The sequence below is a fragment of the Mustela erminea genome, chromosome 17 (genome assembly GCF_009829155.1).
Source record: "Mustela erminea isolate mMusErm1 chromosome 17, mMusErm1.Pri, whole genome shotgun sequence".
Classification (NCBI taxonomy): domain Eukaryota; kingdom Metazoa; phylum Chordata; class Mammalia; order Carnivora; family Mustelidae; genus Mustela; species Mustela erminea.
Window position 1 is genome coordinate 28,947,633 of NC_045630.1, and position 72,089 is coordinate 29,019,721.

A 72,089-nucleotide genomic window follows, 5' to 3' on the forward strand; every position below is an offset into this window, starting at 1 on the left:
AGCCACCCAGGTGCCCCAAAATTACTCTTCCAAATGAACACCTCAACTCATTTGTTCCTCGTGCAACTTGAGTGGAGTCTGGTTTACTCCAGCTTCCAGGCCCCACCTGGAGGGCCCTCCTGCAGGATCTTTACAGCCCATTACCACCATCCCCAGAATCAGGGGTGGAGACATGTGGCACAATAATGCTGAAGCTAGGGGACAGCTCTGGGGCTTCTTACTGTCACATCTGTGCCCAGGGGAACAGGAAGCTGGAGTACCATCCCACATGATTGTGACAGCCCAGAACCACCATCCCCAGGCACATGGGGGCAGGATGCTGAATGAAGTTGGGACACTGTTCTAGGGCTAGTTAGCACTACACCTGTGCCTGAGGGAACAGGGGACACCCTGCTGAACTTGGGGTGCTGCTCAAGGTCCATTACCTGTACTGCCTATGCCAGGGGACAAGGGGGTACCCCAATGAATTAGGGACTGTGTGCAGTCCTTACATGCACTCTTCCCAAGGAACATGGGAAACCCTGAAATGTCTGCAACCCATCCCACAAAAGCTCGAGTGAGCAGGCGCCCTGAAGCTCAAGGGTCTGGGGGATATGGCCATTTGACGGACATCGGGCAAAAGAGACTTGTTCAAGGGAAAAAGAGAACTTGCCTGAGTTCCCAGAACTAGCATGTTCCATGAACCCTTCCAGGACCCCAGCCTCTCACCTGGGCCTGCACCCTACCCCAAGGACCCCCACCTCCGTGTGCAGAGCACACTGACCTACCCAGGACCTCTGCCCAGGGTTTCTCAGAGTGCCCCTTCGCCTGCCTCACCTCTGCATCCCGAGGCAGCTCCCAGTCTGCCCAGGGGACATAGCTCCACCCCCACGCACTGATAGGTCAGAGAGGGTGGTGCCCTGAGCCCACTGGTTGCCATGTGTGTCTGTAATTGGTGACTTGCCCTTACACGCACAACTCCCTGGTTTTGTAGGTACTCCAGGAGGCCCCTCCTCACCCTAACACCTGGCTTGGTGGGGCAGGCTTGGGCCGGTCGTGGGCAGGGCCCTCCTCACCACACATCCAGCCCCATCTGGGACCTGTCTGGCTGCAGACCACCCTCAGAGCCCTGCCCCTTCCCTTCCTGCATCAGTCCTGCCTGCAGAGCTTTTCCTGGTTCCCAGCAAGGTCAGCTGCTCTCAGACCTTCCCAGGCCTGGACTTTAGGAAATGCAGTGGTTTCCCACATTTCCAAGGCAATTTTAAGACCCAAAAAGTAATGCTCTAAGCAGTAGGGGCTTCACCTTCTGGTCTCATCCATGGAATGGATAGTGTTTCTCAGACCTTCTGAGCATCCTGCTAGGATGAGGCCATTTGTGCTGGAATATATATACATGTGCTTGGTTCTGCAGGGAAGCTCCAGGATGAACAAGAACAACCGCTCTTCTGTGCTGTTGGAGCGATGAACCAGGAACATTGGATTTTTTATTTTAAAAAAATTGTTACCGTTGACACTAAAGGAACAAACCCTTTTAAACATTTTGGGGAGAAAGGAAGAGAGTTTTATTCAAGACAGCTGCCTGGGAGACACAATCTTCACAAGGAAGGGAGTGCTCTGGAAAAGGAACATCTGGGGCAGGTTTCTATATTCGTTCTGTTTTGTTTTACATACAGAGTTACACATCACCATGAGGAAGAACATTCCAGAAAGTTACAGACTTTTTCTTATGTTTTCTGTATGTGCACATCAGTATGACTTTAATCTTATGGGAGCAGGAGAGGTTCTTTTGTTTTTCTTATCTTGTTTGCAATGGCATTTTATTTTATTTATTTATTTTTTAATCTTTTTCTTCTTGAAGCAGATGTACAACATGTGCTTGGGGCAGAAATAGGGCTCATGCTCTGAGATTTTTGCCTAGTCATTTTGAGCTTGGTAAAATGTTAAAGGATAGCTTCCCTGGGACCCCAGGATCTGGGCCCATGGATGGTAAAAGATACAAATTTCCATTATTATTCTAATTACTACTGAAGAGGAAGTTGAGACAAAAGCACCCTTAACGATACTACCAAGAAATCAAAATGATGCCTACAGTAGATTATCTGTTCCATGGTCAACACAGGTAACAGAGGTGTTCACAGAGGCTGGGCTTCTCCCTTTCTCCTGCCCAAATCTCTGAAGCACAAAGATAATTTAAAGTCAGAATTTTAGAACCTCCCAACATCTTTGAGATGTCTGGCACTAATCCTTTGGACTACTCATTGTCACAACATTAATTTAAACATGAAGTCCCCCTAAAGCTTGGATACACTGTCTTAGTTCTTTCCCTGCAGATTTTGCCTAATGTAAGTCAGAGTCATACCATATAAATTCTACGATGGTTGGGAAGTAAACGTGGGTAAGGGAATAGTTTAGCAATGTTTATAAGCATCGTCTTACTTTGTAGAAGAGGCTGAGTTGAGTATTTTTAAATACTATTTCAGACCTGTCTTACAGCACACCCTGAATATACCAGAACCTGAATCAATTTTTAAAAGATAGCTCTTTCAGTAACTTTAATATCAGAAAAATATAATATCTCTATTCCTAGGGATCTTTGAGTATCTTAAGCAGAGGTCCTCCACACTTAATGATCATGTTAGGCAGAAGTAAAAAGGCCAGCTGAATTCATTCCAGTTGACCACACAACAAGAAAATCCTGGGACTTGAGATGTTTCCAGATCTAGAAGACCAGAGATAAGAGGGAAATAGTACCATGTATGGAATAACAAGGAATTTGGAGTCAGTTTGGGGATCCCACTTAGCTTTCTGACACTAAAATCCTCTGTGACTCCAATAATCTCTGAGCCCCTGTATAACCATCTAGAAAAAGTGACTAATAATATCTACATCATAGTTTGGAAGTTTAGGAGGGACAATTCCACAAAGAGCTAGTGTGATGGCTCTCAAGAGCAGGTGATTACTAGTGGGGTCTATTTCTTTTCCAGAATAAAGAATACATGTTGAATCCATATTTGTAGATGACTCCCAAGATGATTTTCAAACCTTAAGGTCGAGAACCTGCTATTGTGTTATATTTTACTCAGAAAACATGTGGTCGGACTGGTGAAGACAACACAATAGCACCGTCATCACTAAGGGTGTGCAGCTTCCCGTTTCCGTATGACCATGTTTTCCCCTTAGCTCGGGGCCACCAGAAAGGGCAGCTTGGGCGGGGGGGCACCATCATCACTAAGAATGGGAGCTTCCCATTTCCATATGGCCATGTCATCTCTCTTAGCTCAGAGCTACCAAAAAGGGCAGCTGTGGGGGAACCACAGGCTAAGGCTGCCAGGTGTGGCTGGGGCAGGCACAACTCTGACTTAAGGCCTGTCTAGCTAATTAAAGTGCTCTTCACAGATAGAGAGCCATCGTCTGCAAGCTCTGATGTAGGAAAGGTTGAGAATTTCCCTTGTGATTTCCTCTCTGACCCTTAGGATATGTAGCAAAGTTACATTTAATTTTTAAACATTGAGGGACTTCCTAGTTTTCATTATGACTATGGCTCAATTCCCCTGTGGTCTAAGAATATGATCTAGTTAAGTTCAGGCTTTTAAAATGTGTAGACTTGATTCATGGCCCAACATTTCATCTACTTGGGTAAATATCCTAGGACCACTTGAAAATAATGTACTCTGTACTTAATATGTAATGTTCCATATATGTCAGTTAGGTCACATTTGTTGCTAATGTTTCATCTGCTTTTTCTATCAGATATTGAAAAGGTATATTAAAATCTTCAAACAATGCTGCTCTAGCCAATAGTGCATTGCAGAATCTACCAAGTGTTATAAGACAAAAGAAACAAAAAGAATAAGAATTGAGGGGATAATTGTGTCTGTTTACAGATAATATGAGGGTGTACATAGAAAATATAAAATAGTCTATAAATACACTATTAGAATTCAAAATGGAAAACTTGCAAATCTTAGATCCAAGAAAGCAATCCAGAAAGAAGCCTGGGGGAAGAGATTTCTTATGTATGGAGGGAGGAACATCAGAATAATGTCCGACCTGTCCACAGAGACCTGGCAAGCCAGAAAGGGCTGGCAAGACATATTCAGGATACTCAATGGGAAGAACATGCAGCCAAGGATGCTTTATCCAGCAAGGCTGTCATTCAAAAAAGAAACAATACCTATTCTTCTGAAGCTGTTTCAAAAAAACAGAAACAGAAGGAAAACTTCCAAACTTGTTCTATGAGGCCAGCATTACCTTGATCCCCAAACCAGGCAAAGACCCCATCAAAAAGGAGAATTACAGACCAATAACCCTGTTGAATGTGGATGCCAAAATACTCAACAAGATCCTAGCCAGTAAGATCCAACAGTACATTAAAAGGATTATCCATCATGACCAGCTGGAATTTATTCCTGGGAATGGAAGGGTGGTTCAACATTTGCAAATCAGCAGCATGATTGAGCACATTAATAAAAGAAAAGACAAGAACCATAGGATCCATGATGCAGAAAAAGCATTTGACAAAATATAGCACTCTTTCTTGATTAAAACTTTTCAGAGTGTAAGGAAAGAGAATATTCCTGAGTTTCATAAAAGTTTTCATAAGAACCATCTATGAAAAGCCCAAAGTGAATACCATTCTCAATGGGGAAAAGCTGAGAACTTTTTCCTTAAGATCAGGAGCACAACAGGGATGTCCACTTTCACCACAATTGTTCAGCATAGTACTAGAAGTCCTAGCCTCAGCAATCAGACTACAAAAATAAATAAAAGGCATTCAAATTGGGAAAGAAGTCAAACTCACTCTATTCACAGATGACGTGATACTTTATGTGGAAAACTCAAAAGACTCCACCCCCAAATTAGTAGAACTCATACAGCAATTCAGTAATGTGGCAGGATACAAAATCCATGCACAGAAATCTGTTGCTTCCTTGCTCTCATGCCCTCAGAGGGAGGAGCTGGACCCATGTCCTGGGGTCCCCACCTGTCCCACTGCTGAGGAAAAGCCACACACAGGGACCTGGTGTCAGGAGTGTGATCTCCCAAGGGTCTGGCAGCTGCATGGAAGGACTAGATTGCTTTTGGCAGAAGGGGTGCTCACTGGTGACACTGCTCACCATCCTCCACTGCACTGTGCAGTCCAGCCTCTGTGCCCAGCCTAGGTCAGTCACCAGCACCCCACATGCTCCCACCATGGGAGTGATTCGGCATCACTGCATTGCACAGAGGCAGAGAGCGAGGCCCAGAGAGGGAAGGCAAATGGCTCCTGTCACAGGGCTGGTCAGCAGAGGGGCTGGGAGGCCAGCCCTCCCGAGCCCCATGAGCCCAGCCAGGGACACCTTGACCCAGAGCGAGCCCTCCCCTGCCTGCCCAGCCACACGCTGGCCCCTGAGCTGGGTGATGGACTGTTCATCTAGGTGCTGAGGGTGTTGCTGGCTGACTGGGTGGGGGGGGGGCGGTGCTCCTGGTGGAAGAGGCTGTAGCTACAGGACAGAGTGACACATCCGAGCTAGCAGGAGCCACACTCTGGTCTCCCTCCGGGAGCCTGCCTGGGAGCTGGCGTCTGGGTGCCCTAGAGGCCGGCACACAACAGGGTCTGCACTGACCAGGGAGCCATGACCCCCAGGGAGAGTCCGCTCTGCCCTCTCCCAGCTCCTGCCCCGCATCACCCCTCCTCACTGTGGGGCTCCAGGACCCAAAGCCAGGCTCCATAGGGGGACTGCTCAGCTTCAGCTTGTAATGAGTTTGCAGCCTCTCAGAGAAGCTGCATTTCCTGGGGCTGGAGGGAGGAGTGGCTGCAGACAAGGACTGGGCTGGGGGGGATGCGGGGCCTCGTGGAGGGTGAAGGATGGGGCAGGGCTGAGGCCTGGGGCCACGGCTCATGTCTAAAAAGGGCTGAAATCCCTGAAAGCTCACGGGTCCCTCATTACAGTAAAAAAAAAAAAAATCCCTCACACTCGGGCATCCTGGTGGTGGGCCCCTCCTCCCCAGCCTCCTTCCCACACCTTGACTCCAGCCAGGGCTGCAGCCAGGGACAGGCTAGACCTCTGTCTCAGGGTACTGCCAGGAAGACAAAACAGACGGAGAGGAGAAGGGGAAGGGGTGGACTGCTCCTCCCTGCCCTGCGTCAGCGTCCACTGCTGCCTCCGGGTCCGCTGGCCCAGCCCTGCACTTAGCTGGACACAGGGAGGCAGCCTGCATTCCCGGCCAGCTGGATGGGGGGTATTCAGTGACATTTGCATCCCCAGATGTCCAACCCGCCTGGCCTTGTACCCTGAGCCTTGCTGCCCAGGATGGGCATAGTTCCAGGGCTAAGTGGACTTTGAAGCCACAGAGCCCTTGATGGTGGTGAGGAAACATGGGCGACTGGTCAGCTGCGGAGCCATGGGTCTCATGCATGTCCGCTGTGCACACCTGGCCGTCTTGAGAGGGAGGCCTATGTGCCTGGTGCACCTTTCCTCCACCTACCCCTGAAGAAGTGGCCAAGTTCAAACATTTCCATGTCCAACCCTCAGGGAACCTGGAGTCAAGAGAGGCAGGGACTGGCCCAGGACAAATGAGGGGTACAGAGTCCAAGGAGCAGGGATGCTTTCCAGTCCTAGGCTGGCCCCAATCCTCCCATGAGGTTTGCTTTGAGGGTGAGAGCCCCTCAGATCCTCGGGGATAGCTACCCACTCTGTCCCGTGTGGGGACATGACACTGGGCATCCCCAAACAGGTAGAGGCATGTGCGCCTGTGTGCACGTACACACAACTGCAACACACACAGTCCCCAGCCACAACTGCCCAGCTGGGAGTCAGAAGGGGCAGACACCCTGGGATCGAGGTGGGTGACAAGGGGGAAAGAAGAAAGAGGCTGGAGACCGCTGGGTAATGGGACTGGGGCATCAGGACCCTCGGCAAGAACCCAGATCCATAGCATGGGGAGGAGAGACAGGCCAGACTGATGGTCAGGGGATCCCCAAAAGGCCCAGGGGGGTTGCCAGGGCACTGGTAGAGGACAGAGAATGGGGTCTGGTGTCCATCACCGTCCCGGGCTACTGGAAGTAGGAAGAGATAACTCCCCAAGTCCAGATGGAGCTACAGCACAAAAGGCCTCAGTTTACTCTTCTGTAAGTTGGGCTATAGAGATGGGGTGTCCCTAGGGTCCCATGGGTTTGTAGAAAAGTCTGTTGGCCTTAGATCTCCATCCCTGACCCATTAGACTCCCAGTCCTAGGAAAATGCTTTGTACTCTCTTGAGGTCCTTCTGAGCAGAGGATAGCCTAGGGCTTGGGGTCCTGGTGACCTGGTTTGCAGAATGTGGCAGAGCACTGGGCCACTGGTCTGACCAAGGTCAGGACCCTCGTTCCAGCTTCAGGGCCCCCATTTGGAAGAGGTTCCAGAGTCAGTGCTCTGGTGAGGGGGAGGAAGCCTTAGGAAGGAACCAAGCACCAGGACAGGAGAGAGAAACAGGGACAAGGGAGGCTTCTGAGGTTTCTCACATTGCCCGCAGAGCCCCCAGGTCCTATTCCTGGGAGAGACACAGAGACACACAGAGAAGGCAGAGAATGAACACGAGAGAGGAAACCAGGAGAAATCACAGACTTTCTTCAATCAGGTTGGAAACAACATCCCATCATTTTGCTCCATTCTATTTCTTAGAGCGCAGTCACACAGGCCATCCACCCCAGAGGGGAGAGAATTCCACAGGGATGTGTGACCAGCATTCGGAAATACTAGGAATCACTGTGGGGACTGCCCAGCACATGGGCACAGACGAGGCCCTGGGACCTGGGCCTAAACCTAATGGGAGCACCTGGAATTTTGTGTCACGAGAGGACAAGGTCAGAACCAGTTCACTGCAACCTTCCCACGGGGGCTGGGAGACAGGCCGAAGGAGGGTGGCTTTGCCTGGACCGCAGAGCAGATCCAGGCCCCTTTGAGCTGTGTTCTATGCCCCGCCCAGCCCCCCACTCATCTTTGCATTGCCATGTGCGTGTAGCAGGTACAGAACATAGGTAGAGGTCCTACCCCTGATGGTGTCCTTAGAAGTAAAGCCAAAAGCCCCCACTGTGCAGATGGGGAGCCTAGGGAGGTCCTGAGAGGCACAGGGTCTGTCCCAGGTCACGGCCCTGCACACAAGAAGGAACCCAGTCTGAACCCAGCTCTGTGTCCTCACACTGGGGACACTGGCTGCACCCAGGCCTCATGAGGACTGTGGGTGGGCTGTGTGGGTGTCACTGTATGGACGGGGCATGGGGTGGAGGGTGGGTACTGCACACCTGAGAGAGAGGGGGACCCTTGGAGGGCTCTGGTGTGAGGAGGAAGTCTGGTAAACAGACCGAAGGCAGTGGTGACCTCAGTTTCCTGACAACAGAGCCCAACTGAATTTGGAACCCAGGTAACCTGGCACCCACATTCCAGAGACAGCCCCCTGCCCAGCTCGTTTCATTGGAGATCCTTGAACAAAGAACATGTTTGCATGTTGCATCCCAAAGTCCAGAGGCTGCAGGCAGAGGAAAGCACACGCTGCAAACATTTTTCTTGCTGGTGATATCGTGTCAGGGCTCCCCGACATCTCTGGCTATTTGGCCGGAAGTACAGAAAGGTGACACCATGATGCCCAGAGCCAGCCCCCAGCACCATACGTTCTGATCCCACCTGTGCAGCCCCAGGTCCCCTCCCCGTGTGTGTGTGGGGTGTGTGTGTGTGTGTATGTGTGTACAGAAGGCTCATGTGGGGTGCGCCCACCCAATCCAAGAGCAGGTTGATGATGTGTCAGATGTCCAGTGGGCAGATCATGCTCACACCCCGGATCAAGGCTGGCTGAGTGAGACAGGTTGTGGGGGGCCGTGAGCTTCTCCGCAGGTATGGGTCCCTGTCTCAGGTGTGGGGCTATGCATACACTGGTCTGTGTCTGATCTGGGAGCAGCAGGGGGACTGGGCAGGAGGACAGTGAGGATGGCCGGGCTGTGATGCGTCCAGGCCAGCTACTGGTCCGTCTTTGCAGAACACCAGGGATGATGAAACAGGAGGCTGGCAGACACCTGCTCCATCTCCTGACACAGGGAGTGACCATGACCATAGGGGGCTCTCCAGGAGCAGGGACTGTGGATTGCCTGGGAAGACTTCTGACACTGCCCAGACCACTGTCCCTGGTGATACCACACCGGACTGTGGTCCAGGACTCGGAGCCCATGGAGACCAAGCCCAAGGGTGAGAAGGCCGGGGTTGGGTGTATGTGGGTGTCTGGGGATGGGTCGGTGCTAGACCCCACAGGCAGAAGACCCCAGAAGCTGGTGTGGGGCCAGGAGCAAGGACTGGGCTCAGAGCACCCAGCGGGTGGACTGCAGTTGGGGAGATGTCCCAGTGAGAGTTCCTTCCTGGCTGTAGCTTCTCTGGGAGGCCCTGGGCTGAGCTCTTTCTCTGCAAAAGCACGCAAACATGTTCTTCATTCAAGGATCTCCAACGAAATGAGCTGGGCAGGGGGCTGTCTCTGGAATGTGGGAGCCTGGATACTTGGGTCTAGTTCTGAAGAACCAGAGCCAGCCCCAACTTCATCTGCAGCTCCAGAGGGGGGATGGTGCCTGGAGAGACTTCAGCAGGAGACCAGGAGCCAGCAGGGGACCAGGCACCTGCCCACGGAGAGCCTGACGCTGTCCCTGAAGAGCTGGCTCCTGCCCCGGCCCCTGCCCCAGCTCCTGCTACATACAGTTCCTGCTCCTGCCCCTGCCCCTGCCCCAGTCCCTGCTCCTATTTCTGCCCCTGTCCCTGCCACAGCCACTCCCCCTTCCCCTGCCCCAGCCTGTGTTCCTGCTCTTGCATCTGTCCCAACCCCCGCCCCTACTCCTGCTCCTGCGGGGCTCCCACAGCCACATCCAGAGCCCGCAGCCCCCTCCTCATGCAATTATCCCTTGTTCTATCCCCCGATCCTGACGGCCCGTAGGAATGCTTCATCCCCTACCTGTATATTCTTTCTCTCTGGTACATATTAACTGCTGTTTTATCTTTCCGTGTTCTGTATACTGTTTATCATTGGTTTTAAATAAAATTACATGTTTTCACTTGAAACATTACGAGCATTAAGCACATTCCCAAGGCGCTGCCTCCACACCACAGAACCTCGCGGCAGGGTACCTCCTTCCCCAAAGGAGACCCTGAGCCCAAAGCCTTCTCTGTGCATTTCTCCTCCAGTCCTGCCTCTTGCGACCCCTAAGCTGCTTTCTCTCTCTGTTCCTTTACCTGTTCTGGATGTTTCTGTTTGTGGAATCACACAATTGGTGCCTTTGTGTCTGCCCACGTATTTTCAACAGGGATTCATTTTTTTTCTGTTTATTTGACATAGAATTTCCCTTATTTGATATTGAAATGCCCAATGAATTACAGATGAGATGTAATCATAGAGGTCCCTTAAGGAATTATGAGCAGAGTCTCAGGGTCAAGACCCCTGTTCCTGCTGAGACACCACAGCCCGACCCCAGACAGGACAGGCTGGTTCCTCCTGTGGCCCGTACGGAAACCAGGGAGATGCAGAAAGCTGGAAGACACAGCACAGAGGGCAAGCGCATCGCTTGCAACCCAAAGCCAGAGAAAAGTTTCACCTGACTCCACCCCAAACCAGGCTCCAAGTCAGGGGGTCTCACAGGGACAGAGATCAAACATATGCAAGTCCATGGGGGGAGGATAGGCACATGGGGAGTATGTGTCAGAGACGTAGGAGCTCCCAGGGAAGGACTCGGGCAAAGGAAACCCTATGGAGGCAGCACTGGTCACCCTCACACCGGCTGGAGTCTGTTCTGGGGACCGGCAGCCCTAGGGAGAATGTGAGGAAGCAGAGGTCTAATGCAGGTCCCCTGGAGAGAAGGGTGATGGGCACCCCGGTCTGGAGAACAGTGAGCAGCACCTATCCCAGGCCTTAGGGGCACCCCTCACCTAGCAGTGCTCAGCCTGGACTCAGCCCCAGAAACTCTGGCACGATTTTTCACAGGTGTATCGTCAGGAGTGTGCAGCACAGCAGTGGTGGAGAGAGCAGGGAATGGAACAAGGCTAACGCTCAAGGAGATGGACGGGGTCCACCGTCCCAGTCCTCATGACAGAATGTCCTGTAGCTACCGTCACAGTGTCGTCCGAGAAACAGGATCCAGGAAGCCCCTCCTGAGACCCACCTCCCGCCACCCTGCTCCTGGGAACATTCAGAATTGTTTGAGGAGGTGGAGAGGACCCAGGGTGACAGCAGGGCCAAGGAGAAAGAAGATCAGCCCTGGGAGGACAGATGGATGTGCCTGAGCCACCATCCCGGGCCCGGGCTGTGATGCCCTTGGACCTCACCCCAAATAATGGCTCCTGATGTATGCACCTGGCTTCGTGGTTTCCCTCCCCCCCTCCCTCATTTATTCACTCTCTCATTCTTTACCCCCCCTTCCCCTCCCCGCTCCTCTCCCTCCCCCATCCCATCACCCTCCCTGCCTCCCTCCCGTCCCTGATCCCTCCTCCGCCTCCCTCCTTCTCCTCCTCCCTCCTGTCCCTCCTCCCTCCTCCCCCCTTCCCTCTCACCCTCCCTCCATCCTGCCCTGCCTCCTCTTCCTCTCCCCTCCCTCCTTCCCATCCATCCCTCCCTCCTCCCCCTCTCTCCCCTTCCCCCTCTCTCCCCTTCCCCCTTCTCTCCTGCCCTCCTTCATTCAGCAGATCTGGGGTCCCTGCTCCATACTGAGCACTGGGACTTCATCAGCGAGCACCCCCCAACCCACGTGGTCATGTCCACCGTGGGAGGTGACGGGGGCAGTCCTCAGGGCTAGCAGTGGTGATGAGCACCAGGAATCTTCTCCTGAAAACAGAGGCCGGTCGCACAAAGAAAAGAATGGAGAGACCCATGTTTAGCACTTCCTCTAGAAAAAGCTAGTCCTGAAAAGTGATGAAAAGTAAATATATCCTCGACTTCATGCAACGTGAGTGCTAATGGCCCATACGCCCTGATTCCTAGAAGCAGCAAAGAGTAAGTCACCCAGCATTAACTGGGGGTTTGTGACACTTTTCTGACCAAATGACAGTGTTTCAGCCAACATCAATCTCCAGGACCTCCGAGTTTTCCCAAGGATCTCTGTGAGCCTCTGATCCTTCCACCGACCCTCTTGGGAAACTCTGCCCTGTCCTCTTCCTTGTCTTCTGTCTTTTCTGTGACCCTTCTGTGGTCTCCCCTCCCCCGACCAGGGCCACCCTGGCCAGGATTCCCCGTGCCCCTTGGTTGGCTGCCCACATCCCACACTGGACTCCATGAGCCCTGTTTTGAGCAAGGCCTGTGCCCTCCCTCTGGGGTCACCTGGCTTCTCCGTTGAAGTGGCCTGCGTCTTCCTGCACTGGGTCTCCTCTGACGAGTCTGGGAGGCCAGACTGTGCCCATGTCAGGGGAATGGAAGTGCGAGTCCAGAAGGTCCAGACAACCCGCTCCCAGTCCCAGTGTGTGGAGCTTGGGCCGAGAGTGGTGCCTGACCAGAGGAGGGGTGAGGCCCAGGGAGCTTGAGGGAGGTCATGGCAGAGTGAGCCCCCAGGAGGAGAGTGAGCACCGTGGGGGTCTGGTGCTCAGGCCTGCTGGGAGACCATATCCCATCCGTGCTGGTTGTGTCCCCAGGGCTGGAGGTCATCCAGTATCTACCCTTCCAGACAGCATGCTGGAAGTGACTGGCAGGGGAGAGGCACGGCTGTGCAGGAGAGCCCTCAGGCAGAGAGGAGGGGGCAGGAGCTCCCCCAGCAGCAGGTGCACTGGGGTGGACTGAGGGGGCATCAGCGGGCAGCAGTGTCTGCAGCTGGGGTCTCCACACAGGTCCCCCTCCTCAGGCTCAGCACAAGCTTGCCTGGAAGGCCTGTATTCCCAAACACAAAGTCTGGTCCAGACCCTCCCCTCAAGCCCTGACTCCCACTTCTTTGTACTCAGCTCAAGTGCAAGAAATGGCCAATAGTTGAGGTGGTGTTGGGCACAGAGACACGTGATTTTTTGGCCCACGCTGTAACATTGCTGACATTTAAAAGATCTTAGGGCTTTGATTAAAAAACGGTAGGATGCCTAGGACCCAAGACAGCTTTCTGGACACCTGTGTCTGTGCCTTGCAGCCCTCCCATCCTGCCAGCTCTGCTCAGAAGCCCTCCAGACCACAGACCCACAGTCTTGGGTCCTCAGATGGCCCAGACCATGTGCCTTCAGGCAGCGATCCAGGTGGGGCAGCAGGACACACTGCGGATTTCAACTAATCCCCCTCCTAGAAAGTGAGGGTGCTGCTGGACAAGCTATCTGAAAACAGCCAGGTCAGGGTTCCAGGAAGACACCAGAGGCACAGGAGTAAGTGAGGAGCATCTAAAAGGCAGGTAGGGACAGTGGGAATCTCCAGTGGTTTTGCCTAGGGGAAGCTCCTATCCCCCTAAACCCGCAGTGTGATGGCTCCGCTGGGGGGTGGGGGAGGGACCATGCCTGGAGGACCCGTGGCTCCACTGTCAGAAGTCGCCAACTTGCTCTGTGCACGGGTGGGGAAACCCGGCCACACCCCAAAGAATTTCTGAAAATAGCCACCATCTCGGTGGCAGCTGATCTGGGAGGTCAACCTTCCAGCTGCCTGAGGTGGGATCGAGCCACAGACCAGCCCACTGGCCAGAAGAGGCAGAAGGAGAAGCAGTTCTTCATTTCAATCGTTCCTGAGTTACAGCTTTGTTCCTATGGTTAGTACACTGTGCAAGGCCTTGAAAATGATCTCCTCATGTTCTCTGAGGAGAGGATCTTGAAAAATCTCTGGTTCATAGGTAAAATCATCCAGAATTGACCTTGGTTGGCATAGCCATGCTGGGAAAAGTATGGCGTTTCCCCCAAATACTAAAAATATCCTGTATGATCCCACTACCAGGTAGACATTTGCAGGAAATGAAGTCAGTTTCTCAAAGTGAGATTTGCACACTCTCACCCAATATCCCTAAGGAGGGGCGGCCACCCTTAGCAACAGGGCACCCTGTAGGAAATCATAGGCAGCCCTCCCCTGGACAAGGGGCTGCCCCAGGGCTGGGAGGTCTCCACAGCAGCGCATTCAATGTCCTGGATGCTAGGAAGAGACGGAGTACAGCACCAGGCCAGTGAGGGTCAGGGCACACTACCCCGAACTTGGCACCTTGGCAAATTAAATCTAGAAACTGAAAGAATTTTGCATACAGCAGAAGCAGGAGGGTCTGATCCCCAGCCGTCAGTGCTCCTTCCCTGAAGCAGGTCAAAATGCTCCCATGTGGCACTGTCTCTCCTCAGATCACAGGGAGGACCTGCTTATCACCAGAGTCAAGGAATTTAGGGCCACAAAGGCTGTAGGAACAAACCTGGTTAAACTAACCTTTATCTTCCCAGTTACTTTTTTACTGTTTACCAGCCCTAGCTCAAAACCCTGTGTCTCTCTCAATGTTTCACACATTGATTGCTTCTTTGCCCAGAACATAGATCTGTCTGCTCCAATCACCTCTGCTGGTCTCCATGTTCTTGTGAGGCTCCCACCAAAAAAATCAGTGCACTTTGCGAGCTTTTCTCCTGTTCATCTGTCTTTGTCAATTTCCAGACCCAGCCAGGTACCTTAAGAGGAGCTGAAGAAAAGTTTCCTCTCTTGCAGCTCTGGGTTGGGGTGGGGGTTGGTGGCAGGAGGTGTCAGGAAAATCCATCCCGTCTTCCTGACCTTGGTTAAAACTGCCCCCTGCTGGGAAGCAGCACAGGGCTGTGCACAGCTGGGGGAGCCAGGGAGAGGCAGGTGGAACATGTAGGAAGCTACCTGACCCCCAGCAGGGGGACATGGCCCCACTGACAAGTCCGGGGTGTGATGAAGATTATAATGGAAGCATCCTGAATATCAGACCTTCTCCCTCCACCCCAGGCTTCATTATAGCTGCTCTTGTAGTTGCTACTGTTGGCTTAGTGACTTTTCTGAACTTTGTCCAGTCTGTGTTCTTTGCTGTGTGTGGTCCCTGGATCCCTGTGCTGTTAACTTAGTGACCAGCCAGTGGCTGGGCAGAGAGGTCACCTGTGTTTCTGAGCTATGGGCTACAGATGTTGGGCCCCACAACCTCCTCCTCAGGTTCGAATAGTCTGCTTGAGTGGCTCATGGAACACAGAGAAACATGTTACGTACTAGATGACCAGTTCATTAAAAGGACAGAGCTCAGGACCAGGCAGCTGGAAGCGATGAGCAGGGCAAAGTATAGCAGAGGCTCGGAGTTCCCCTGCTCTCAGAGTGAAAGATGCCTTCACCCACCTCCAGTCTGACCTTCGTCTGTACTTCCTAACTGATGACGTCCCTCCTTTGGGCTCATCTGTTAACTCAAGTCCAAGACCCGGTGGACACCAAAATGACCCCTCAAGCAATAACCACTGCCTGCCACCAGCAATAACCCGCGTGATGGACCCCAAGACAATGATTGACCAGAAGTTTACTGACTCCTGCACCTGCCCCTGACTTTTGTCCTAGATCTTCCTTATGTAAAAGCCCAGGAGTGTTTTCAGCACCTCGAGACCATGCTAGTCCTCAGCCTTCCGGTGTCAGCTGCGCTGAAATACTTTCTTTTCCTGTGTCACCACCACTCGTCTCTCTGCCTCTGGATCTGGGACACTGTGAACAGTGCAGTGCAGCAAGTCCAATACCAGTTCTTCCTCCCCCAGGGTTCACCGCCGCTGCTCCTCTCCCTGCAGTTTTGCTGTTGGCTTAGTGACACTTAGTGACACTTCTGAACTGATTTTGTCAAACCTGTATCCCTCATCGTGTGTGGTCACAGAAGGGTCTGGTCTGTGAATGTAGTGGTCAGCTGTCGACTGGGTGAGATTTCCTTAAACATCTGGAAACTGCCCTCTTTCTAAAAAACAAAACACAACACAACAACAAAAAACCTTCTAGTCTTTGCAGATGGGGAGAAGGGCTCTGGGTGTGTGGGTGTCAGGATACACCTTCAGCACCAGCCAGGCCTCTTACCACTCTGCCTCACCTTCACTTCCTACTTGCGAGTCTGACAATCAACAGAGGGCCGAGCCTAGGGCCTTCTCAGGTCAGCCCTGAGCAGGCACCCAGCCCACACATGCAGTGTCCCAGGAGGCTCAGGAATAGGTCAGAGCTTCCAGACCCTTCTTCCCTAAAGCTCCTCATCACTCAGCCTTTCTTCCAGTAATTCTGCTTGGTTTCTATTTGCCCCAACTCTTATCCATTGCCCTAGGCGGCAGAGACTCACATATGCCTTTAAATGGTTTGAATATCGAATGGCCTCCAGTAGCCACCTCACTACTGGGAGAGTTGGTAGAAAGCAACAAGTCACAAAGGAATCCAAAGGTCTGGACTTGGTGTTTCCCTCTACTGAGATGGGGACATCTGTGAGAGAAGGTGGCCAGCTGGTAGGGGTGGTGGTGCAGGCACCTGACGTGGACAGGACAGATGGGGTAGGTGAGGCTGAGACCCTTGGGGTATGTTCCTGGCATCTAGACAGAACTGGTCTTCAAAGCTGCAGATTGATTGGAATCCTCTTCAGGCTGAGGAGGAAGATGAGGGGAGCAGAGGGGAATGAGAGGGCTTGGCTTAGACAGAGGAAGGCTGAGCCATTCCTTTGAGGGGGGAGTGGGTCATGTCCAGGCTCATGGGGACAGAACTTGAGCCCATTGTGCTACATGAAATAAGCTAGTCCCTAAACAACTGACCCTGGAGGACCCCAGTTGTGAGGGACGGAGAGCACTCCAGCTCATAGAGGTAGAAGCAGATGCTGGGTGCCAGGGCTGGGGAGGGGGAATGAGGAGTCTCATGGGTAGCAGTTCAGCTTGGGATGATGAAGAAGTGGCAGTGATGGATGGTGGTGGTGGGTGCAGAACAGTGAGTGTATTTATTGCCACTGAATTAGACCCTGAAACATGCTTAACAGTATCTGTTGTATGTCAATTACATCACAATAGGAAAAAAGTGAGTCAGGGGGACGGGGTTAGTCAGGAGGATGGGCCATCGCAAGTCCCAGGAGGGCAGGGACCCTGTATCTTCATTCTCACTCTCATGCTCTGCACTTTGTTGGTGACTGAGCTCACAGCTGGCACTCAGTGAATGCTTGCTGAGACATAGTACAGGGAGATGAGGGCACAAGTGCAGACCTACCAGTAGGCACTGAGGAATCCCAATGGGATGTGCATCCAGACTGAGTGAGTGCCCACATTTCACAAACACCGGCACAGAAATAGCCATTTAAAACCAAGGCAGGTGACCATAAGCTGTATTACAAAGCAGTAGTCATCAAGACAGTATGGTACCGGCACAAAAACAGACACATAGGTCCGTGGAACAGAAAAGAGAGCCCAGAAATAGACCCTCAACTCTATGGTCAACTAATCTTTGGCAAAGCAGGAAAGAACATCCAGTGGAAAAAAGACAGTCTCTTCAATAAATAGTGCCAGGAACACAGGACAGTCACGGGCAGAAGAATGAAGCTGGACCATTTCCTTATATGATACACAAAAATAGACTCCAAATGGATGAAAAACCTCAAGGTGAGAAAGGAATTCATCCAAATCCTTGAGGAGAACACAGGTAGCAACCTCCTTGACCTCAGCCACAGCAATTTCTTGCTAGACACATCTCCAAAGGCAAGGGAAGCAAGGGCAAAAATGAACTGGTGGGACTTCATCGATGAAGATAGAAATCTTTTGCAGAGCAAAGGAAACAGTCAACAAAACCAAAAGACAACTGACAGAATGAGAGAAGATATTTGCAAGTAATATATCAGATAAAGGGCTAGTATCCAAAATCTAGAAATAACTTATCAAACTCAACATCCACAGAACAAATAATCCAATCAAGAAATAAGCAGAAGTCATGAACAGACATTTCTCCAAAGAAGACATCCAAATGGCCAAAAGACACAAAAAAATGCTCAACATCCCTCAACATGAGGGAAATGCAAATCAAAACTATAATAAATACCACCTTCTAGCAGTTAGAATGACGAAAATTAACAAGACAGGAAACAACACGTGTTGGCGAGTTTGTGGAGAAAGGGGAACCTTCTTACCCTGTTGGTGGGAATGCAAGCTGGTGCAACCACTCTAGAAAACAGCATGAGTTTCCTCAAAAAGTTAAAAATGGAGCTGCCCTATAACCCAGCAATCACACTACTGGGTATTTACCCCAATGATACAGATGTAGTGAAAAGAAGGCCCACCTGCACCACAATGTTCATAGCAGCAATGGCCACAAGAGCCAAATTGTGGAAAGAGCCTAGATGTCCTTCAACAGATGAATGGATAAAAAGGATGTGGTTCATATATACAATGGAGTATTACTCAGCCATCAGAAAGGATGAATACCCATCATTTGTATCGACATGGATGGAACTGGAGGAGATTATGTTGAGTGAAGTAAGTCAAGCAGAGAAAGTCAATTATCCTATGATTTCACTCATATGTGGAACATAAGGTATAGAGCAGAGGACTACAGGGGAAGGGAGGGAAAACTGAATGGGAAGAAATCAGAGAAGGAGACAAACCATGAGAGACTCTGGACTCTGGGAACCAAACTGAAGGTTACAGAAGGGAGAGGGTGGGGTTATGGGGTAGCTGGGTAACAGGTATTAAGGATAGCACATGTTATGATGAGCACTGGGTTTTATACGCAACTAATGAATCACTGAGCACTACATTAAAATCTACTGATGTACTGTATGTTGACTAATGAATTTAAATTATAAAAATTAAATTAATTTTAAAAATAAAAAATAAAACCAAGGCAGAAACCATACATAACCCAGAGGACTTTGTGCTCCTGGAGGCTGAGCTAGTGGTCATGGCCAAGGCCTCTGGCAGTCAGGAGACTAGAGGTCTGAGAAGTGGCTCGGCACATCCCTGTCTCTGAAGCCCCATGGCCATGGCAAGATGTAGGAACTGGGAGGGAAGACCTGGACAGAGGCCATCATGGCTCCAAAGCTGCTGCAGGACCCCACCCAGCCCCACCAGGCGATGTCTGTCTAGAACCAGGAAGAAAACCTTTTCCCTCAATTGTTCTTTTTAGAGATGGTTGCTCAGCATTGACACAGAAAAATGCCTGACATAAAACTGGAGCCGTTCACAGCTGCAATTGACCCAGAAGTTATCAGAATGTAGTGACCACAAAGAGAGGACCTTGTGTCCCCAGGCAAGCCTCCTGTGTGTGGGTGCAGCTGGGGGCCCTGGACATGCCCGTGTGGGCAATGCTGGGCTCCGCAGTCTCCCTTGAGGGGACAGACGTAGGAACTTGCTCTGACAGCTCTGCTCAGGACAGCACCCCCTGATGGAGATGGGAGAGCCCCCATGTGTCCCAGATGTCCTGGTGATTCTTGGGCATTGTCACAAATCTCAGCTTCTTCATGAAGCGGGGCAGGGCAGCCCAGCCACCATGGGTCCCACAGGTCCTCCAGGGGACAGCCCAGGAGCCACAGGTCCCAAAGATCCTCCTGGGACAGCCCCTCATGAGTCCTGGCTGTCCTGGTGATTCTTGAGCATGGCCATGAATCTCAGCTTCTTCATGAAGGGTAGGGGGAGGGCAACCCAACCACCACAGGTCACACAGGTCCTCCGGCGATAGCACCTTGGTGGGCTTGTGGTCCAGCAGGTACCTGTTTAAGTGGCTCTCATCACACCACACAACCTTGATCCCATTGGCCAGGTTGGCCCCCATCACCTGATGATAAGCCAAGGTCAGTCAGTGAACTTCCACCACTAACCCCCCAGAAAAGTCCCCCATGTAGTAAATGTCGCCCTGGTCCCTGGGTGTGGGCCTAGGACTATAGCCGGCACTGGTAGCTGAAGTCTTCATGGGCCACCCAGTAGAAACTGGGGTGCAGGGTGCAAAGTGGGAGGACAGGATCTCCATACCCACATGATCCAGAACTTGATATCCACATCTGCACACACTAGGTCTTCCACCTCATGGAGGAAGCGCTGCTCACAAAAGCGGCTGACCATTGCCATGAGCTGCATGGACACATCCTGCCAGTGAGGGGTGCTGGGGACCTCGAGGACCACCACCCTCCAGCCCTTCCACGGCGGGGGGGTGGGGCACACAGGCCTGGCAGCCCACTGGTCAGTGATGACCTCGTAGGTGACCTTGTGTCCAACCATGATGGGCTCCTGTGCCCTCTGCAGGAACATCTCCAGGAAGACCACCTATCTACAGGGATGAGGGACAAGGTGGGAAGAAGGTCAGTGTCAGAGGCTGGTAGCAGGACCCCAAAGCTGGGGCCCATGGATGTGTGAACCTTCTTCAAGGGGGCAGGCCTTCTTTAAGCAACAGTCACTCTCCCAGCTTGTCCTAAGCAAGTGTGCTCGTGAGGCCTCCCTACCTTCTGCTCCCAGAGATGGGGTGCCATCAGCACCCCATCATACATAAGGGAGTCTGAGGCTTCAGAGGTGGGAAACCAACCCCACAGTCAGCATGCTGGAGCCAGGAATGCTCCCTTGTGCTGAACTCCCAGGCAAACCCTGAAGATGCCCTCCCCTGGCCAACCCCCTGAAGGTCCTGTCCCCACCTGCCAGGAGTGGAGCACTTTGGGGCACAGCCCTCCTCTCTGTGGCCCGCAGACTGGCTAGAATCAGCATCACTGGCCTCCTCCCCACTTTGCCTTGGGTGGGCTGTCGCTGGCCCCCACAGAGCTGTCTCCACCCCCATAGGGTCTTCTCGTGAAGGCTACTAGGGTCCATCAGTCAACCACTCTATTCCTAGGAACGGTCACCGTCGAACTCCCCCAGATCAGGAATCAGGTCCAGCCCGTGGGCAGGGAAGATGAAAGAGGACCGCTGGCAGCAGAGGGGGCTTGTTTAGGTCCCAGACGTGAATCCAAGAGTGTAAGCTTCTGGGTCCCTGGCCCCCCAGAAGCTGGAAGTCTTGTCTCTCTGAGGGGACTGTCACCAAGGGTGGTGAGCCCCTCTGAGACTGATTTTTTTTAAGGTTTTATTTATTGATTTGTCAGAGAGAGAGAGACAGCTAGAGAGGGAACACAAGCAGGGCAAATGGGAGAGGGAGAAGCATGTGCCCTGCTGAGCAGGGAGCCCAACATGGTGGGGTTTGATCCCAGGACCCCAGGATCACGACCTGAGCTGAAGGCAGATGCTTAATGACTGAGCCACCCAGGAGCCCTGAGATTGATTTTTTCACACAGGCACTAAGGCTACTTCCCTGTGCACGCCCCATACCTGGCAGCTTAGTAAATCACTCACACAGGGAAAGGGGGCACTACATTTAAATAGGCAACAAGGTCACAAACACCCAGCAGACATGAGTCAGGTCACCAAAGGGCAAGTCCAGGTCCAGCCAACGGGGGACCAAGCCAGACATGAAGCAGGGGGAGAAAAGAATGCTCCTGGCAGAGAGAATGTGAAGGCTTGGAGTCAGGCCCGAGGCACATGTGGGATGACCACACACCTGGTAGGCCCACAGGGGTGGGGGGGGGATATGGCGGGAGAGGTGAGGCTGGAGGGGATGGGCAGCTGGGGAGTGGATCACAGAGAAGCTCAAAGGTTGTGTTCTGAAAAGATCACTCTGCTGGTTACCGGAGGAGAATGGGCTCTGTACAGTGGGGGACAGGGAGACCCTAACCCTAACCCCACCCTAACCCTAATCAAACATCATGCTCAGTTTTGAGGACTGACAGCTCTACTCTGAAATCACAAACAAGTCCCTCATTGTAGCTTTCACTCCTTGCTCAGTATTGTACTGAAAGTTCTACCCAGAATAAGAAGGCAAGACATAAGCAAACCGCATGTCAAAGGAAACAGTAGAATAAGGGCTATTCAGAGACCCAGCGATGGCATCATCTTCTATAGAGAACTTCCTGCAGAATCAACAAAACATGATTACAGCCAGTTCCCTGATTCTGCAAAGTTACAGGACAAAATCTCTATACACAAAAATACCTCTTATTTGTATACACTAGCAATGAATCATCCAAAAGGGAATTTAGGAAAACACTTCCATTTTGGGGAACATCCACATTGACAAACTACTTAGGAATAGATGTAATCAAGGTGTACATCTTGTACACCAAAAATTACAAAACATTGCTGAAAGAAAGGGAAACCTAAATAAATCTGAGGACACCCCATGGTGATGAAAAGACATACTATTGATAAGATGGCAACAGTACTCAATGCAATGTGGAAATTCAATGTGTTCCCAAGAAATTTCACAAAGCCCTTTGGGAATAAATGCACAAGCTAATCATAATAATCATATGGAATTTTAAGGGACCACAAGATAACCCAAAACCATCCTGAAAAAGGAAATCAAATGTGAAAGGTCATACTTCCAAAGTTCAAATCTTAATACAAAGCACCAGTAAATAAATAAATTTAATTAATTAATAAATAAATAAAACATTGTGACTGTGACAAAGTTTTATCATAAAGGTACGCTTACACCCTGAAAACAAATACAATATATGTTAATTAATTGAATTTAAATTTTAAAAATTTTAAATAAATAACATAAAATAAAATTTTAAAATATGCATACAGATCAGTGGGATTTAACTGACAGCCCAGAAATAAACCCCTTCATCTATGGTCCAGTGAATTTTGACAGGGTGGACAGCATTACACTCGGGGGACAGAATGGTCTTTTCAACAAAGCGTGCTAAACAATTGGCCATCCATGTACAAAGGAATGGAACTGGACCCTTACCTCACAGCATATATCAACATTAATTCAAAATAAATTAAAGTCTTACATGTAAGAAGTAAAGTTATAAACTCAAGAAGAAACAAATGGGGATAAATCTCCATAAACTTGGATTTAGCAATGCTTTCATATCTGACACCACAGCATAAGAAGGGAAAGGAAAAAAAATAGATAATATAATATCCTCAAAATTAAAAATCTGGGGGCACCGGGGTGGCTCAGTTGGTTAAGCAACTGCCTTTAGCTCAGGTCATGATCCCAGAGTCTCGGGACCAAGTCCCACATCGGGATCCCACCTCCAGGAGTCTGCTTCTTCCTCTGACCTTCTCCCCTCTCACACTCTCTCTCACTATCTCTTTCTCAAAAATAAATAAATTAAAAAAATTTTAAATTTTTTTATTTTAAAAAAAATTAAAAAAAATTTTTTTAAAGATTTTTAAAAATCTGTCCTGGGCACCTGGGTGTCTCAGTTGGTTAACCATCTCACTCTTAATTTTGGCTCAGATAATGATCTCAGGGTTGTGAGATCGAGCCCCAAGTCAGGCTCCACACTGAGTGTGGGCCCTGCTTAAGATTCTCTTTCCTTCTCCCTCTGCACCTGTCTACTCGCACACTCTCTCTCACTCACTTTTTAAAAAGAAATTTAAAATTAAAAAAATCTATGTGCATCAGAAGACAACTATCCAGAAAGTGAAAAGACAGCCCACAGAATGGAAGGAAATATCTGTACATTATTTATCTAATAAGAGGCTGTTGCCCAGAATATGTAAAGAGCTTTTACAACTCCTCAACAAAAAGACAACCCCATTTTTAAAATGGACAAAGGACTTGTCTAGATCCTTCTCCAGAGAAATCATACAAATGGTGAATAGCACATGAATAGATGTTAAACATCATTAGTCTTTATGGAAATGAAGTTTTAAACGAGTTAGATGTCCTTTTACACAAGTAGAATCACTATGATCAAGAAAACTAAAAATAACAAAAGATCTTGAGAAACTGAAACCCTTAAACCTTGCTTGTGAAAAATGGTGCAGTCTTCTTATAAAATAATTCGGCATTTACTCAAATAGATCAAAGCAGAATTACCATATGGTTCAACAATTGTGCTCCTAGATATATATCCCCCAAATTGAAAACACTGGTTGAAACAAACAAATAGAAATGTACAGGAACATTCCTAGCAGCAGGGTTCACAAGAGGCAAAACCCAGAAACTATGCAAATGTCCATCCACGGGGAAAAGAATAAACAAAATGAGGTAGATCCATAAATGGCCATCTCGTTCTGCCCTATGAAGGAATGAAATAAAATGGTTCATTTGTGGGGGAAAAATATGGTGCTTCCTTAAAATACTAAACACAGAATTCCACTGCAGTCTATATGTCCCCCAAAATTGAAAGTAGAAGGACCCTTATTCAGAGCAGCATTTCTCACAATAGCCAAAAGGTGGAAAGAACCCAATTGTCTACTGACAGATGAACAGATACACAAAATGTGGTTTATGCACATGGAACACGATTCAGCCTTAAAAACGAAGGGAGTTCTGACACAGATTGAACCTGGAAGTCATTATGCTGAGTGAAATCAGCCAGTCGTGGAAGGACAGATACTGTATGATTCCACTTGGGTGATGCGTCTGGGACACAAAGTTGGATGTGGCTGCAGGGGGCCGCGGGGAAAGGACAATGGGGAGTTGGTGTTTCATGTGTACTGGCTCCCTTGGGGAGAATGAAAAAGTTCTGGAGGATGATGTACAACCATGGAAACTCAGCTAAGGCCAGAGAACTGTGTACCTGAAGTGTTTTAAGGGATCAATGTTCTTAGGTTCAGTCACCGTGAAAAAGTGAATGAAGGACTGATACATGTCACAACATGGACGGACACTGAAAACTGCCCCAGTGACATAAGCCATATAGAATCCCACTCAGACTGGAGCTGTCTATGCTCCTTAAGTCTATCAAGGTTACCCAAATAAGGGAAAGTCCTGGCAGAAGTTCCAGGATGAACGGATGAATGGAGAAGACATCTCAGACCGACTGGCCGGTGGTGACAGCTGAAGTGGGCCTGTGGTCTGGGTTCAAATGTGGGAACCATCATGATTTCCTCACTTGGGGTTACCTGGTGGTTCCGTGGGACAGCATCCCTGTTTGGGGTAAAATGCACTGAAGTAGCCCATGTGACATGGAAAATGTGGTAAAGAAATGACAGCTGGGGGGTCTGAGTGTGGAGATACAGCGTATTCGTGCAGCTGTGAGAAGTTACAGCAGATTTGAAATCACCGCAGAGTAAATGACTCTTTCAAACATCCCTGTTAGCACGTCACAGAATCAGAGAGGACGTCTGACTTTGGGGTGGAGGCCAAGCCCTCCCAGATCCAGTTCACCCACCATGGAGAGGCCACTCACCCTTGGAGGAGGCCACATGTTAGCAGGAGACTCGTGGGAGGATTAAATCAGGCGCCCCCATGCCTCCGGGGAAGTAGAAGCAGTGGGATTTGAAATTCCAGTTCTCCACACGCTCCACCACAAGCTGGTTAGAGCTGTGCAAATGCAGGAAGGGAAGCCTCACTAAAGTGGACTTGGGACCCCAGATGGGGACGCTGGAAGGGGGCCCCAGGCACTCAGTGCCCATTGCAGACCCCACATTACAGTCCCCCATGGGAGAGACTAATCCATTCCAGGCCCTGCAGGGGAAGCGGGAGGGTCCATCTCCTATAAGAAATCACCATCCCTACAGCTCAACCTGTGAGAATCCTCCATCACCTTGAACCCCTGCCTTTCTCCAGGGGACTTTCCTTCCAAGCAACCCTCCCAACTTCTTCCTCCTCCTCCAGGAAATAATGGTCCCCTCCTTTGTTTCTTGCACTTGCCTGTGATGTGACCGTAGCTTGCTCAGCCCAGATTGCCATTCTCTGCTCTTCCCCAATAAACCCATTTTACTGGTCAAATGACTGGTCATTTGAATTCAGGGTGAACGGAACTAATAAACTCAAGAAACTTGCAAGAAACAAAATCAATACATACAAATCAATTGCATTCCTATGTGCTCGGAGGGAACCACCAGAGCGAGGCTATGGAGAACAATCTCATTTACAATTGCATCCAAAGGAACAAGACAGCTAGGAGTCCCCTGAACCAAGGAGGGGACTGATCTGTCCACTGACAGCTGTGACACACTGATGACAGACATGGAGGGAGACCCAGGAAGACCGGAAAACACTCTGTGCTCAGGGAAGAACCAACACTGGGAAAATACCTACTCTCCCCAAAGCTGTCTAGAGTCTTCATTGTTGAACCCGAACTTCCAGGCACCAGAACAACCCTGAAATGGGTGTGGACGCGGAAGGACCCTGCAGGGCCGAGGCGTGGAGAGCATGAGCACCGAGCACCGCGGCCGCTCCCTGACTGCAGACTGAGGAGCCCCAGGAACCAAATCTGTGTCCGCACAAACACAAACCTGGGACCCAAAGCACGCATCCAAGTACAGATAGGGGAGACGCTGCACACAGCACCACGGGAGGCCACGTCACCACACGCAGAACCACGGAAGCCCCAGTGTCTACACAGCGCACCCTTCCTCCATGGGGTCCTGAGAACACGCTCCCCTCACCAGTCTTCACCTTCTCCTCCAGAGGCCAGTCCTGAAGGGGCTAAACACCCGTCAGTGTGCATGCGGCCCCACATCCTTCACAGCCGGTCCTGTCAGTGTGGGTGTGGACCCACATCTTCCCCAGCTTGTCCTGGTAGCGTGGGAGCCCCACATCCTCCAGAAGTCTCCAGAGCAGATCCTGAGGAGGCCGGGCTCCTGTCCCAGCGGCAGCTGCACAGGCCCCGCTCGGGGCGGGAGCTGGGGTGTCATGCGCCCTCTGCAGGCAGGGGAGGCAAGTGCAGGACGAGGGAAGCTCATCCTTCAGTGGAAGCACCTGCTCCTTCCCATGGTCCAGCTGATGCCATTTCATTCTGGAAATTCAAGCAGCATGGAGCCCAATATTCCCCGACTTCTCCAAAATTAGCTAAGGAACAATGAATTTGAAACAATACGGAATGACAACAGTCCCTGACCCAAAATGTGGCACCAAATATGACCCTGGCCCTGATGTGGACACACACTCTGACCTCCGCTTGCTCTCAAGTTTGGCCCTAGCCCCTAACACAAACAGTGTTCACAAGAATCAAAAGGTAGAAACTGCAGATACCCATCAGTGGCGAATGCATATGCAAAGAGTGGTAAAGGTTTTGAATTTGGGTTCAGGTTCAGGTTTCAATCAAAGTTCTGGATCAGACTTTGGGTTTAGGGTCAGGGTGAGGATTTACAGTGAGGGGCAAGGGAACAGTTAGAGTTAAGGGCTTTAGGCTTATGATTTAGGGTTTAAGACTCAGGGCTTCTGGGATAAAGTTCAAGGTCAAATTTGGGGTTTGGGTTCAGGGTTCATAACTCAGAGTTCTGGTTTAGGGTTTGGCTTCGTGGTTCAGGGCATGGATCCAGGGCTCAGGTTCAGAGTCCAAGCTTCAGGTTTAATTTCAGGCTTGGGATTCAGGGTTCCAGTTTGGGTTTTAAGGTCAGGAGCATTCAAGTTAGGAGTTAAGGTTAGGTTTAGGGATGACACATTTTCTTCATAGACACAAAATTTCTATCTGAAGTTTCTAAATCTGAAATGTGTTTCGTCTGGGTGTCAGGAGCTAGTTTAGAATTTAAGATCTCAGTAACTCCCTGTCGACAGCATTCTGATCCTAGGGTCTCCCAGTTACCCACAATTCACTTTTGTCTTGGCTCCAAACAAACCCTTGGCAGAGAAGGAGAAGCTGCTGTCGAGGTTGGGATGGCTTCACAATGGTAGAGGTGTGAAGCCAAATATTGCAGAACTGTTCATGGAAAATGAAACAGGAGACAAATAACTGGTCAACTCCTGATCCTTCCACAATAAGAAAGACCAAGTTTCCAATAGAATCTGGAATAGTGTTCCCTAGTAAGGCATATGGTACTCTTTACCAGTACCAAAAGAGGGCCCCCTCCCCTGGCTTAAACTAAGAATCTCAGCAGGATACTTCTTACTTTGTATCAAAAATAAAATTTTACTATTGGCTGTTGCAGTGTACAGTTTGTGGAAGCACTGACATTTTCTTTTCTCAAATCCTCATCAACACAGGGGTAAAATGCAAGCAACGTTGTAATGCACTGCTCATTGGAATACCAAGTACAAGGAGGGCTATTAGAAGTAACAAAAAAGTATCCAATATGAAACTCAGAAAAAGCACCCTTTATGGGTACATAATGGGGATCCCTAACCATAAGATCTAACCTCTCATCCTATGGAATTCATCCATAAAAATTATCAATAGCAATAGCCTGCTGACCACTGGAACCACCTCACCATTGATCTCTAGGCTTGTAATACACACTCCAAGCGCTAGAGACACACTTGTCAGCAGCAGAACACGACTTGTCCACTCCTGGTGGACCAGCTTTTACAGTGAAGCCAAAAATCCCCCTCCTTGGAAATCCCAGCCATTAGGACACAGTCACAGAAACCACACCCAGAACAATAAAGGACAGCCATCTCTTGAAGCGGTTGCTGCAGATCGCCCTCACTCCCACCAAGTAGCTGTACAGCGGCCTCCACAGCTGTCCTCTTCCCGGGATTGCACAGGGCACCGCATTCTCCCAATGTTCCACCCTCAGAAGAAAACCGTGACTGTCCTCATCAGTCCTGTGTGCAGGCTCACCGTGAGCCCTGTGAAAGCCAGACACCTTCTTGAGGGCACTCAGCCTCTCATGCCTATCCTAGCAGATGGAGGGTGCTGCTCTCCCCAACTTCCATATCAACTAGAGAACACTTGAAATGAGTTCGCCATACTCCATGCAAAAGGCATATTCTTTATCTGCAAAATGATGGACGGTGTAATACCATGGATTCCCCGTACCTTCTTGAAGCTAGGTAAGTTGGAGCTACAGCTGGCCAGAACTATTATCCCCAATTCCCTACACACACACCCTTCCCTTGTGCACTCCAGACCAGTTTCCATCCGCCTTGCTCATTCTCAGCCATTGTCTCTGCAGAGCAGTACAGTAGTACCGAGGTGCTGAGACTGAGGTGCTAGGTGCTAAGCAAGCACCTTGGACCCACTTACTATCAGAAATTAATATTTATTTTGTTAACAGATGCATCCCAGATCTTGCTACCATGGAATTAGAAAAGTCATTACTACAGAGGTCCTAACAACCAGTCAGTCTCCATGGCTTCACTCCCTAGCTCCAGGGATTAGCTCATCCATGGGCATGTGACCTGGCCCCAGCCAATGAGGTGGCAGGAACCTTGGGTCCCAGCCTGCAGAGCCAAGCATGGGGTGGACCACCCAGGCCAGGGGCTTTTCGATCATGACTGCAGAAGAGGCTTGGCCAGGACTGTGCCAGTGCCACAGAGGGCCCATGAAGCCAGGTGCTCCATAACATTGCTGATGGCTGAATTGGACTCATCCTAAAGCCCACACTTGCTAGATCCTCTGCTTACTCATGAGAACCCTACATGTGCTCATGGTCTTGGCCTGAACAAGATACACCCACCAGGCAATGGGGACATACTCAGCCAAACAATACCTACATGGAATTCAAGCACAGACAACCTGTTTTGGGAAGCTCAAGGCCTGCAGAGAAAGGCAGGGGAATTCCTGAGGCCTTAATTATTGGCCAATCTCACTATCATCTTTTTTTTTTTCCTTTCAGGTGGAGGGGCCAGGGTCAGGCCGGATAGATCCCAGTGTGCTCCCAGTCTGCCACTGGAAAAGAAGAGCCCTCTCCCCCATCATCCCTCATGTTGCACATCTGGGGTGTGGGAAACTAGCACGCATGGGCCAAATGGGACTGCCCCTTGTCTTCTGTCAATCACGTGTGGCTGGGACAATCACGTGTGCACGGTCTGTGGCTGCTTTCAAGCCACAGTGTAAGAGTGGAGACCTGGTCAGAGAGACCACATGGACTGCAACACCTAACAGAAAATCTTTACCGAAGCCTTTACAGAAAAGTGTGCTGATCCCTGGTCTCAAAGATCCTAGGATCATGTCACTTCCTTGAGTAGAACATAGTGCTTCTGGGTCAAATCTAGTTTCCTCACCCCCAGAGGCAAGGACTTCCAAAGCCAGAACTCCATCTCCATCCTCCTCTACTGACACCTTGAATGGCACGTCCACGTGTCTGCAGCCCAACGGGGATTCACTGTCGTTTACAGGGTAGTGAAGCTCAGAGATGGAGGTGTAAGTATGAACTTGTGAGTGTGAGCGTGTGTTTCCTCTTTGTTAGCCACAGTGTGCAAGGAGAATACAGTACAGTAGTATGCTTTCTGTCCCACAGGAACGTCCACACAGTGCTTCCATAATGATCTCAGAAGGAAGCCCCCTTCATAGAACAAACTTCATCAGGGAGGACTCCCAGACCGCTTGTCCTGGGTACTAGGTTCCAGGGAGGCTAGGAGCACACAGAGGGACAGAGACTCCTCCGCCCATCAGAGTTTTGAAGGATGCTTGCTTGTCCAGGACAAAAGATCCCCAAACCATTCATCCACCTGTCATGCAGCCAGGCGTCTGTGAGAGAGATCTACTCCAAGCAGAAAGGAGGATTGAGAGGCAACAAATGAAAGCCTTGTGTGGCAAGTGCCATGACAGAGGACACTCAGGAGGACTGGGGATATGTAGAGTTGGCCAGACCGGGAGGCGGGGGGACCAGGGGTGCTCCAGGAGGGTGTCACAGTTCTTCCCTTCTGTGGCTACATGTGTAAGGGTGACCAGTGTCAGCTCAGAGAAATGACAGGGCAGGAAAGGGGCAGTGTCCCTAAACTCTCTTCCAAAAGGCAGAAGTTCAGTAACGAGATTTCTTTCAGTACAATTTCATTTCACATGTATCTATGAGTCCCTAAAGCTGATGGTTTAGAACACAAAGTACGTAGTTTGCCATTGCTTTCAAGCCTGAGGTGCTGGGGGCAGAGCACACTGGATATTTCTTTTTGTTACTTTCAGAGTATGATGACTTTTCCCACCTTTTCCCACAGGGAACAAAGACAACACAGATCTATGCTTTGAAATGTCAACAGAAATCTGCAAACCCAAGTTCTCACAGGAGCTAAAGGTTCAGGACCAGGGTGACAGAAAGGGGAGGCAGATAGCAAGGAACCAAAAGAACACACCAGGTGCATGGGAGCTGGCCCACTTCTCTGTCAGAAGCAAGCCAGGCCTGACGGGAGGGAGTCCCACCTGCACCTGGTCCGTCTGTTTGCTGCCCTTGAGCAGAGCAGAGGATGTGCAGAGCTGGGTGTGGGTGTCCGGGGAGAGATGGGCAGCTGGCCACAGCTGCTACCCGCCAAGTACCTGTAGGACCAGCTCCTGGTCCTCAGCTAAGATGAAACAATAATTATGTTTAGTTGCCTATTTCCCAGGATAGGTAATGTGCTCAATGCTTTCGTGACTATATCCTCTCCCATTTTATTTAAAAACACTTTAGGCTGGTAAGATGGACTTACAAAAAGCTGTTCACAGTTGATGTATGCAACTTGACCCTGACCCTAACCCTAATATCTAGTTAAGATATACTCGATTTAGAATATCGCTCATAAAGTAGAGGATGGTTTTTAGGAGCTGTGGAATTCAGGGACCAAGCTTCTGTCTTACTCTCCCTTGAATCTGCTAAGTTGGAACACACTGGGCCACGTGCTATTTGGAGAGTGGCCACATGGGGACAACAGTGAGTAAACACTGGAGCAAACCCAATTCTTCCTTCATCCTGTCAAACCTTGTTCATTCAATATTTGCAGATCATTTCACAGATTATGAAAACCCAAAGTCATTCTTTCAACTTGTTAAAATAGATGTTTTCAAAATCTCGGAGTTGGTGAGCAGAGGAAGGCCCAGGGGCCTGGGAAAAGGCTATTACTATTGACTCTATTCAGGTGTACTTAGGAAACAAGGGTGACTTCTATTCCACTTCTTCAGGAAGAATTTGTGTCAACTAACAGCCCTGGATCCACACAAAATAGTGTAACTCAGAGGAAACAAAAGACGAATCAACAGCTTCCAGAAGGAGGGAAGGAGTCACACCCTGGAACCGAGAAGACAGACCATGGAGGCTCTGCTCAGGCCCATATGCAGTCTGTAAATCCTCTGGAGCTAGAATGCCCCAGTGCCCCTGGGGGTCGTGGGTCAGGCAGAGAGCACACCCTGATGCTACACTGCTGGAACCCATGACAAGCCTCCTGGTCTCTTCCTCCATGAGACACCCTCTACCCCCTACGACTTCAACCTGCTTCTTGGAACTCCCATTCCCCTTTCTGACCCCATCACTCACTTTTCCCATCACTGCCATCGTATAGAGTCCATTTAACTACTTACTCTTCTGTCATTTAAATGGTTTTTGGGTCATGTTTGCTGTGCAATGATACTTTGTATCATCTACCCTGATGTAGAATGACCTGTCGCATGGCATGACTTCACTGTGGACTCCGAGTGCCTTCACAGTGTCACGGGGGTAGTGTCCTGGGCAAGGTCCTCACTAAGCCAGCTTGGTGGTTGCAGTGAAGGCCTGAGCCAGGCACTGCTATTTGTGTGCAAGTAAGGCAGCCCAGCCAAAACTTTGGTTTGGGTTCAGAATTGCTCATGGCCCCTCATCCACATCAGATGGCCTGGGGCACATCCTGAAGACACTTGCTAGTCCAGTGTTGCCAGAGAATTTCCATGGAATGGCCATTGTGTCCAATGAGGGAACTCCATAGAAACAGGGAGGATGGGGGTCAGAACTCCTGAGATAGAATCCATCTTGGAGACTGCCCAGAATTTCCTAGGAGTTCATTCCATAGTCTTGAATGAATCAATTAATCTAAAAACGTTTCCTAATTTTAGAAATGATGAGCCTAATGCTCTGAGAAACTGTCTTTCCTAAGTCATGTTGGAAATCAGCGAAAGAGACAGGCTGAGATGAGGGATGGCCTCCAGCAGGATCCCTCAGAGTGACTTTAGCTAGAGCTGCAGTCACCCATTTATCTTTCCTAAACTCCTGGACTCTCATGGGACTCTTCATGGGACATATTCTGGGAACAAAGGTCATGTCAGTGCCACAGAAACCTCTGACACTGGTTGTGATGTCAATGGAGTCAGTCCTAAGCCATAGGCCATCTCAGAGTTTGTCTGCAAAGACATTGTTGGTGGGAAACCCACATGCTGACAGAGGGTGGAGGAAGATGGGAAGAGCCAGGGAAAGAGGTGGTGCTCACATCACATCTGGCCCCAGATGACATGGTGGTGTCCAGCAGGACCAGCTCCCCAAAGGCCCCCCAGCCCGTTCACAGAACTCACCCCTAAGGTTTGAAGCTGAGCTTCATACATGGGTCCAGAGCGCTCCAGCCAGCTCAGGGAAGCATGACACAGGATGTAATAAAGCCACAGCCTTGATAGATTTATATTCATGGAGCAGTAGATTTCTCCAAATATATTCTGAAATGGTAAAAAAAAAAAATTCACTGATAAATCATGGATATTTTTGATTAACCAGAAAGTCATACTTATTCAATTAATAAATATTTATGGAGTATCTACTTAGTTCAAATGTATAGCAAAGAGCATGCAAAGAGCATGGGATGGAATCACTGTATCAATGATAGGAAAGAATGCAGACTAAGGGCTAAGAGAACCATCCTATTCAGAGAGGCCCGTTAAGGAAGCCCACTGAGAAGATGCTTTTCGGTCAAGACCAGAAAGACAGAGCAAGAGAATCCATCTGGGAGAAGAGTGACAAAGTAACTCGATTTTTAATTATTTTGACCATAAAACATAAATGTCAAGAATGTCTTTAAGTGTTGCTTTGGGACATTTGGTTCTTCTCTGTAACAATTTGGGTTACATGCTAACTTTTACTCACTGTAAAATACTCTAAGAAAATGTCTTGTTTAAGTATGGACAACTTGTATTAAAAGGCAAATAAATTAGCCCTGGCAAACCCCTAAACCTATCCCTACCTCTACCCCCAACCCTAACCCGTGACCCTAAACTCTGACCCTAAACCTGACTCCAACCCTGACCCTAGGTTGGGCTCAGAGGGGTCTGTCCCCAGAGGCCTGGTGCCAAAGTCTGAGGGACTGGGAACACCTGAGAAATTCCGGAGGACTCTGCCTGCCACCCAGAAGGAAACCATGCCATTTGGAACTCCAGAAATGGTACAGAGCAGGAGAAATTTGCATGTCCAGTGAGGCCACCCCCACATTCAGTGGCCCACTGGACACAGTCCTGGAGCCTGACACTCACCCTGACCCTCAACCCAGACCTCTGGGAGTTTTGCACACAGCTGGCAGATTAAACCTGCCATGATCTTAGACCCTAACCCTAACCCTAGGTTGGCTTTTTAAAGGACCACACCCAGAAACCTGGCTCCAAGTCCCCAAGGGATGGGGACACCTGAGTGAAGCAGAGGGCTCATCCTACAACAAAGTAAAAAATCATAACTTTTGGAACTCCAGAAGGGATTTGGAGCAGGAGAAATCTGAACAAAATCTTGAACCAATCCCTGCTTATTTATACTTTCATACCAGACTGAATGGAAAGCCTGAGCCTGATACTCTCCTTAACTCTAGCCCTCAATTCAGATGTCCTAGAGGTCTCCATACCTAAGCAGATCACACCTTCCATGCTCTTGGGACTACCCCTATCCTACCCTAAGACATAGGTGAAAACATGAATACACCTTTCTACCAAAAGGACATACAAGCAACCAAGAGACACATGAAAAACTGCTCCACACCACTAGGCATCAGGGAAATACAAATAAAACCACAATGAAATACCGCCTTACAAAAGCTGGCATGTCTAAACATGTCTAAAATTATCAAGGCAGGGAACAACAAATATTGGTGAGGATGGTCAAAGGGAACACTCTTTCACTGCTGGTGGGAATGCAGGCTCGTACAGCCACTCTGCCAAATGTTATCCAGTTTCTCCAAGAACTTAAAAATAGAGCTACCCTATGACCCAGGAACTCACTATTAGGTATTTACCCCAAAGGTAGAGATTGAGTGAAAAGTAGTGGCATCTCCCCCTCCCCCCACCTCCAATGTTCATTGCAGTGATATCCACTCTAGCCAAACTATGGTAAGAGTGCAGATGTCCATGGACAGAAGAATACATAAAGAAGATGTGGTTCATATTTACAACGGAATATTATTCAGCCATCAGAGAGGATGAAGACTAACCATCACATCCACCTGAATGGAACTGGAGGGTATTATGCTGAGTGAAATAAGTCTATCAGAGAGAGACAGTTGACACATGGGTTCACTCATATGTGAAATGGAAGAAACACCACAGAGGATCACAGGGAAAGGAGGGGAAACTGAATGGAAAGTCATCAGAGAGGGAGAAAAAACACGAGACTCTTCATTACAGAAACTAACTGAGGATTCCTGGAGGAGAGGTGGATAGGGGATGGGGTAACTGGGTGGTGGGCACTAAGGAAGGCACATGATGTAATGAGCACTGGGTGTTATACCTGATCTATTATTGAATACTATGTCTGAAACTAATGATGTACTATAAGTTGGCTCATTGATTTTAAGTTAAACAAAATGAACTCAAGCAAACACTCCTAAAAATTTGTATGGAACCACCAAAGATACTGAACAGCCAACACAATGTTGAGAAGAGAAACAAAGCTGGAGGAGTTACAATTCCAGATTTGAAATTATACTGCAAAGATGTAGTCATCCTGGGGTACCTGGATGGCTCAGTGGGTTAAGCCTCTGTCTTCAGCTCAAGTCATGATCTCAGGGTTCTGGGATTGAGCCCCACATCAGGCTCTCTGCTCAGCAGGGAGCCTGCTTCCCCCACTCTCTCTGCCTGCCTCTCTGCCTACTTGTGATTTCTCTGTCAAATAAATAAATAAAATCTTTAAAAAATAATAATAATTTAAGAAGTTCTCTATTTTAAAAAAAAGAGAGAGAGTTAGTCATCTCTTTTTGTGCCAGTATGGTCCTAGCACAAAAATACACACAGTGACCAAGAGAACAGGATAGAAGATAAGATATAAACCCACAATAGAGTGGCCAATTAATCTTTCACAAAGCAGACAAGAATATTGAAAAGAAAAGGACAGTCTCTACAACAAAGGGTGCTGGGAAAACTGGACATCTATGCACAGGAGAATGCAATTACTCTGCTTCCTTATACCATACAGACACATAAATGCAAAACAGTTTTAAGACCTCAATGGAAGACTTGAAACCATAAAAATCCTACAAGAGGTCACAGACAGTACCTTCTTGACATGGATCAAAGCAACATTTTTCTAGACTGTCTCCTGAGGCAAAGGAAATAAAAGCAAAAATAAACTACTGGGACTACATCAAAATAGAAAGTTTCCACATTCCACAAAAAGTTCCATTTGAGGGACGCCTGGGTGGCTCAGTTGGTTGAGCAGCTGCCTTCTGCTCAGGTCATGATGCCAGCATCCTGGGATCGAGTCCCACATCGGGCTCCTTGCTCAGCAGGGATCCTGCTTCTCCCTCTGCCTCTGCCTGCCTGTGCTCGCTCTCTCACTCTCTCTCTCTCTCTCTGACAAATAAATAAATAAATAAAATCTTTAAAAAAAAAGTTCTATTTGGAGAAATAATAAAAATAAGACAACCACTGAAAAGGAGAAGGTACCTACAAATATGCCATGCAGTAAAGGGATCGTGCCGGAAATAAATGGATGGATACAACTCAACACCCAAAAAACAAATAATCAAGTTAAAAAATACTCAGAAGACACGAACAGATATTTCTCCAGAGAAGAAATACAGATGGCCAATGGTCCCATGAAAAGATATTCACCATCACCCAAGCTCAGAAAAATGCAAATCAGAAGCATAATGAGATATTAGGACATACTGTCAGAATGGCTCCCATCAACAGCACAAGGAACAACAGGTGCTGGGAGGGTGTGGAGAAGGGGGAGCCTCGTGCACTGTTGGTGGAAAAGCAACCTGCTGTGGCCACTCTGGAAAACAGTATGGAGGGTTCTCCAGACGTTACAAATAGAGCTACCCTAGGATCCAGCAACCACACTACTGGGTGTTTACCCAAAGCATACAAAAACAATACCTCAAAAGGGTACATGCACCCCTGTGCTTCTTGCAGCATTATTTACAAGATCACAATATGGGAGCAACCCAAGTGTCTGTTGATAAAGTGATAAATGAGATGAGAGATGTTTGCACGCGCGCACACGCGCACACACACACACACACACACACACACACACACAGTGGAATATTATTCAGCCATAAAAAGAATGAAATCTTGTCATTTGCAGCCACACGGATGGATCTAGAGAGGATTATCCTAAGTGAAATCAGTCAGTCAGAGAAAGACAATACCATATGATGTCATTCTTGTGTAGAATTGAAGAAGCAAACATACATAAATAAAGGAGAAAAAAGAGACAAACCATAATACAGATTCTTAACAATAGAGTACAAGCTGATGGTTACCAAAGGGGAGGTGGCTGGAGGGATGAGTGAAACAGATGAAGGGGACTGAGAGTACAGTTTCCTTGATGAGCACTGAATGATATAGAGAATTACTGACTCACGCTAAAACTAATATAACACTGCATGTTAACTAGACTGGAATTAGAATAAACAAAAAATTTTTTCTTTGAAAATTGAAAAATTTATTTGAAAAAGCTTTGGCACACAACATTCATATGCTCTGCTTGGGAGTATTTCTTCCACAATATTTATTCACTCTATGCCTCGACTTCAAATTTCACTGAATATTTCTATTTTCCCTGTTAATCCTAGCCCGCAGGAGGTCCCTTTCCGTTCAGGATCAGCACCTGTGCATTCAAGAGAGTGTTAGTAGAGATAGAAACCACAGCGTAATCCAGAAAGCTATTATTGTTTCTGTTTTAGTATGAGATGCTCAAAGAGTGTGGGACAGGTTTCAGAGAAGGTTTGTTCTCTACCCTGGATTGCTAGTTCAGTGGTTATTACTTGGATCCTTTTGGCTACTAGATTTCCTGTGGACGAGCTTGCTTCCAAGCACATCTGTGGAAGACACAAAGGTGGGTGTGTTCAGTGTGGGCTAGGAAGAAGGTCAAGTACAGACAAGGGTACGATCCCTCCTCTGATCCAGGAACTGCCATGGGTCCAGGTACAAGAGACAGAAGCAATGGGAAACCATAGAAACTCCAGGTGAATGCAGGAGGCACAGGTCAAGGGATCTCGAGATGTGGGGGCATGGAGGCTGCTCTGAGCTTCCTCTGGGAGGGAAGGGGGAAGGAATAAGAAAGAGAAACTGCCTGCACTCGGCCCATGCCAGCTGCCCACCTCTCCCGGCACACATCGGTCTACACAGCTGACACAGCCTGGGCTCAGGATGGGCTGGCTCAGGTCCCTCAGCACTCAGTAGGGCAGCTGGCCCCAGGCTCAGGGACATGCTGAGGGAGGTGGCAAGGAAGGCTGCCCCTCTGAGGTCATCCCCTCTCTGAGCAGACAGCCCTGCAGGACCACTGAAAACCCACGGAGAGGTTCGAAAGCCATGCCATGGATGAACTAAGGCATGGAGAAAGAGAAAACAATATTTTTTTTTAAGGTCAAAGCTGTCATCTCAGGAAGTGGGGACAGCTTTCCTGAAGAGGACTGAGGGGAGGGCAGGCCAGGCTGAAAAGGAAGACGTGGCTCTCCTAACTGGGGACCTGCGGCTCCCTTCCAGGGCAGCATATCAGCCTCCCCTCACAGGGGATCCATGGAAGTGTTCCATCAGGGGACTAACAGTGCTGCCCCTCGAGAAGGCTACCCTGGCATCAGGTTGCACAAGGCAGAGGATGAGGGCCAGAAGAGGGAGGACAATACCCCGGGGGGGCCACGGAGCAAGAGGCCCATCCATGAAGATGATGAAAAGTAGGAGGCGGCAGCGTGGGAGTCCCTGACATGAAAGTGCCATGGGCACAGTGCCCACAGCTACAATGACTGGGCACCTTCTGTGCCAGGCACGCTTCACTTCAGTGGGCTCCAGACAAGGCCTGAACACAACCCTAGGAAGTGTGCACCACCACCACTCTCCTCTCCCCATGCTGCTGCTAGGAACCACAGTCACCAGATCCACATCAGTTTTCATGGAAACCCAGCAGTGGCTCCCACCACACACTGCCCCTCTGGTGGCGGTCCAGTGTGATGCTTGTGCCTGGCCACAGATGACTGTCTGCCTGTCTCCACACAACTCAACAGGCAGAAGGGTTTCCCTGAGTTCCACAGGTTCTGGGGACAGATCCACAGGCCCCCCCACCCCAACCCACCACCAACACCCAGTGGGCCACTTGTGACCTCAACTATTGTCATGAGACTCACCGTGCCCCATTTCTGCCACTTCCTACAGAAAGTTGGGTTCTGATACTCCAAGTTACCGTACATCCTGGTTGCTGACCATGAACCCACATGGCACCTTTCTGTTAGGGAAGGCCACACTGCACCTCCTACAAAATGTTTCTAAGGAAGTACAAGTGCATCAGGACTACAGTATGAACAGTGGTACACAGCCTGCATGGTAGGAGTCAGTAATTCTAAAAAGGGTTGATCACCACCCCCTCCCAGTCTCACAAAACCTTCCTCTGTCCCCATGGAACTCATGGTCTGCCCTCAGAAAATACCCCAAGAAACTAAACTTTAAACTGAATGCTCTCTTCATGCTCTGGTTCAAAACTTGTCCAACCACAATAATATGAAAGTAGAAATCAGTCACAACAAGAATATGGGATAGTCAGAAAAATGTGGAAATTTAACAACCTGCTAGCAAACAACCAACGTCAAAGAAGAAATAAAAAAGAAAATTTTAAAGTACCTTGAGACAAATGAAAAAGAGAACCTATTAAAAGTTATGGGATGTAGCAAAAGTAGTTCTAAGGGGGAAGTTCATAGAAATTCAGGTCCTCATCAACCCATCTGAAAGCTCTCCAATAATCAACCTAATTTTACATGGGAAAGAAGTGAAAAAAAAAAGCCACAAATCAGTAGATTTAAGGAAATAACAAAATGGAACATTGAAATAAATCCAATGGTGACTAAAAAGACAAAAGATCAGTGAAAATACGATCTGACTTTTTGGAAAGATACACAAAACTGACCAAAATTCTAGCTAGACTCATCAAGAAAGAGAGAGGGCTCAAATACAATCAGGAAAGAAGGATAATTGATTCCTGTCTCACATCAGAATCCTAAAGGAGAACACAGGTAACAACCTCTTTGACCTTGGGCACTGCAACTTCTTGCAAGACATGTCTCTAAAGGCCAGGGAAACAAAAGCAAAAGTGAACTATTGGGACTCCATCAAGGTAAAAAGAACTTCTGCACAGCAAAGCAATCAATTAATGAAACTAAAAGGCGACCCACAGAATGGGAGAAGATATTTGCAAATGGCATTACAGATAAAGGTCTGGTATCCAAGATCTACAAAGAACTTCTCAAACTCAACACCCAAGAAATAAAGAATCCACTCAAGAAATAGGCAGAAGACAGGAAGAGACACTTCTCCAAAGAAGACACACAAATGGCCAAGAAACCATGAAAAAAATGCTCCACATCACTTGTCATCAGTGAATTCAAAACCATAATGAGATACCACCTTCCAGCAGTTGGAATGGCTAAAATTAACAAGACAGGAAACAACAAGTGTTGACAAGGATGTAGAGAAAGGGGAACCCTCTTACACTGTTGGTGGGAATGCAAGCTAGTGCAATCAGTCTGGAAAACAGCATGGAGGTTCCTGAAAAAGCTAAAAATGGAGCTGCCCTATGACCCAGCAATTGCACTCCCGAGTATTTACCCCAAAGATACAGATGCAGTGAAAAGAAGGTGCATATGCTGCCCAATGTTCTCAGCAGCAATGTCCACAAGAGCCAAACTTTGGAAGGAGCTGAGATGTCCTTCAACAGAGGAATGGATAAAGAAGATGTGGTATGTACATACCATAGAATATTACTCAGCCATCAGAAGGGATGAATGCCCACCATTTGCATCAACATGGATGGAACTGGAGGGGTTATGCTAAATGAAATAAGTCAAGCAGAGAACGACAATAATCGTATGGTTTTGTGCATATGTAGAATGTAAGGAATAGTACGGAGGACCACAGGGGAAGGGAGGGAAAACTGAATGGGAAGAAATCAGAGAGGGAGACAAACCATGAGAGACTCTTAATAATAGGAAACAAACTGGAGCAGAGGTAGGTTGGGTGGCAGGGTAGTTGGGTGATGGGTATTAAGGAGGGGACATGTGGTGATGATGAGCCCTGGGTGTTATATGCAACGAATGAATCACTGACCATTACATCAAAAGCTATACCTTGACCAACTGAATTTAAATTTAAAATTGTGAAAAGCTTAAAAGAAAGAAAGAAACATGAGCTTTTACAATGAATATCACAAAAACACAAAGGATCACAAGAGACTACTATGAGCAAGTAGAGGCCAACACCTTGGACAACTAGAAGAAATGAGTAAGTTCCTAACAATGACCTAAAATGAACCATAAAGGTTAAAAAAAAAAAAAACCTGAATGGACGATCACTGGCAAAAAGATTGATTTGATATCAAATCCTCCCAACAAACAAATGCCCAAGACCAGACAGTTTCAGCGAGGAGTTCAACCAGACAGTAAAAGAATTAATACCAACCCTCATCAAACTTTTTTTTTTTAAAGGAGAGAAGGGCATATGTCCAAACTCATTTTATAAAGGCAGCATTACCCTACTACCAAAACAAGACAAGGCTGCTACAGGAAAAGGAAAGGCCAATATCCCTCATGAATAGAAATGCAAAATTCCTCAACAAACTATCAGCAACATGAATTCAACAATCCATCAGGATAATCACACAACATGATCCAGTGGGATTTATTCCAGGGATGCAAGGATGACTCCACATCTGCACACCCACCAATGGGATGAACCACCTTAACAAAAAAAAAGATAAAAATCCTAGGAATCTTGCAACAGATGCAGAAAAAACACTTGATAAGGTTCAATATGCATTTTATGATAAAGACTCTAGGCCATCTGGGGATTGAGGGAACATACCTCAACCAAACAAAGGCCCTATATGAAAAGCCCACAGCTGACATTATACTCAAAGGTGAAATGCTGAAAACTTTTCCACTACCAGCAAGAACAAGATAAAGATGCCCACTCTTACCACTATGGCATGATTATATGTTTCTTGGAAGTCGAGGAGTTCTTTATAGATCTTGGATATCAGCCTTTTCTCTGTAGTGTCATTTGCAAATATCTTCCCCCATTCTCCCATGGGTTGCCTCTTTATTTTGTTGACTGTTTCCTTTGCTGTGCAGAAGCTTTTGATCTTGGTGAAGTCCCAAAAGTTCATTTTCACTTTTGTCTCCTTTGCCTTTGGAGACGTGTCTTGAAAGAAGTTGCTGTGGCCGATGTTGAAGAGATTATTGCCTATGCTCTCCTCTAAAATTTTGAAATATTCCTGCCCCACGTTGAGGTCTTCCATCCATTTTGAGTTTGTCTTTGTGTTGGTGTAAGAGAATGGTCGAGTTTCATTCATCTACACATAGCTGTCCAATTTTCCCAGCACCATTTATTAAGGAGACTGTCTTTTTTCCACTGGATATTTTTTCCTGCTTTGTTGAAGATTATTTGACCATAGAGTTGTGGGCTCCTATCTGGACTCTCCACTCTGTTCCACTGGTCTATGTGTCTGTTTTTGTGCCAGTACCATACTGTCTTGGTGATCACAGCTTTGTCATAAAGCTTGAGATCAGGCAACGTGATGCCTCCAGTTTTGTTTGTCTTTTTCAGCATTTCCTTAGCAATTTGGGGTCTTTTCTGGTTCCATACAAATTTTAGGATTTTTTTGTTGCAGCACTTTGAAAACTGCTGGTGGAATTTTGATTGGGATGGCATTGAAAGTATAGATTGCTCTGGCACTATAGACATTTTAACAATGTTTATTCTTCAGATCCATGAACATGAAATGTTTTTCCATCTTTTTGTATCTTCAATTTTTTTCATGAGTGTTCTGTGGTTCCTCGAGTAAATCTCCTTTACCTCTTTGGTTAGGTTTATTCCCAGGTATCTTATGATTCTTAGTGTTATAGTAAATGGAATCGATTCTCTAATTTCCCTTTCTATATTTTTATTGTTAGTGTACAAGAAAGCAACTGATTTCTGTGTCTTGATTTTATAACCTGCCACATCGCTGAATTGCTATATGAGTTATAGTAGTTTGGGGGTGGAGTCTTTGGGTTTTCCATATAAAGTATCAGGTCATCTGTGAAGAGAGAGAGTTTGACTTCTTTGCTAATTTGAATACCTTTTATATCTTTTTGTTTTCTGATTGAATCCGTATTTCTAATAGATGGTTCACAAGATGATCTTTAAACCTTAAGGAAGGTCAAGAGTCTTCTATTGTGACATATTTCACGCAGAATACATGCTGTTGGACTGGTGAGGACAATACAATAGCGCTGTCATCACTAAGGGTGTGGAGCTTCCCATTTCCATACGGCCATATTGTCCCCCTTAGCTCAGGGCCACCAGAAAGGGCAGCTGTGGGGGAACTACAGGCTAAGGCTGCCAGGTGTGGCTGGAGCAGGCAGAACTCTGACCTAAGGTTCAATTCCTGTCTAGCTAATTATAGTGCTCTTCACAGATAGAGTGCCATTGTCTGTGAGCTCTGATGTAGGAAAGATTGAGAATTTCCCTTGTAATTTCCTCCCTGACCCTTAGGATATGCATCAAAGTTTCATTTAATTTTCAAACATTGAGGGACTTCCTTTCTTTTTCTTTTCATTATGACTATGGCTCAATTCCCCTGTGGTCTAAGAATATAATCTAGTTAACTTTGGGCATTTTAAATGTGTAGACTTGATTCATGGCCCAGCATTTCATCTACTTGGGTAAATATCCTAGGACCATTTGAAAATAATGTACTCTGTGCTTGATATGTAATGTCCCATATATGTCAATTAGGTCACATTTCTTACCAGTGTTTCATCTGCTTTTTCTATCAGATATTGAGAAAGGTATATTAAAATCTTCAAACAATGCTACTCTAGTCAACATTGCATTTCAGAATCTACCAAGTGTTATAAGGCAAGAGAGACAAAAAGAGTAAGAATTGAGGGGATAATAGTGACTATTCACAGAAAATATGAGGGTGTATATAGAAAATCCAAAAATGTCTACAAATACATTATTGGAATTCAAAATGGAAAACTTGCAAATCTTAGAACCAAGAAAGCAATCCAGAAAGCAGCCAGGCGGAGTGATGTCTTACATACAGAGGGAGGAACATCAGAATAACATCAGACCTGTCCACAGACATCTGGCAAGCCAGGAAAGGCTGGCAAGACATATTCAGGACACTAAATGAGAAGAACATGCAGCCAATGATACTTTATCCAGCAACACTGTCATTTAGAATGGATGGAGAGACAAGGACCTTCCAGGACCAACAGAAACTGAAAGAATATGTGACCAGGAGGCCGGCCCTGCAAGAAATACTAAGGGGGGATTCTGTAAAAGAAGAAAGACCCCCCCCGGGGTAATATAGACAAGATATTTACAGAGACAATCTATTGGAACAACTTCACAGGCAATATGATGACAATAAAGTTATACCTTCCAATAGTACCTCTCAACGTGAATGGCCTAAATGCTCCCATGAAATGGCACAGGGTTACAGGTTGGATGGATTAAAAAGACAGGACTCATCCATATGCTGTCTACAAGAGACTCATTTTGAACCGAAAAATACATCCAGACTGAAAGTGAGGGAATAGAGAACCATTTTTCATGCCAATAGACCTCAAAAGAAATCTGGGATAGCAGTTCTTCTATCAGACAAATTAGATTTTAAACTAAAGAAGCAGAGGGACACTATATCATACTTAAAGGGTATAACTAATAAGAAGACCTAACAATTGTATATATCTATGCTCCCAACATGAGAGCAGTCAACTACACAAGCCAAGTGTTAACCAAAATAAAGAATCATATTGATAATAAGATATTAACAGTATGAGACCTCAACATTCCACTCTCAGCTACAGGCAGATCATCTAAGCAGAAGATTTAAAAAAAGAGAGAGAGCTCTGAATGACACATTGGAACAGATGGACTTCATAGATATATACAGACCATTCCAACCTAAAAAAACAGAATACTCTTTCTTCTCAAATACACACAGAATTTTCTCCAGAATAGACCACAGACTGGATCACAAAGCAGGTCTCAACTGACACCAAATAACTGAAATTATTTTCTGCACATTTTCAGATCACAGTGATTTGAAACTGGAACTTAATCACAAGAAAATTTTTGGAAGAAATTCAAACACTTGGAAGCTAAAACCATCCTGCTCAAGAATGTTTGGTCAACTGGGAAACTAAATGAGAACTTAAACAATTCATGGAAACTAATGAGAATAATAACAAATCTGTCCAAATCCTATGGGATACTGCAAAGGGAGCCCTAAAGGGGAAATACATAGCCATCCAAACCTCACTCAAAAAAGTAGAAAATCCCAACTTCACAAGCTAACCTTACACCTAAAGGAACTGGAGAAAGAACAGCAAATAAAACCTAAACCAAGCAGGAGAAGAGAAATAATAGAGCAGAGATCAATGAAATAGAAACCAGAAAAAAAGTAGAGCAGATTGACAAAATGGGAAGGTGGTTCTTTAGAAGAGTTTGTAAGATCAATAAACCTCTGGCCAGACTTATCCAAAAGAAAAGAGAAAAGGCCCAAATTAGTAAAATCATGAATGAAAAGGGAGAGATCATGACTAACACCAAGGAAATCAAAACAATTGTTAGAAATTATTATCAGCAACTATATGCCAACAAATTAAGAAATCTGGAAGAATGGATCCCTCCCTGGAAACTTGTAAACTACCAAGACTGAAACAGGAAGAAATCAACAATCTAAATAGACCAATAATCATTGACAAAATCATCATCATCATCATCATCATCATCATCATCATCATCATCATTGACATTGAAGTAGTAATCAAAAACCTCCCAAAAAACAAGAGCCCAGGGCCAAATGTATTGCTAGGTACTATTAGAAATAATACCTATCCTTCTGAAGCTGTTTCAAAAAAATAGAAACAGAAGAAAAACTTCCAAACTTGTTCTGCGACCCAGTATTACCTTGATCCCCAAACCAGACAAAGATGCCATCAAAAAGGAGAATTACAGACCAATATCCCTGATGAACATGGATACCAAAATTCTCAACAAGATCCTAGCCAAATCGATCCAATAGTACATTAAAAGGATTATCCATCACAGCCAGGTGGGATTTATTCCTGGGATGGAAGGTTGGTTCAACATTTACAAACCAATCAACATGATAGAGTACATTAATAAAAGAAAAGACAAGAACCATATGATCCTCTCAATTGATGGAGAAAAAACATTTGACAAAATACAGCATCCTTTCCTGATTAAAACTCTTCAGAGTGGGTGCCTGGGTAGGTTAAAGCCTCTGCCTTTGGCTTGGGTCATGATTCCAGGGTCCTGGGATTGAGCCCCACATCAGGCTCTTGCTCAGTGGGGAGCCTACTTCCCTTCCTCTCTTTCTACCTGCCTCTCTTCTTACTTGTGATCTCTCTCTGTCAAATAAAAAATAAAATCTTTTTAAAAAACCTCTTCAGAGTGTAGGGATAGAAGAACATTCCTCAACTTCATAAAAACCATCTATGAAAAGCCCACAGTAAATATCATTCTCAGTGTGGAAAAGCTGAGAGCTTTTACCATAAGGTCAGGAACACAACAAGGATGACCACTCTCACCACTATTGTTCAACATAGTACTAAAAGTCCTAGTGTCAACAGTCAGACAACAACAAGAAATAAAAGGCATTCAAATTGATGAAGAAGAAGTCAAACTCTCTCTCTCTTTGCAGATGACATGATACTATATGTGGAAAACCCAAAAGACTCCACCCACAAATTACTAGAACTCATACAGCAATTCAGTAATGTGGCAGGATACGAAATCAATGCACAGAAATCAGTTGTTTTTCTATACACTAACAATGTAACTGTAGAAAGAGAAATTAGGGAATTTATTCCATTTACAATAGCACCAAAAATCATAAGATACCTAGGAATAAACCTAAGCAAAGAGGTAAAGGATGTATCCTCTAGAAACTACAGAACACTTATAAAAGAAATTGAAGAAGACACAAAGAGATGGAAAAATATTCCATGCTCATGGATTGGAAGAATAAACACTGTTAAAATGTCTATGCTGCCCAGAGAACTCTATGCTTTCAATGCCATCCTGATCCAAATACCACTGGCACTTTTCAAAGAGCTGGAACAAACAGGAATCAGAAAAGACCCCACATAGGCAGGACAATGTTGAAAAATTAAACCAAAGATGGGACATCAAAATGCCTGACTTCAAGCTATATTACAAAGCTGTGAGCATCAAGAGAGCATGGTATTGGCACAAAAACAGACGCACAGATCAGTGGAACAGAATAGAGAACCCAGGAATGGACCCTCAACTCTATGGTCAACCAATCTTTGACAAATCAGGAATGAATATTCAATGAAAAAAAAGACAGTCTCCTCAATAAATGGTGCTGGGAAAATTGGACAGCCACATGCAGAAAAATTAAATTGGACCATTCTTTTACACCCTATACAAAGATAAACTCAAAATGGATGTAAGACCTCAATATAAGACAGGAATCCATCAAAATCCTAGAGAAGAACATAGGCAGTCACCTCTTCGACATTGACCACAGTAACTTCTTTCAAGACAGTTCTCTAAAGAAAGGATAACAAAAACAAAAATGAACTTTTGGGACTTCACCAAGAAAAAAGTCTCTGCACAGCAAAGGAAAAAACTCAACAAAACTAAGAGGCAACCCACGGAAGGGGAGAAGATAATTTGCAAATGACATTACAGATAAAGGGCTGGTATCCAAGACTTATGAAGAACTTATCAACCTCAACACCCAAAAAACAAATAATTAGGTCATGAAATGGGCAGAAAACATAAACAGACACTTCTCCAAAAAAGACATACAAATGGCTAACAGACACATGAAAAAATGCTCCACAACACTAGCCATCAGGGAAATTCAAATAAAAACCATATTGACTTTAGGAGGAGCAAAATGACAGGAGTAGGAGACCTATGTTTCATCTGGTCCCAGGAATTCAGCTAGATAGTTATCAAACCACTCTGAACACCTACAAACTCAACAGGAGATCAAAGAGAAGAATAGCAGCAATTCTCTGAAAGAAAACCAACCCTTTCTGAAAGGCAGGACGTGTGGAGAAGTGAATCTGAGGTGATTTACAGGAAGAGAAATTGCGGGAGGAGGGGCAAGCGGTAAAGCAGCAGAGCACAAAATCGGAACTTTTATAAAATTGAGCTCATTATCTATTTTTAAAATTTTTTTTTAAAGATTATTTATTTATTTATTTACTTGACAGAGATCACAAGTAGGCAGGCAGGCAGAGAGACAGAGGAGGAAGCAGGCTCCCTGCTAGCAGAGAGCCTGAAGCGGGGCTCGATCCCAGGACCCTGGGATCATGACCTGAGCTGAAGGCAGAGGCTTTAACCCATTGAGCCACCCAGGCACCCCAAAATCAGAACTTTTAGAAGTCTGCTCCACAGAGGGACGTCGCTTCAGAGGATAAGCAGGGGTTGGGGGGAAGGTGGAGCTCTCTCTGGGACAGTGTAGTCTCAGGTCCCTCAGGGTCACAGAAAGAACGGGGGTGTCTGAGTGTGGCAGAGGCCCCAGGTATTGGAGTGGGGAAGCCAACTGCAAAGAGGGAGCCAAAGAGTGTGCTCTCAGCTCAGAGTTATCTTAAACCATGATCCCTGGTACAGTCGGACCACTGCTCTTCGAGCAGGGACCCCACAAGTGGCAGATGTGGAGAGACCCCCTCCTTCCTCCACTTGGAAGAGCCACAGGAGAGCATGCTGCAGGAATATGCTGGGTTTGGAGACTCTGAACAGGTCCATGCACCACAGATAGAAATGCTTCATCACAGCCAGTTGAGCTCTGAGTGCAGCTGGACACCAGGGAGATGGGAGGGATTGACTGCTTTTCTCCGAAGGCACACTGAGGAGAAGGCCCTGAGCTCTCAGTTCCTCCAGGCTGGAGATTGGGAAGCCGCCATTTTCATTCCCACTCTCCAAAGCAGTATGGAAAGCCTTCAGGGAACAGAAGCTCCAAGAGCAAATCTGAGCAGATTACTTAGACCAGCCCCTGGCAAGGATGGAGGAATTCTGCCTCAGGCAAAGACATTTGAGAATCACAGCAACAGGCCCCTCCCACAGAAGATCAGCAAGAACAACCAGCCAAGACCAGGTATACTGATAAATGAGAAAAAACACCAGTGCTAGGGGAATACAGCATGTAGAATTCTTGGCTTTTTCCCTCATGGTTCTTTAGTCTTTCAAAGTTAATTTTTTTTAAGTTTCATTATTTTTCTTTTTCTATTTTTAAAATTTTTTCCTTTTTATTCTTTTAACCTATTTTAACTATTTTATGTTATAAATACCTTTTTAAAAATCTTTTTTAATTTTCATTTTTATAGTCATAATCTATCCCTTCATTGTATTTAACTTTATTTTTGTATACATATAAGTTTTTCTTTCATTAAAATTTTGGGAGACTGTTTCTTCTAACAGACCAAAATATACCCTAAATTTAGCATATGGCTTTGTTCTAGTCTCCAGCCTGATCACATTCTCTCTTCATTTTTTCTTTATTTTTCAATCAACTTCTTATCTTATCACTTCCTTTTTTTTTTAATTTTTTATTTTTTATAAACATATATTTTTATCCCCAGGGGTACAGGTCTGTGAATCGCCAGGTTTACACACTTCACAGCACTCACCAAAGCACATACCCTCCCCAATGTCCATAACCCCACCCCCCTTCTCCCAACCCCCCTCCCCCCAGCAACCCTCAGTTTGTTTTGTGAGATTAAGAGTCACTTATGGTTTGTCTCCCTCCCAATCCCATCTTGTTTCATTGATTCTTCTCCTACCCACTTAAGCCCCCATGTTGCATCACCACTTCCTCATATCAGGGAGATCATATGATAGTTGTCTTTCTCTGCTTGACTTATTTCGCTAAGCATGATATGCTCTAGTTCCATCCATGTTGTCGCAAATGGCAAGATTTCATTTCTTTTGATGGCTGCATAGTATTCCATTGTGTATATATACCACATCTTCTTGATCCATTCATCTGTTGATGGACATCTAGGTTCTTTCCATAGTTTGGCTATTGTGGACATTGCTGCTATAAACATTCGGGTGCACGTGCCCCTTTGGATCACTACGTTTGTATCTTTAGGGTAAATACCCAGTAGTGCAATTGCTGGGTAATAGGGTGTGGAGAGCCATGCAGCAGGAGCAAGGAGTCACGTACTAAGCAAGGCATAAGAGGCCAAGGCTGTAGATAGTTTGCCTAAGGAATGCGAGCAGATGCAGGGAGTCACGTACTAAGCGAGGCCTGAAGAGTGGGAGGAGTGAGAGATTAACCCAAGGACTGTGAGTGCATTCGCGGGTGACGTTTGATAGATACCAGGAGTCAAGGGAAAGGCGCATGATCTGTAGAACAAAGAAAACCTATGGAGTCACGTACGTGCTCACGAGCACGATGCGTGCACATAGATAGTCCTTCTGATTGGTAGTTTTGTTAGTCGTGGTATACTCTGATTGGATATAGTTCGCACTTGGTGGAGATATACTTGGGGGTCTTAGACTGGGGGGGGTCCCCGGCTGAAGATTGTGAATAAAGAAGTTTGCCACTCACCTCGCCTACGGGTCGTTCTTGCGGGTCGAGAGCGACAATAGGGCAGTTCTATTTTCAACATTTTGAGAAACCTCCATGCTGTTTTCCAGAGTGGTTGCTCCAGCTTGCATTCCCACCAACAGTGTAGGAGGGTTCCCCTTTCTCCGCATCCTCGCCAGCATCTGTCATTTCCTGACTTGTTGATTTTAGCCATTCTGACTGGTGTGAGGTGATATCTCATTGTGGTTTTGATTTGTATTTCCCTGATGCCGAGTGATACGGAGCACTTTTTCATGTGTCTGTTGGCCATCTGGATGTCTTCTTTGCAGAAATGTCTGTTCATGTCCTCTGCCCATTTCTTGATTGGATTATTTGTTCTTTGGGTGTTGAGTTTGCTAAGTTCTTTATAGATTTTGGACACTAGTCCTTTATCTGATATGTCGTTTGCAAATATCTTCTCCCATTCTGTCAGTTGTCTTTTGATTTTGTTAACTGTTTCCTTTGCTGTGCAAAAGCTTTTGATCTTGATGAAATCCCAAAGTTCATATTTGGCCTTGCTTCCCTTGCCTTTGGCGATGTTCCTAGGAAGATGTTGCTGTGGCTGAGGTCGAAGAGGTTGCTGACTGTGTTCTCCTCAAGGATTTTGATGGATTCCTTTCGCACATTGAGGTCCTTCATCCATTTTGAGTCTATTTTTGTGTGTGGTGTAAGGAAATGGTCCAATTTCATTTTTATGCATGTGGCTGTCCAATTTTCCCAACACCATTTATTGAAGAGGCTGTCTTTTTTCCATTGGACATTCTTTCCTGCTTTGTCGAAGATTAGTTGACCATAGAGTTAAGGGTCTATTTCTGGGCTCTCTATTCTGTTCCATTGATCTATGTGTCTGTTTTTGTGCCAGTACCATGCTGTCTTGATGATGACAGCTTTGTAATAGAGCTTGAAGTCTGGAATTGTGATGCCACCAACTTTGGCTTTCTTTTTCAATATCCCTTTGGCTATTCGAGGTCTTTTCTGGTTCCATATAAATTTTAGAATTATTTGTTCCATTTCTTTGAAAAAGATGGATGGTACTTTGATAGGAATTGCATTAAATGTGTAGATTGCTTTAGGTAGCATAGACATTTTCACAATATTTATTCTTCCAATCCAGGAGCATGGAACATTTTTCCATTTCTTTGTGTCTTCCTCAATTTCTTTCATGAGTACTTTATAGTTTTCTGAGTATAGATTCTGTGCCTCTTTGGTTAGGTTTATTCCTAGGTATCTTATGGTTTGGGGTGCAATTGTAAATGGGATGGACTCCTTAATTTCTCTTTCTTCTGTCTTGTTGTTGGTGTAGAGAAATGCAACTGATTTCTGTGCATTGATTTTATATCCTGACACTTTACTGAATTCCTGTACAAGTTCTAGCAGTTTTGGAGTGGAGTCTTTTGGGTTTTCCACATATAGAATCATACCATCTGCAAAGAGTGATAGTTTGACTTCTTCTTTGCTGATTTGGATGCCTTTAATTTCCTTTTGTTGTCTGATGGCTGAGGCTAGGACTTCTAGTACTATGTTGAATAGCAGTGGTGATAATGGACATCCCTGCTGTGTTCCTGACCTTAGTGGAAAAGCTTTCGGTTTTTCTCCATTGAGAATGATATTTGCAGTGGGTTTTTCATAGATGGCTTTGATGATATTGAGGTATGCGCCCTCTATCCCTACACTTTGAAGAGTTTTGATCAGGAAGGGATGCTGTACTTTGTCAAATGCTTTTTCAGCATCTATTGAGAGTATCATATGGTTCTTGTTCTTTCTTTTATTGATGTGTTGTATCACATTGACTGATTTGTGGATGTTGAACCAACCTTGCAGCCCTGGAATAAATCCCACTTGGTTGTGGTGAATAATCCTTTTAATGTACTGTTGAATCCTATTGGCTAGTATTTTGATGAGAATTTTTGCATCTGTGTTCATCAACGATATTGGTCTATAGCTCTCTTTTTTGATGGGATCCTTGTCTGGTTTTGGGATCAAGGTGATGCTGGCCTCATAAAATGAGTTTGGAAGTTTTCCTTCCATTTCTATTTTTTGGAACAGTTTCAGGAGAATAGGAATTAGTTCTTTAAATGTTTGGTAGAATTCCCCTGGGAAGCCGTCTGGCCCTGGGCTTTTGTTTGTTTGGAGATTTTTAATGACTGTTTCAATTTCCTTACTGGTTATGGGTCTATTCAGGCTTTCTATTTCTTCCTGGTTCAGTTTTGGTAGTTTATATGTTTCTAGGAATGCATCCATTTCTTCCAGATTGTCAAATTTGTTGGCGTAGAGTTGCTCATAGTATGTTCTTATAATAGTTTGTATTTCTTTGGTGTTAGCTGTGATCTATCCTCTTTCATTCATGATTTTATTTATTTGGGTCCTTTCTCTTTTCTTTTTGATAAGTCTGGCCAGGGTTTTATCAATTTTATTAATTCTTTCAAAGAACCAGCTCCTAGTTTCGTTGATTTGCTCTATTGTTTTTTTGGTTTCTATTTCATTGATTTCTGCTCTGATATTTATGATTTCTCTTCTCCTGCTGGGCTTAGGGTTTCTTTCTTGTTCTTTCTCCAGCTCCTTTAGGTGTAGGGTTAGGTTGTGTACCTGAGACTTTTCTTGTTTCTTGAGAAAGGCTTTTACCGCTATATATTTTCCTCTCAGGACTGCCTTTGTTGTGTCCCACAGATTTTGAACCGTTGTATTTTCATTATCATTTGTTTCCGTGATTTTTTTCAATTCTTCTTTAATTTCCCGGTTGACCCATTCATTCTTTAGAAGGATGCTGTTTAGTCTCCATGTATTTGGGTTCTTTCCAAACTTCCTCTTGTGGTTGAGTTCTAGCTTCAGAGCATTGTGGTCTGAAAATATGCAGGGCATGATCCCAATCTTTTGATACCGGTTGAGTCCTGATTTAGGACCGGGGATGTGATCTATTCTGGAGAATGTTCCATGTGCACTAGAGAAGAATGTGTATTCTGTTGCTTTGGGATGAAATGTTCTTAATATATCTGTGATGTCCATCTGGTCCAGTGTGTCGTTTAAGGCCTTTATTTCCTTGCTGATCTTTTGCTTGGATGTCTGTCCATTTCAGTGAGGGGAGTGTTAAACTCCCCTACTATTATTGTATTATTCTTTGATTTTATTATTAATTGGTTTATATAGTTGGCTGCTCCCACGTTGGGGGCATAGATATTTAAAATTGCTAGATCTTCTTGTTGGACAGACCCTTTGAGTATGATATACAGTCCTTCCTCATCTCTTATTATAGTCTTTGGCTTAAAATCTAATTGATCTGATATAAGGATTGCCACTCCTGCTTTCTTCTGATGTCCATTAGCATGGTAAATTCTTTTCCACCCCCTCACTTTAAATCTAGAGGTGTGTTCGAGCTTAAAATGAGTTTCTTGGAGGCAACATAGAGATGGGTTTTGTTTCTTTACCCATTGTGATACCCTGTGTCTTTTGATTGGGGCATTTAGCCCATTAACATTCAGGGTAACTATTGAGAGATATGAATTTAGTGCCATTCTATTGCCTGTAAGGTGACTGTTACTGTATATTGTCTCTGTTCCTTACTGATCTACCACTCGTAGGATCTCTCTTTGCTTAGAGGACCCCTTTCAATATTTCCTGTAGAGCTGGTTTGGTGTTTGCAAATTCTTTCAGTTTTTGTTTGTCCTGGAAGCTTTTAATCTCTCCTATTTTCAATGATAGCCTAGCTGGATATAGTATTCTTGGCTGCATGTTTTTCTCGTTTAGTGCTCTGAAAATATCATGCCAGCTCTTTCTGGCCTGCCAGGTCTCTGTGGATAAGTCAGCTGTCAATCTAATATTTTTACCATTTATGTTACAGACTTCTTTTCCCGGGGTGCTTTCAGGATTTTCTTTGTCACTAAGACTTGTAAATTTTACTATTAGGTGAAGGGGTGTGGGCCTATTCTTATTGATTTTGAGGGAGGTTCTCTGAATCTCCTGAATTTTGATGCTCGTTCCCTTTGCCATATTGGGGAAATTCTCCCCAATAATTCTCTCCAGTATACCTTCTGCTCCCCTCTCTCTTTCTTCTTCTTCTGGAATCCCAATTATTCTGATGTTGTTTCATCTTATGGTGTCACTTATCTCTCAAATTCTCCCCTCATGGTCCAGTAGCTGTTTGTCCCTCTTTTGCTCAGCTTCTTTATTCTCTGTCATTTGGTCTTCTATATCACTAATTCTTTCTTCTGCCTCACTTATCCTAGCAGTGAGAGCCTCCATTTTTGATTGCACCTCATTAATAGCTTTTTTTATTTCAACTTGGTTAGATTTTAGTTCTTTTATTTCTCCAGAAAGGGCTTTTATATCTCCCGAGAGGGTTTCTCTAATATCTTCCATGCTTTTTTCGAGCCCGGCTAGAACCTTGTGAATTGTCATTCTGAACTCTAGATCTGACATATTACCAATGTCTGTATTGATTAGGTCTGTAGCCTTTGGTACTGCCTCTTGTTCTTTTTTTTGTGGTGAATTTTTCTGCCTTGTCATTTTGTCCAGATAAGAGTATATGAAGGAGGAAGCAAAATACTAAAAGGGTGGCAACAACCCCAGGAAAATATGCTTTAACCAAATCAGAAGAGATCCCAAATCGTGAGGGGTGAGAAAGGGGATAAAAAGAGGTTCAAAAAGAAAGAAAGAAAAAAAAAGAAAATATATATATTAGATAAACTAGTTAAAAAACGTTAAAAAAGAAAAGGGTAAAAGCTAAAAAAAATTTTAGCAGAAGAAGAGAAAAAAAAATTAAAAAGAAAAAAATTAAATTAACTGCAAGACTAAAAAAACCACAGGGCGAAAGCCATGAGTTCCGTGCTTTGCTTTCTCCTCCTCTGGAATTCTGCTGCTCTCCTTGGTATTGAAACCGCACTCCTTGGGAATTGCACCGCCCTTACCAGGGGCCGGGCTAAGTAATCCGCTCGGGTTTGCTTTCAGGAGCTTTTGTTCCCTGAGCGCTTTCCGTAGAGTTCCGGAGGACGGGAATACAAATGGCGGCCTCCTGGTCTCCGGCCTGGAGGAGCCGAGAGCCCGGGGCCCCACTCCTCAGTGCGCCCTCAGAGAACAGCGCCCAGTAACTCCCATCTGCCTGACCTCCGGCCATGCTCCGAGCTCACCGAGCCTGCGACCGGTTCAAGGTAACCCCGAGCTGCGAGCTTACTGTCGGCTCTGTCTCTGTAGCCGGCTTCCCCATTCCAATACCCGCAAGCTCTGAGACACTCAGACACCCCCGATCCTTCTGTGACCCTGCGGGACCTGAGGCCACGTTGACCCTGCGTGGGCTTCTCCCCGGTTTAGCCTCTGGAGCGATGTCCCTCAGCGGAACAGACTTTTAAAAGTCCTGATTTTGTGCTCCGTTGCTCCGCCGCTTGCCGGGAACCGGCCCCTCCCCCTGGGGTCTATCTTCCCGTCGCTTTGGATTCACTTCTCCGCCGGTCCTACCTTTCAGAAAGTGGTTGTTTTTCTGTTTCCAGAATTGCTCTTCTTCTTCTCTTCGATCTGCCGATGGATTTGCAGGTGTTTGCAATCTTTAGATAAGCTATCTAGCTGATCTCCTGCTAGCTGATGTAGTCTCAGCCTGCTACTTCTCCGCCATCTTGACCCCTCCCCCTTATCAATTCCTTTTTAAATAAAGATTTTATTTATTTATTTAACAGAGAGAGAGATCGATCATAAGTAGGCAGAGAGGCAGGCAGAGAGAAAGGGAAGCAGGCTCCCTGCTGAGCAGAGAGCCCAATGTGGGGCTTGATCCCAGGACCCTGAGATCATTACCTGAGCCAAAGGCAGAGGCTTAACCCACTGAGCCACCCAGGTGCCCCTTATCAATTCCTTTTTTTAAATTTTTTTAAAATTTTCATCTTTATAGTCATATTCCATCCCTTCATCCTGTTTACTCTTATTTTTGTATATATGTAAGTTTTTCTTTCTTTAATATTCTGGGAGGCAGTTTCTTCTAATGGGCCAAAATACACCCAAAATCAAGTGTGTAGTTCTGTTCTATTCACCAGCTTAATCATATATATACATATTTTTTTGTTTCTCCTTTCTTCTCCCCCCAGTTTTGGGTCTCTTCTGATTTCATAAGTATATATTTTTTCTGGGGTCATAGTTACCCTTTTAGCATTTTGTTTTCTCATTTTTTCTACTCTTCTCTGGACAAAATGACAAGGCAGAAAAAGTCACCTCAAAAAGAAAGAAAGAAAGAAAGCTGAGAGAAAGAAAGAAACAAGTAGCAGTACCAACTGCTAGGGACCTAATCAATATGGACACTAGTAAGATGTCAGAATTGGAGTTTAGAATGACGAATATAAGGATTTGAGCTGGACTGGAAAAAAGCATAGAAGATACTAGAGAATCCCTTTCTAGAGAAATAAAATCCCTTTCTGGAGAAATAAAAGAACTAAAATCTAACCAAGTTGAAATAAAAAAAAGCTATTAATGAAGTATAATGAAAAATGCAGGCTCTTACTGCTAGGATAAATGAAGCAGAAGAGAGAATTGGTGATATAAAAGAGATAAACAACTACTGGATCATGAGGGGAGAATTTGAGAGATAAATGATGTATAAGATGAAACAATATTAGAATAATTGGTATCCCAGAAGAAGAAAGAGAGAGGAGGGCAGAAGGTATCATGGAGCAAATTATTGCAGAGAACTTCTCCAATTTAGGGAAGAAAACAAGCATCAAAATTCAGGAAATGCAGAGAACCCTCTCAAAATCAATAAAAATAGGTCAACATCCCATCATCTAATGGTAAAACTTACAAGTCTCAGAGACAAATAGAAAATCCTGAGAGCAGCTCAGGACAAGAGGTTTATAACCTACAATGGTAGAAATATTAGATTGGCAGCAGACCTATCCACAGAGACCTGGCAACCCAGAAAGGACTGGCATGATATATTCAGAGCACTAAATGAGAAAAATATGCAACCAAGAATACTATATCCAGCTAGGTTGTCATTGAAAATAGAAGAAGAAATAAAGAACTTCCAGGACAAAGAGAAACTCAAACAATTTGTGGTCACCAAATCAGCCCTATAGGAAATACTAAATGGGGTTCTCTAAGCAAAGAGAGAGCCTAAAGGTAACAGCCCAGAAAGAACAGAGGCAATATATACTAACAGTCACCTTACAGGCAATACAATGACACTAAATTCATACCTCTCAATAGTTACCTTGAATGTAAATGGGCTAAATGTCCCAGTCAAAATTCATGGGTTTAAATGGATGGGTTGAATGGATTAAAAAAACAAGACCCATCAATATGCTATCTACAAGAAACTCATATTAGACCCAAAGACACCTCCGGATTTAAAGTGAGGGAGTGGGAAACAACTTACCATGCTAATGGACATCTAAAGAAAGCTGGGTGGCAATGCTTATATCAGATAAATTAGATTTTAATCCAAAGAATATAATAAGAGATGAGGAAGGACACTATATCATAATTAAAGTGTCAGTTCAACAAGAAGATCTAACAATTTAAAATATTTATACCCCTAACTTGGGATCTGCCAATTATATAAACCAATTAATAATAAAATCAAAGAAACACATTGACAATAATAGAATAATAGTAGGAAACTTTAACACTCCCCTCGCTGAAATGGACAGATCATCTAAGCAAAATATCAACAAGGAAATAAAGGCTTTAAATGACACACTGAATCAGATGGACATCACAGATCTATTCAGAACAAGATTGGAATCATTCCCTGCAAATATTCAGACCACAATTCTCTGAAGCTAAAACTCAATCAGAAGAGGAAAGTTGGAAAGAACTCAAATACATGGAGGCTAAAGAGAATCCTACTAAAGAATGAATGGGTCAGGGTGCCTGGGTGGCGTAGTGGGTTAATGCCTCTGCCTTCGGCTCAGGTCATGATCTCAGGGTCCTGGGATCAAGCCCCGTATTAGGCTCTCTGCTCAGTGGGGAGCATGCTTCCCCCTCTCTCTCTGCCTGCCTCTCTGCCTGCTTGTGATCTCTGTCTGTCAAATAAATATTTTTAAAAACCTTTAAAAAAATCAATGGGTCAACCAGAAAATTAAAGGGAAATTTTAAAAATTCATGGAAACAAATGAAAATGAAAACACAGCTGTTCAAAATCTTTGAGATGCCACAAAGGCGGTCCTGAGAGGAAAATATATAGCAATACAAGCCTTTCTCGAGAAATAAGAAAGTTCTCAAATACACAACCTAACCCTACTCCTAAAGGAGCTAGAGAAAGAACAGTAAATAAAGCCTAAACCCAGCAGGAGAAGAGAAATAATAAAGATCAGAGCAGAAATCAATGAAATAGAAACCAAAAGAACAGTAGAACAGATCAATAAAACTAGGAGCTGGTTCTTTGAAGGAATTAATGAGATTGATAAACTCCTGGCCAGACATATCAAAAAGAAAGGAGAAAGGACCCAAATTAATAAAATCATGAATTGAAGAGAAGAGATCACAGCTAACACCAAACAAATACAACCAATTATAAGAACATATTATGAGCAACTATACATTAGCAGATTTGACAATCTGGAAGAAACAGATGAATTCCTAGAGGCATATAAACTACCAAAACTGAGCCAGGAAGAAATAGAAAACCTGAACAGACCCACAACCAGTAAGGAGATTGAAGCAGTCATCAAAAATCTCCCCAAAAAACAAAAGTCCAGGGCCAGATGGCTTCCCAGGGGAATTCTACCAAACATTTAAAGAAGAATTAATACCTATTCTCCTGAAAGTGTTCCAAAAAATATAAATGGAAGAAAAACGTCCAAACTCATTTTATGAGGCCAGCATCACCTTGATCCCAAAACCAGACAAAGACCCCATCGAAAAGGGGAATTACAGACTAATATCTCTGATGAACATGGATGCAAAATTCTGATTTCTGTGCATTGATTTTCTATCCTGACACATTACTGAATTCCTGTATGGGTTCTAGCACTTTTGGAGCAGAGTCTTTTGTGTTTTCCACATAAAGTATCATATCATCTGCTAGCCAATAGGATCCAACAGTACATTAAAAGGATTATTCACCACAACCAAGTGGGATTTATTCTTGGGCTGCAAGGTTGGTTCAACATCCACAAATCAATCAATGTGATACAATACATTAATAAAAGAAATAAGAAGAACCATACGTTATTCTCAATAGATGCTGTAAAAGCAATTGACAAAGTACAGCATCCTTTCCTTATCAAAACTCTTCACAGTGTAGGGATAGAGGGGTCATACCTCAATATCATCAAAGCCACCTATGAAAAACTCACAGCAAATATATTTCTCAATGGGGAAATACTGAGAGCTTTTCCCCTAAGGTCAGGAACATGGCAGGGATGTCCACTTTCACAACTACTATTCAATATAGTACTAGAAGTCTCAGCAATCAGAGCACAAAGAGAAATAAAAGGCACCTGAATCGTCAAAGAAGGCAAACGCTCACTCTTCGCAGATGATATAATACTTTATGTGGAAAACGCAAAAGACTCCACTCCAAAACTGCTAGAACTCATACAGGAATTCAATAATGTGTCAGGATAGAAAATCAATGCACAGAAATCATTTGCATTTCTATACACCAACAGCAAGACAGAAGAAAGAGAAATTAAGGAGTTGATCCAATTTAAAATTGCACCCAAAACCATAAGATACTTAGGAATAAAGCTAACCAATGAGGCAAAGAATCTGTACTCAGAAAACTATTAAGTTCTCATGAAATAAATTGAGGAAGACACAAAGAAATGGAAAAATGTTCCATGCTCATGGATTGGAAGAACAAATATTATGAAAATGTCTATGCTCTCCAGAGCAATCTACACATTTAATGCAGTCCCTATCAAAATACCATCAACTTTTTTCAAAGAAATTGAAGAAATAATCTTAAAATGTATATGGAACCAGAAAAGACCCTGATGAGCCAGAGGAATGTTGAAAAAGAAAACCCAAGTTGGCAGCATCACAGTTCCAGACTTCAGCTCTATTACAAATTTGTAATCATCAAGACAGCATGGTACTGGCACAAAAATAGACACATAAATCAATAAAACAGAATAGAGAAACCAGAAATGGACCCTAAATTCTATGGTTAACTAATCTTTGATAAAGCAGGAAAAAATATCCAATGGGAAAAAAGTCTCTTCAACAAATGGTGTTGGGAAAATTGGATAGCTACATGCAAAAGAATGGAAGTGGACCATTTCATTATACCACACACAAAAATAGACTCAAAATGGATGAAAGACCTCAGTGTGAGATAGGAATCCATCAAAATCCTTGAGGAGAACACAGGCAGCAACCTCTTCGACCTCAGCTGCAGCAACTTCTTCCTAGAAACATCGCCAAAGAGAAGGGAAGCAAGGGCAAAAATGAACTATTGGGACTTCATCAAGATCAAAAGCTTTTGCAGAGCAAAGGAAACAGTCAACAAAATCAAAAGACAACTGACAGAATGGGAGAAGATATTTGCAAACAACATATCAGATAAAGGGCTAGTATCCAAAATCTATAAAGAACTTATCAAACTCAATACCCAAAGAACAAAGAATCCAATCAAGAAATGGACAGAAGACCTGAATAGACATTTCTCCAAAGAAGACATCCAGATGTCAACATATACATGAAAAAGTTCTCTGCATCACTTGGCATCAGGGAAATACAAATCAAGACCACAGTGAGATATCACCTCACACCAGTCAGAATGGCTAAAATCAACAAGTCAGGAAATGACAGATGTTGGAGTGGATGCCGAGAAAGCAGAACCCTCCTACACTGTTGGTTAGAATGCAAGCTGGTTCAGCCACTTGGAAACCAGTATGGATATTCCTCAAAAAGTTGAAAATAGAGCTGCCCTATGACCCAGCAATCACGTTACTGGGTGTTCACCCTAAAGATGCAAATGCAGGAATCCTAAGGGGCACGTGAACCTGAATGTTTATAACAGCAGTGTCCACATTAGCCAAACTATAGAAAGAACCAAGATGTCCATCAACAGATGAATGGATAAAAAAGATGTAATATATATGTATATAAATATATAAATATATATATATATATATATATATATATAAAATGGAATACTATGCAGCATAAAAAATGAAATCTTGCCATTTGCAATGACATAGATGGAACTAGAGGGCATTATACTAAGCAAAATAAGTCAATCAGAGAAAGACAATTATCATATGACCTCTCTGATATGAGGAATTTGAGAGGCAAGGTGAGGGGAAAGGAGGAAGGGAGGGAAAAAAAATGAAACAAGGTGGGACTGGGGAGGAAGACAAACCATAAGAGACTCTTAATCTCAGAAAACAAACTAAGGGTTGCTGGGGGGTGGGAGGCAGAGAGATGGGGTGGCTGGGTTATGGGTATGGGGGAGGGTATGAGCTATGGTGAGTGCTGTGAATTGTGTAAGACTGATAATTCACAGACCTGAAGCAAATAATACATTTTATGTTAATAAAAAAATAATTAATTTTAAAAAAAAACCCAAGTGTGAAAGAAAACAAAGGAAAAGCATGATATCCTTTACTTGGAGGAATAGCTCTCTGTGCAGGGCTTCTCTCAACTAATGTCCAGTGTCAGAAAGAGAGAAGGTCTTTCAAATGTTAGCTTAAGGAAAGCCATAGGAGGGGGCGAGGGGCAGGCCCCACCAGCTCACTGCCCTTCCAGGCACCCAGTACAGGTGTCTGACATCTGAGTGAAGCCATCTTGGATGTTCCAGCCCCAGCCAAGTTGCTAGCCAACTGCAGCACATGACCTCAGCCAACCCAATCCAGAGCACAAGAGCTGCCCAGCTGAGCCCAGCCAACACACAGAGCCATGAACAATAATAAACCTTTATTGCCTGGAGCTGCTAAACTGTTGGCATGATTTGTAAGGTGAGCAGTACCTAGCTAATGTAATCAGGACTGCTGTTGGAAAGTCATGCCCTCATGAAAGCATGTTCAAGGCCTGACATGGTGCATGTTATGCCATAGTCACTCACAAAAGTGTTTGTGAAAATCAATCCATTTCTGCTGAGTAATCCAGATGTCCACAGGCCCATGAGAGTCAGGGAGCCCCAGATCGGTGCTCACTTCTCTAGCAGGTATGGTCAATTCACTCAGATAATTCCCAGGACATCAGGCACCAGAGAGAGCCATGGGAAATTTACTCTGGAGATGAGTGATCTGGACTGTGGAGGACCATTAAACAATAGGGGAAAGGCAGGCTTCAGGCACCCACCTAAGCTGATCATGTGCCCTTTCTTTCCTGGAAGACCCGATCATCTTCAACCAAATCTCCAGGTTATGGAAAAAAGATGTCCTCTAGCAGTAACTCATTTGAATTGGGGAGGATTGCTCCTGGGTTGTATGTAAATTATTGCTCCGAATGTTTGAATAACCACATGGTGAAAACCAGGGGACCAGTGCTTCCTGATAAAATCAGCATCTGCTACTACCAGAGAGCAAGGAGAGCCAAACTAGACAACCCCTGTTTCACCCGACCTGTCCACTAATGAGGAGCCCCACCAGAGGAGGAGGCAGATGGATCCTTCTCCCCTCCTAGCTCAGTGTTTCAGTGTTTACAATGGTCTGAGCCCATCTTCTGGGGTGGGGGGTCACGTTCCCTCTGCATGCATGGAGTGGGTGTCCCTAGTATCACCTGTTGTCGCCTCCCAGGAGGCAGAGGAAGAGGAAAGATTGGAGATGTGGTAACCCCAGGAGTCTTCCTATAAGAAGCACAGCAGATGTGTGGCAAAGACAAAGAAGGGCAGGGCACAGGACAGCAGTCAGTGTGGACGCTGCACAAAGGTGGGGGGTTAAGAGGTCAGAGTTTTCATTTCCTAAGTTGTTTTGTGCCGTTTTGGATAAATCAAAAAGACTTGACCCCCTTCTTAGGCTGAATCTCTTTGTTGTGTGCAAGCATTTTGACGTGCTTTAAGTGACGTCCTTTAAGTCCAGCACAAACGAGGGCGGGGTGGCAGCTGTTGGCTCCGTCTGTAACTGGAAGATGGCCACACCCTCTGGCATCCGACTGAGTAGGAAAAAGGCCCCAGGGTGTCCTGTGCTGGGGACACCATGTGATCGTACAGAGTCCGGGCCAGCCACAAGATCCCAGCAGGTGCAGGGCTGATGGGAAGTGCGCAAACTCGGAGGGTTTTCCTGCCTAGATGGAGCGTCAGACTGAGTCACTCTTCCCTCCCTCTGCCTGGGGAGTCCCGCCACACATTCTCTGCTCTTTCGTATCAGTCCATCTTTTCCCTTTCCTTGCTTCCCTTGCCTTCTCTAGGACAGCAAACCAATCATAACAAGAATCCAGAACACACATCCTGTGATAGACTTTCCTTCCTATACTTAGCGTCTAAGAAACAAACACCCTACCCTCCCCCCCAAAAAAACAAGAATAAACGACTCAGCAAAACCAAGCTACTGTCAAGAATTTCTAAAACCAAACAAGAGGTAGAGGACCAGCTAGCCTCAAGGGCGGCTATAGGGCGATCTCTATGCTCATCCCTTTTATAGGTTCAGAAACCATATTGATATTTTCAAAGTGTTTCAGTCCTGAAACACATTAAACACATTCAAACATGTTGAATATGGTTTTTACAAGGACTTGCACGCACATTATTTTTGGGGTCTCAACCCCAGTCTGTTGCTCAGCTGAGCAGGTCAGAGACAACTAGCTGCCTTTCTGGATTCATCCGATATGAAGCACAGGGTTGAGGTGCCCACCGCCTTCAAGGAGCCAGAGGGATGGAAGGGTGTGGTTTGATGTGCACATGGCCTGAAGGCTTTCCTGTCCTTTGCTGACCTCAGGGGCGGCTAACTTTCCGATGACATGTTAGAAACTGCATTTTAATCTCCATGTCGCTTAGGAATGGAGCCTCATGGTCTGGGTATGTTCCTTGGGCCATCATTAGGGTGGAGTTTACTTTGGGACTCTTTTGGTCACAAGTTACAGAAACCTGTTTGAATTGGCTCAAGTGAAGAAGAGACAGATCAAGATAAACTGGTGTCTTAGGGAAGCCAAGGGTAAGTTATGCACGTAGTCTTGGGAGGGACTGGAACCAGAACAAACACGTGTCCAAAATGGATGTAATGTGTCTGAAATCTGCGGGGGATGCCTGAGCCTTGCAGACACGAGCAAAGTTTGGAGGTCTGATGTGCACGGTGTGACAGCGCAACCCCACGAGGGATCAGGGGGCCAGACCTGGAAGCCAGGAAAGATGTCCCGTCCTTTGTGCCCATTGAATGAGTGCTACAGAAAGCCCAGCAAACGGGACAGATGAACCAACAAATGCCTCCGAGAGCGTTGGAAGTTCACTTCATTTAATACAGCAAAGTAAGCTCCATATGAATTCAAGAGCAAATGTCTTTTATTTTTAATTTTTTAAAGATCTTATGTATTTATTGGATTCGCACCAGTGGTGAGGGGGTTGAGGGGCAGAGAGAGGGAGAAGCAGACGCTCCTCTGAGCAGGGAGCCCAGGGATCATGACCGGACCTGAAGGCAGAGGCTTTAACGGGCTGAGCCACCCAGGTGCCAAAAAGTAAACATTTTTCAAAGTAATTTTTACAAGCATATCATAGAAACGAAAATAAAATATAATGGAATAGCTATTAAGGCTTTAATGAAAAGAAGGCAGTAACCACTGAGTCTGGAAACCACATGGGAACATCATAAAGAAATGTTGACCAGGGTTGACATTCGCTGAGAGCTGATTATCTAAGTATCTATTCTTTTTAAGATTATTTATTTATTTATTTATTTGACAGAAAGAGAGAGAAATCACAAGTAGACAGAGAGGCAGGCAGAGGGGGAGAGGGAAGCAGACTCCCTGCCCAGCAGAGAGCCCGATGCAGAGCTCGATCCCAGGACCCCAAGATCATGACTTGAGCCGAAGGCAGAGGCTTAACCCACTGAGCTGCCCAGGCGCCCCTCTAAGTCTCTATTTTTAAACCCTTGGTCCACACTGTCTCCCGTATCTTCCAATCCTATGAAAATGGTCCCATTGTTCTCACTTTTAAAGGTTAGTAAACCGAGACAGAGAGATGTTGAATAACTTGCTCAAGATCAGACAGAAAGGGGTGGACATGCGCCCCCAAAGCCAATGCTCGAATCTCCTGTCTGAGGTCTCCACGGCGTGAATTCAAATAGTCTTACATGAGGCGCCTGGGTGGCTCCCCCCAACTGAGAGTCCAACTCTTGATTCTGGCTCATGTCATGATTTCAGGGTGGTGAGATCAAGCCCTGCACTGGGCTGTGGGCTCAGCTGGGAGTCTGCTTAGGATTCTCTCTCTCTCTCTCTCTCTCTCTCTGCCTCTGTCCCTCCTTCCCACTCCTGCGCTCTCTCACTCTCTAAAATAAATAAATGGAATCTTAATATAAAATAAATAGGCTTACGGGGGCAAGTTGTTCACTCATTCACTGAACTCACACTAAAGAACAGACACTGCTCCAGACACTGGGTGTAAGTGACGGACCAAAAGACATGGCACCTGACCTTGGGGAGCTTACACTCCAGACTTCAGAATCTAGAGAAGGGACAGGTGATTAAAAACAGGTTTACAAACTAACGAGGGCATTTCTTTTTTTTTTTTTTTAAGATTTTTATTTATTTATGAGACACAGAGAGAAAGAGATCACAAGTAGGCAGAGAGAGAGAGAAGCAGGCCCCCTGCTGAGCAGAGAGCCCGATACGGGGCTCTCTCCCAGGACCCAAGACCATGACCTGAGCTGAAGGCAGAGGCTTAACCCACTGAGCCACCCAGACGCCCCAACGAGGGCATTACTGATGATAGCAAGCGTTATGGGGATGCAAATATGGTGCCACGTGATGAAGAGTGACAGGGCAGGGGGGCCTCTCCCAGTTTGGGTGGCTGGGAAGGGCCAGGGGAGGGAGCCTGGCTGGTGGATGAGTTTTGTGGGATTAGGGAAAAAGAGGAATCCAGAAGGACTCAGGATCAGGGCTCGGTGGACTGTGGTGACCCCTAACGTGATGGGGAAGACCAGAGAAAGTGCAGCAGGTATAGGGAAGAATGGCTAGGGCCCTATCCTAACATGTTAAATCTTTTTTTTTTTTTTTTTTTTTGAGAGAGAGAATGTGCAGGGACGGTAAGGGGCAGAAGGAGAGAGAGAGTCCCAAGCAGACTCCATGCTCAGTGTGGAGTCCCACTCAGTGCTCGAACTCACGACCCTGAGCTCATGACCTGAACCGAAATCAAGAGTTGGACGCTTAACTGACTGAGCCCCCCAGGTGCCCCAGGAAAATACTTTTAGAATAAGAATACCCAGCGGAACCAGGGGGACGTGGGCTCTCTTCATACATCAATGGTAACATAAAGTCACACACATACTCTGGAACGTATATTGTTGCCAGTGTCAGAAAAATTCCTATATCCGTTGACCCCCTTTTTTCGCTCTGGGAATTCTATCCTTAGGAAAAGAGACCGTGAGCCCCTGGTATTGACCACAGGTGAACATTTGAACATGAAAACAGAGCAGTAGGGAGCAGGTCAGGGACACAGAGGTAAACGTGCTCTGTCCCTGGGCTGTGCGGCCTTCATCAGGGACGGCGGGTTCGCGCGAGTGGCCACTAAGTTGATCCCCACAGAAGGAGATGAGGCGGGGAAGCCTCTCATGGGCTGCAGTCCTGGTCCCCAGCACTGGGGCGCCTGCCGGAACCATCCGGGCCCCCTAAGTCCCTCACCGCCCCCACTTTGCATGGGCGTTGTCCTTAGGTCATAGAAATGGCAAGCAAAGTGGCTCAAGGTCGTCTCCCGCTGAGCGGCTCAGCAAGCAGTCAGACAGGCGGCGTTAGGCAGAGCCCTACCTCAAGCTGCTGACACAGTCTCTAGGCAGTTTCCCTGGTGATGGCTAAAGCCGACCTGGAATGCGTTTTCGGTTTTCAGTGGTCAGCTGGAAATCAGCAGTCCTGGGGGGGGGGGGGGGGGGGGAATTTTCCGCAGGAGTCAAATGACCTCCCAGCGTTTCCATCTGTGGGAGGAGGAGGGAGCTCCCCGCCTGCCTCCGGGAGAGCCTTGGTCAGCACCGCCGCATGACCCCTTGGAGCAGCTCTGGCCAAGGACACTTGAGAAATGGTCCCAGAAACTGACCAGAGACTCTGGAATCCCTTCATGCTTCTTACCATGACCCCCTTGTAGAGAGACTCCTGTGTCCAGGTTAAAAAGCACTTGGAAGCCCCATGGACCCCGAGCCAGACCTGGGTTGCCTTTCAAGGGTGGCGACACCCCTGCCAAGCCAGCAGGCAAGGGACAGAGCTGCTACAGGAGGCGAGGGCAGGCCACTCTTTGGAGAAGTTCCAGGGTGACAGAGCACCCCAGAACGCTCACTGTTAGCTTCTGCTAACCTGCTGGGCACCCCAGGTTTTCTGGAACCAGCTGTGTTCCCCTGTCCCCAGGTTTGGTCTCCCAGGAGCATAAGAGCTAGATGTGCCTCCTGGCGTCCGTGGAGCTGCACTGTTATGCCCAGCGCGCACCAGACACCAGGAGTGCACCTCTAAACCCTGGGCAAGGCTTGGATGGCTGTGCATGCAGTTCCCAATGGGAATTCTGAGTGGGTCGTGTTCTGTGCTCCTCAGGCCGTGCCTGGCTCCAACACCCAGCCCAGGGCAGGCTGCAAAGACCTCTTTACAGCTCTAACTGTTGCTTGTCACCTGTCCCCAGCACCGTGGCTGGGCTCCTAAGGCAGATCCGTGGCCCTGCCCCTGGAGACAGGCGTGTTGGGGCAAGAGCTCCAGCCACAGAGGACAGACCAGCTTTCTCCCTTGACTGAGCCTGAATCCGGGAATGGGCCCTGGCAGCATGTGCAGAGGGCCAGGAAGATGGGAGCTGGTGTCGGGAAGGCTGTAGAAAAGGCAGCACGGGGAGCAGCAGGAAGCACCTGCTTCCCGCCAGAGCACGGTCACGGACGGGGCAGAGAAATCTTATGTACAAGCCCTCTGGAGCGACTACTGTCCTGAGTCCTTACAACAACCTTTATTCCAAGGCTCCCAACGCTGGAAACCCCCAACTAGAGACCCTGTCACCCAGACAGGTGCATCTGATCCTTGAGGGGTCTCATGGGGTCTCAGGCACCCGGAGCATCTCTGGTGGGTGGGCCTGACTTATTTCCTCAGATGCCAGAAGGAGGAAGCCGGGGCTTCCTGTTGTCTCGAGCTCGTTCTCACTCAGGCACTGGAGGGCACCCTGGGCCTTCTCCAAGGCCAAAGCCCACAGCTGCCCTGATCCCCCTGCTGAAAGTCATAGCGGGGTCCTCAGGCTCACCCTTTACAGGGCTACCTTCTCTATCCCGCATGGATAGGCTGTTGTTACCTGGCTTCGTCCCAGCTTCCTGCTGCCCCAGAACCGCCGGCAGAGAAGGGCTGTTCATTAGCCCCAGACTCAGTGAATCAAGAATCTCCAGACCTGGAACCCCAAGGCTGGGTTTTTAAAGCTCCCCAGGGAATTCTGATGCACTGTCCGAGGCAGAGACGGCTGAGCAGGACCAGCCTATTGAGTCTAGATGTGGAAACAGGCTGTGCAAAGTGAGATGTCTTGTCGAAGAACAGTAGTGGTTGGGTGCTTTACTCCCCAAACGAGGTGAGTCCCCAGGTAAGACCCTTCCATGCAGTCACACCGGGAATTAGGGCACTGAGCCCTCCTGGTGCTCATGGGGACACAGGTGGGGGAAGGACATGGGTAAGTCGACGTTTATTTAGCATTCGGGAGTGAAGCCCTAGATATGGCCCTTTTATCCACCCCCTGGTAGAGATGTACAAATATATATAGATTTATACTAAAGGTTTTTAATCATGCAAAAGGAGGCAAAAAGGACCCCACTTAGACTTTCCATTTCTGGCTGATGGTGCAATTTCTTGTCGTTGGACGTGGCTCCCCACTCACCTCCCTAAGGCTCATATCAATAGCAAGCTGGCACCAACAAGTGTCCCCTGAAAAGGAGAATTCGTTTCTTCTACTCTCAAGCCTCAAAGGAGCCAGCATGCAAGACAGACCCGGAGAAACCCTGGTCAGCTCCCAAGGGCAGGCCCAGATCTGCTTCGTTAATTGCTCAGTGTCCCTTCAGGCCAGAGCACCCCATGTGACACAGCGGTGTTCCCTGAATTAGCTACAAAATCAATCAGACGTCCAGCTTCTTACCGCTTCAATTGATTCAGCTTTATTGATCTCTCCTGTTTGGTTAGCTTCAGCCACTCTCCAGCCTCTGGAACAAGGGCATGCACCATACCCGCTTCTAGAATGTGCAGGGGATCAGCCCTCCTGGCCCAGCCCTGACATGTCCTCAGTGGCTGTCTCCTCTCATGAATGGCACATCCATCTGCTCAGGCTCCCAAATCAGGGATCCTTGAGATCCCTCTCAGATCCCCATCTCGTCCCCTGCCCTCCACTGCTTCCACCACGTTCCATGGGTCTCCCTCACCTTCCCATTTCCCGGGGGAGAGGGTGGCCTCAAGTCCCTCCTTGTCCCTCCCCCAAACGATGGTCCCTCTGCTCACTTCTTCATAAGGAGAAATCATGTTGGTCTAATGCATTGGTTTCCCAGACACCGACTGGACCATGATGCCTTATGGGGTCCATCTTGAGAATGTTCCTGATCCTTCATGGGGCAAACATGTTCTACCTCTCTTTGCCTCCTGAGGCTGCCCTGAGGGTTTGCCTCGAGCTAAAGTTTTCTGCTTTAACTGGGGCGTTGGGATCTAGGGGAATCAAGGGGCATCGATGTCTAGCCTTGGCCAAAGAAATTCTGTACTTGGTTCAACCCAGTTTAGCAGAGTTTGGGAATTAGGACCAAAACACCGCTTAGATTAAATCTGGGCTGTGAGGGAGGCCATAAATTACAAGCTTGTTTTCCTCATCCAGCTTCTGAACAAATTAAGAGATTAAAAGTGAGGAATAAGATATATGGATGTCAAATTGCCATCTCTGTTATGTGTAAAGCGGATATGGGAGAATGTGGCTTATCCTGGAATCGAGGAGTTCCCCACTCTAGTCAGCCCTGGACCAGGGCAGGCTCCATATGGGGAGGCTGGCAGATGCCAGCTCCCCTAAACCTTGGAATGTGGACCAGCAGACCACAGTGTGTGCTGTCCTCCAGGGCGGAGTCAGGGAAGGGCAGAGAGAGACCAGGGGTTTGCGGTAAATGGTACGTGGAGGGCTGGTCCTTCCCACGCTTGAAAGGAAACATGAAGCAAGGGCAATTTACATGGCAACTTTACCAGAGTGGGATTTTCGCTTCCTTGCTCAGCTTCTGTTCCCTGCATGTTTCCTAGGAGCTCGCCGTGCCCACACCCTTCAACCCTTGCCTGCTGCCAGATGTCACTGCCTCCCTTCTGGGTTACACCAGTGGGCCCCTGCCGTGGTCCGTTCTGGCAGCTGTGACAATAGCATAGACAGAGTAGCTTATAGTATAAACAGGAGAAATTTATTTCTCACTATTCTGAAGGCTGGAAGTCCATGAGCAAGTTGTTGACAGATCTGGGGTCTGGTGAGAGTTATTTCGAGGATGGCTCTTCCTGCGGTGGCCTCATAGGCCGGAAGGGGTGAGGGAGCTCTCTGCGGTCTCTTTCACATGGGCACTAATCCCGACGTGAGGGCCCCCCCTCTCAAGACTACTCACCTCCAAACACCATTGAGGGCGAGGTTTGCAGCATCTGAATTTTAGGGGGACACGGTATCTCCCACCAATGTCCCCGATCCAGTTCCACATCAGATCCCACCTCCCACATACACCTGGAGCGATCCGTCAAGAAGCGCAGATCTGGCCCTGTGACTCTGCTTCTGATGCCCCGCTGGGGGCTCCTCGTCAGTGACAGCCCCCCTCCCCCGCCACCAGGGAAGAGCCCGGGCCGTCCAGTCCGAGGGACCGTGTGAGGACAGCGTGGGTTCCAGCTGCTGGGACTGAGATTTCCTCAGTCCGGGTTTCCTGAAATTGTAGCTCAAGGAATTGTGGTCAAGTTCATCTAAGTTTAAATGAAGAACCAGGATCCTCAGCTCAGCATCAACCCAGAAACCCGGAGGTTTCTCCACTGGCTGGACATCTGACACGGTGTAGTGAGTGTATTAGGACGTGATTGCATTTTCCCAGCCCCATCCGCCCTTCAGGCCTCCCTCAGCAGCCTCAGGTGCCGAGGAGTAGGGGTCCCACCTGGTCCCACTGGGTCCTCAGGGGAGATTTGCTAACAAACCACTACCAGCGCAGACCCTCTTGCCTTTCGTCTACCAGGGACCGCATAGATTTTAAGATGAAGAACCTCAACGTTGCGCCAGCTTTCACCACAGGCACTTCCCCCGCCCCCATGTCACAGACGATGCGTCCACCATGAAAGAACTTCACTGCATTTTCACCCAGTTGAGTGGATCAAGGAGCGGGACAGGGGACAGGGGACGCAGGAGGGGAAGCCTGTCCCATTACGTCTCACCACCCCGGGCGGGACCGTCCACCGGGGTCTCCACACTCCCTAGTCTTCCTCTTGTGAGCGCTCAGCTCAGCTCTCTCCTGAGCGACCTCGGGGCTGATGATTCACAGCCCTCCCGCCCCTCCCACCCTCCCCCCAGCCCCTTGCAGGAGGGCCATCCAGGGGTCACCACCATCCCCTGTCCAGTGTCCTC

At 46.5% G+C, this 72,089-nt stretch overlaps 1 pseudogene; it reads right to left on the bottom strand.

Annotated features, from left to right (window-relative positions):
* Positions 1-19,232: 19,232 nt before the first annotated feature.
* On the bottom strand, positions 19,233-20,119 carry LOC116575904 (annotated as a pseudogene).
* Positions 20,120-72,089: the final 51,970 nt, after the last annotated feature.